The sequence below is a fragment of the Malus sylvestris genome, chromosome 11 (assembly GCF_916048215.2).
Source record: "Malus sylvestris chromosome 11, drMalSylv7.2, whole genome shotgun sequence".
Taxonomy (NCBI): domain Eukaryota; kingdom Viridiplantae; phylum Streptophyta; class Magnoliopsida; order Rosales; family Rosaceae; genus Malus; species Malus sylvestris.
In genome coordinates this window covers 35338607-35406388 of record NC_062270.1, presented here as the reverse complement: position 1 = coordinate 35406388, position 67782 = coordinate 35338607, and the positions used below count along the sequence as shown (strand labels likewise).

Here is a 67782-nt window from a genome sequence, read left to right as displayed (position 1 = left end):
AACTAAGGTCTGTTTAGTTGACCTCCAGTAAAGACATAACCCGTTTGAGAACGCGCCTTGTGCAGACCAGATAAGTATCCAGCGTCGACATAACCAACAAGGCGAGAATCAACCCGATGAGCATAGGGTGCGGCATCACTCGAGGATTCGTAAGGATAGAATAAGCCCAAATCCGTAGTACCCTTAAGGTAACGGAAGATGTCTTTCACGCCAGTCCAATGTCTGCGTGTTGGTGTATTGATGTATCTTGCCAAAAGATTAACAGCGAAGGAGATGTCGGGTCTAGTGCATTTAGCTAAGTACAATAAAGCGCCTATCGCACTTAGATAAGGAACTTCAGGTTCCAAAATCTCTTCATCATCCTCCTTCGGACGGAAGGGATCTCGCTTTGCATCTAGCGTACGAACGACCATAGGAGTACTCGAAGACTTCGCTTTATCCTCATTAAAACGGCGCAGCACCTTCTGGGTGTAGTTCGATTGATGTACTAAGATTCCATCCGAACAATGATCTATCTCGAGACCGAGACAGTATCGAGTCTTACCTAGATCTTTCATCTCAAATTCTGACTTCAGGTGCGAAGCAGTTCTCGCGAACTCTTCAGGAGTTCCGATGAGATTCATGTCATTGACATATACTGCAACAATCGCAAATCCGGAATGTGACTTCTTAATGAACACACAAGGGTATAGTTCGTTGTTCACATATCCCTGACTAGTCAAATACTCACTCAGACGGTTATACCACATTCTTCCGGATTGTTTCAAACCGTATAGTGAATGCCTCAGCCGAATTGAGAGCGTGTTCCGGGGTTTGGAAATATTTGAACCAGTCAATGTAAGTCCTTTGGGAACTTTCATATAAATTTCCGTATCAAGATCCCCATAGAGATACGCGGTTACTACGTCCATCAGCTGCATATCCATTTTTTCGAAAACTACCAAACTGATAAGGTATCGAAAAGTAATCACATCCATAACGGGTGAGTAAGTTTCGGCATAGTCAATCCCGGGGCATTGTGAGAAACCTTGTGCTACAAGACGAGCTTTGTAACGCACAATTTCGTTCTTCTCATTACACTTCCGAACGAAAACCCACTTGAAGCCAACGGGCGTCACATGTAGAGGAGTAGGAACTACAGGTCCAAACACCTTACGTTTTGCTAGTGAATCAAGTTCGACTTGGATTGCTTGTTTCCAGTTTGACCAATCAGCTCTACGTCGACATTCATCAACGGAACGCGGTTCAATGTCATCGCTCAACATGATCTCAGTAGCTACTGCAAATGCTAATGCATCGTCGACAATCATCTCATTTCTACGCCACAAAACATCTAAGCTAGCATAATAGACCGAAATCTCATGCTTCTTGGGAGGAGGATTCGTCTCTTCAAGGACGCTTCCATAATCTAGAATTTCCTCATGAGTTGGGTAAAATGAGTAAGCGATAGTCGGATTCACGGTAGGCTCTTCAGGACCTTGTGTCGTGGTTTTCCTCTTCCGGGGGTGTGAATCCTTTGAACCAAGGGGTCTGCCACGCTTTTGTGTAGGGGCAGAGGATTGGCTAGCCGCTAATATACGTGGATCACCAGAATTGGCGTCCCGGGCTTCTAGGAGGGTAGACTGTCGTACATTTAGTACATCTATCTTTGCAGGCGTATTCGCAGCTGGAATATGTGATCTTGTCACGCGCGCTAGATCGGTGAAAACATCTGGCATGCTCTGAGCTATGCTCTGGAGATCTAATATGCGCTGCACTTCAGCTTCAGACTTAGCGGTGCAGGGATCTAAATGAGACAAAGTGGGAGTCGTCCAAGATAATTTACGTCGTTCATTAGGAACGTTGACGTTCTTATCTCCCCCTAACGACGGGAAGACTGTCTCATAGAAGTGATAATCCGCGAAACGAGCGGTAAACAGATCGCATGTCAAAGGTTCTAAGTAACGAATAATCGAAGGAGAATCATATCCGACATAGATTCCCATCCTTCGTTGGGGCCCCATTTTTGTACGTAAGGGCGGCGAGATAGGCACATAAACCGCACAACCAAAAACGCACAGATGCGATATGTCGGGTTCGTATCCGGTGACCAACTGAAGGGCACTAAATAGTTGTGTCGCAACAGGCCTCAGGCGGACCAACTTTGCTGCATGCAATATTGCATGTCCCCAAGCAGCGATCGGGAGCTTGGTACGTATGACCAACGATCGAGCAATCATTTGTAAACGCTTAATGAAAGCCTCTGCCAGGCCGTTCTGGGTGTCAACATGGGGTACAGGATGTTCAACTTCAACCCCAACCGACATGCAATAGTCATCAAAAGTTTTAGATGTGAATTCTCCAGCATTATCCAATCGAATAAATTTGATCGGATAATCAGGGTGGTGAGCCCTGAGCTTGATAACTTGAGCCAATAGTTTGAAGAATGCAGCGTTCCTTGTGGACAACAAGCACACGTGTGACCAACGTGTAGAAGCATCAACCAAAATCATAAAATATCTAAATGGTCCGCAGGGAGGTTGAATCGGTCCACAAATGTCCCCCTGAATCCGTTGTAGAAAAATGGGAGGATTCGAACGAATCTTGTCATAAGAAGGCTTAGTAATAAGCTTTCCCATAGAACATGTTTGACATGCAATTTCATGGATCGAACCTAAGCTTCGGGTTAGTGGATGCCCGTGTGAAGTTTTGAGGATACGGCGCATCGCTATTCGCCCAGGATGTCCCAAACGATCATGCCAAAGTGTAATTTCGTGCGCGGTCCCTGTGGTAGGGCCGGCCACATAGTGGCATTCTATGGGGCGTATGGTCGTAGTATACAGACCATTCGGGTTACGCTCCATCTTCTCTAGAATACGCTTCTGGCCATATTCGTAGGAAGTTACGCACAGAAATTCAACTCCGTTTTCTACGTGGGTTTCAGCGTGGTAATTGTTATCTCTAATGTCCTTGAAACTTAGTAACGTTCTTCCGGAACGTGGAGAATAGAGTGCCTCAGCAATGGTCAAGATTGTACCATTGGACAACATTATACGTGCCTTACTGTATCCTTCGATCAGGTTGGATGGGCCTGAGAGGGTTGTCAGAGGTGCATTCTTAGGTACGAAGTTAGTGAAATAGATGCGTTCACGCAAAACAGTATGCGTGGTTGCACTATCTGCCAGACAACTAACTTTCCCACTAGTCATACCTAAAATGAAAAATTAATTTGAATCGGTCACATGCATCAAAGTTTATAAAAACAAGTATCAATTCAAAATAATTTCATTTATTAAAAAAAACTTAATATCCAAAATAAATCGCCAACTAATAATCCAAAACATAAAGGAAAATTGTTCAAAATCAACCAAAAAACAAGGTGGGGTTCGGCCACTAGGTGGAATTCGGCCCCAATTGTCTTATTTTAACTGAAAAATAAGTCTATGCCTAAGATTCTAATCTTCCATAGGGGTGGTATCCTCCTGAAAGTCAGAAACCTCCATCTTTGTAGTCTCCGGTTCGTCCACTTGCATGAAGTTTGATTCAAACTTCGTACGACGAGAATGATATTCATCTACAACCTTCTTGGGAGCACGGCAAATACGGGACCAATGGTCCTTTGAACCACAACGATAGCACATATCGTCATTCATTGTGGCAGGTGCTTTGCCCTTATTCTTGAACTTCGGGGCCTTGAGAGCGAGGTTTGGGCGCTTCTGGGCTTTGTTTCCTCCCTTAGATGGGCCTTGGCTCTGTTAACCTTGGTGGGATGGCTTCTGGCTGCCCTTACCACGCCTTTTTGGCGTTTTGGGTGCTGATGAGTGCTATAATGTGCTTCAGGCATAGCAGTAGCCCTAGTAGGTCGAGCTTGATGATTCTTCATCAACAGTTGGTTCTGCTTTTCAGCAAGAAGTAAAACAGAGATCAAATCTGAGAACTTAGTGAACTTCTGAGCTCTATATTGTTGCTGCAAGACAATATTAGAAGCAGAGAAGGTCAAGTAGGTATTCTCCAGGAGATCCTTTTCAGTCAAAGTTTCATTGCAAAACTTGAGAAGCGATCGGATTCGACAAACTTCAGAATTATATTCATTCACAGACTTAGGGCTGGTTTGGTATTGCTGTGCTTTGAAAAAAAACTGCTGTGAGAATAAGCGGCTGTGCTGTGAGAATAAGCGGCTGTGAAAAAAATCAGCAGAGTGTTTGGTAAACTTTTTTGTAAAAGTGCTTTTGAAAAAACAAACAGTCCGATAGTGGGTCTTTTCATTAAATGAGCACTGTAGCTCCGTGTGCTTTGAAAAAAAGCCAGTTTTCCAAAGCTACAAATAGCAGCTTCAACTTTTTCCTTTGATTTCAGCTTATTCTCACAGCAGCTTCCAAAATAAGCCCTTTTTTTTCAGTTTACCAAACACCTAAAACCCTCACAGCTTTTTTTCATGGGTGCTTTTTTTTTAAGCACCTCACTCCCAAACTACCCCTTAAAGTCTTGGAAGCGCAAGTGCTGCCAATCGTGTCTTGCTTCAGGCAAGAATATGTCCTTTTGGTGATCGAAACGATCAGCCAAAGCGACCCATAATGCACGTGGATCCTCCTCAGCAAGGTACTCAGTTTGCAGAGTGTCATGAATATGTCTTCGGATGAAGATCATAGCAGTGGCTTTTTCAGCTTCGCCAACAGGTTTATCTGTTGCTTCTTCAATAGCAGGACGCAAGTTCTTTGCAGTGAGGTGGAGCTTCACATCTTGAACCCACTTGAGGTAGTTCCTTCTAGAGACCTCCAAAGTGGTGAAGTCGAGTTTGTTCAAATTCGACATGTTCCTATCACAAAATAGATGGACAAAATGTGGTTAGTGTAATGGAGAAAAATCAATCCATTCACATATGAGTAGAAGATACAGGTTCTAATAGACATGTATTGGTTTAATTTCGCATGAAAAACTTCGGGTTTCATGGGTGATATGTTTAAGTGAAAACTTCAGGTTTTCAAACAAGGCATGTTTATAAGAAACTTCGGGTTTCAAAGTAATTATGAACTTCAGGTTCATATATTCATGCAGGCAAACACAAATATATATGCAAACAAATATGCAACATATATATGCAAAAATATTGTATAATTATAATTGAATTAATTTATTTGGTCTTCGAGGCATAAAAACATAGGTAAAGCCCACAGGTGGCTCATGGAGCTCACAGGGAGACATGGGCAAGGGGAAGGGGCTGCTGTGTGCAGCATAAAAAAAATAAAAATTCTTGTCGGGCTGGGTCGCTGCAAGCGAGCCCAGAAAACAAAAAAAATTTGTTTTTTTTTCTTTCGGCACGGGCTGGGCCGTGACATCGCAGAGCAGCAGCAACCCCAAAAGGGCGCTGATGCAGGCCGAGGGACATGAGCCCACTGGGGCTCGGGTTTTTGGGATCAAACACCCCAGCGAGTGCTGGGTGTGTGTTGCCGGAGAAGAACACCGGACCTGGCGCTTCTGGCGTCGGTCGGGGTTTTGTGGAAAACTCGATTTGAGTCATGGTGACCATGGGGGTGAACGGAGATTTAAAAAATCTCAATATTCATTGTCAAAACCCTAGAAATTCAATTGTAATTTTAAAAAAAAAATCGAATTTTCAGACAAAAAATTCGTCGGGGACGACTGCAGGTCGTCGAGGGTAACTGGGCATGGCTGCAGGCCATGTTGGTTGACGATTTCAAGGGTGGCAACGCTTGCTGGGCGTCGGGTTTGGGTGTTGGGCCTGGAGCCGTGGCTCCAAGATTGGTTCTCGACTCGGGAAAAGCACGGGTTCGAAGAACCCTAATTCCCCAATCGCAAAAAAAAATTTCAATGCAATTATATTATATGCATGTATAATTCTAATGAATCACATATTTACGTTGATGCATATGCAAATAATAGTTTGAATGCATGTACATATGTAAGATTCAGTTCATGACAAATATCAAATTCACATAATTGTAGCAATTTTGGTGATGAAGCATACACAATTTATGTAGAATCTAAAATACGTTAAACGTAAAGTTGGGTCATGCATCATGGTGAATGTTCATGCTATCATGGCTTGTAAAATATCGAGTTAAAAACCGTTGTTTGGAAAGAACCTGATTGCGTGATGATATGGATGAACTGGTTTGATGCAGAAAAAAAATCTCCAACGTCATATTCCTAAGCGCAGTGGTAGGAGCGTGCTGATAACGTGTTGTAGTCTATTTTTTATCTGACAGAGAGACTAGGGCCGGCGGCAGAGAGAGAGGAGAGAGATGTGTGTTTGTAGAATTGTAGGGGAATGTATGTGTTGTTATTCCTCCTACATTGTGCCTTTATTTATAGTAGTAAATGGAGAGAAGATATTCCTTCTCCTCCAAGTAATATAAGTTGTAATAGGAAAGGATAACTAGAATCAAATCTAATCTAGGAGTTACACAATCACACTTATTCTAGAAATGTTTACAACAATTATTCTGTTTTTTTTAAATGTTTTGGTATAAGGACCATGGAGAGTCATGCAGCTATGGAGCTAGGCTTGCACCACCACCAAGAAAACCATCGGCTTTCGCCTGAAAACAAGAATACATGTTAATTCTTCTCTGCTGAGTCTAACATACAGATGATCCTCAAATCTCACAAAAAGCCAGGCCGGGAAACAACCAGTTCAAGTATTCGGTAATGAGATCAAAGTTTGTAGCTTTCTGGGTTTAATTGGTGTTCGACACTGAATAGTAATAAATTAGAAAAAAAACACCCCGACAATTATAAATTTCATGAAAAACACACTATGAAAGCTCAATGAGAAAGGGAAAAATCCTGTCATTTGTCTACTTGTCATGCTCTAATTGATTCTTAGTTGGGTTTCTTTTTTTCTAAAGATTGAACTTTAAGTGTTTTTATCGAGGGCGAAAAAGCCATTGAATAATTTGATTGTTTTGAGAACAACCCCTTAACAGTATTGTAATTTTATTGTTGGTTTTTGGTAATGGGGTTTGGGTTTTGATGTAAATGCTTGAGTCTTCAATCTTTGGGAATGAGTCTTCAATCTTCTGTTTTGGCGTCGAATTACCTTTTCGTCTCTTTTATCTGATTTAGGATGTAAATATGGTGTCTTTAGGAGATACCATATGCAAGACATCACCTGATCACTTGTGTTTGTTTCTTCCAGTCTCATGCTATCAAAAGAGTTTGGAAATGAACAGCTGTTAATGATGATTGTAGGATTGACATACCAGCAATTGTGGTATTCCAACTTCCAAAAGAGATGCAATGGAGGGAGTCTGACCAGTTTTACACAAAGTTTCTATGCGGACCCTGATGTAGATACAAAAAATGAAAATGATGACGAAATGCTGTATTCTCCCATTTTTGGAGCCCTTGGTGAGTAACCAGTTTTCTGCATTCTCATTGAAGTTATATGTTAGGCTTTCCACCATTGAATTTCTTTCTTTGTAATAGGAAAGATACCCGTTGTCCCTTATCGCAACCATGATCATGATGAGGAGATTCTGTAAACGCAGTAGCTATAATGGGGGAAGGAATAAGTTTTTAAATCTAGTTACTGCTGATTTAAATTAGCACGGTTCAAAATAGTACACGCATTCTCTAGTGTACTGGACTCGACTACACTACCAGATACGGGTTGTAATAACTTCAATTTCCCAGTTGCATTCAAGAAAAATATGGCAACCAGAATGCATTGTTGTTACTAAACATAATATGTGTCAGTGTGTAGTACACATTTGATACGTTTACTAACAAATAACTGTTTCCATTCATGCTGGATTTTCTTAGGTGTTTATTAGCTTCCTAATTCTTTTTTCTAATTGTTATTATGGACATATATGATATATACTTGATTTATCATCCAACTTTCCAGAGGGCTTGGAATCACTGTTACTGCCCATACGATTGCCAGACTGATATTTTTATCTAGTAAGGAGTCATCTTCAAGAAAATATATATGTGAAAAAGTGGAATTAAAAGAGCATTCACCACTACTATGTACTAACAAGTGATATAGTTGTAGATTATGGTACCGTGCCAGAACTTAAGTACTCTCTTCTCAGGTTTTTCTTTTTGTGGCATCAGTTGCAGATTGGAGGTAACTCTGCCTGTGTAAGTTTATTTTACATTGCCGGTCCCAAGCCCGGATAAAGGAGGAGGGGGAAGGCGTCAGGTAGTCGACAGTCGGCACTCCTAGTTTACGTCGAATCCTTATGAAAATGAATCCAGAACGAAATCGCGCTAAAGTTAGGGCGTCACCCGTAAGTGGCGCGCTGTGTGGCCCGAGCACAGTGATAAGTGAGTAAGGGTCGCTGTATCTCTATCGGCACCCGGATGCAGTGTTAAATGAGCAAGGGGGCCATAGAAACTTCTTTTCGAACGACTCCACTCAAAGTTGTTTGGGAGTATATGCTCGTATCAACTTTACACAGGACACACAAAAGAAGTACTTTGATCCTATTAGACGAGGGAGGTTGAAGAAGCTAGGACAGAAGGGTAGAGTTCAAGAGATTAGAATGCGTTTAGGAACGTGGAATATAAGAATCTTAACGGGAAAATCTATGGAAGTAGTGGAAGTTATGGTGAGGAGAAGAATAAATATTATGTGCCTACAAGAAACTAAGTGGGTTGGTCTTAAGGCAAAGGATCTAGAAAACTCAGGGTTTAAACTATGGTATTCAGGCACAAATAGAACGAGAAACAGTGTTGGCATCATCGTGGACAAGACCTTGACACAAGATGTTGTAAATGTCAAGAGGGTAGGAGATAGAATCATGGCAATCAAGATTGTAATAGGACAAGAACTCATCAATATGATTAGTGCGTACGAACCTCAAGTAGGGTTGGATACGAGTTCAAAGGAGAAATTTTGGAAAGACCTTGGAGACTTGGTGCAAGGAATTGCTCAGACGGAGAAGTTATTTATAGGAGGAGATTTAAATGGACACGTGGGCAAAGAGACAGGCAACTATGGAGGTTTTTATGGTAGCCATGGTTTTGGGGAGAGAAATGAGGATAGGGAAGCTATCTTGGATTTTGCAATGGCATATGATCTCTTCTTAGCCAACACCTTCTTTAAGAAGTGAGAAGAACACGTGATCACCTACAAGAGTGGGTCGTCAAAAACACAAATAGATTTTCTTCTAATGAGGAAATGGGATCGTATAATTTGTAAGGATTGCAAAGTTATACCGGGAGAGAGCTTGGCTAATCAACATCACTTGTTGGTGATGGATGTACATATCAAAAGAGTGAGAAAAAAGAACAAGACTTGGAAGTCCACAAGGACTAGATGGTGGAATCTAAAAGGAGAAAAACAAGTCATTTTCAAAGAGAAAGTAATCACCCAGTGTGTGTGGGATAGAGAGGAGGAAGCTAGCCAAAGTTGGGATTCCATGGCTAGTTGTTTCTGAAAAGTAGCAAAAGAGGTATTAGGAGAGTCCAAGGACTTTGCTCCACAACAAAAGAAATCTTGGTGGTGGAATGAGGAGGTACAAACAAAGGTGAAGGCTAAGAAGGAATGTTGTAGAGCTTTATACAAGGATAGGACCGATGAAAATGGTGAAAGGTATAGAAGAGCGAAGCAAGAGGCGAAGAAAGCTGTGAGAGAAGCTAAGTTAGCGGCTTATGACGATATGTATAAGCGACTAGATACCAAAGAAGAAGAGTTGGATATCTATAAACTAGCTAGAGCAAGGGAAACGAAGACATGAGACCTAAACCAAGTGAGGTGCATTAAGAATGAGGATGGAAAGGTTCTTGCTACAAAGAACACGGTCAAAGACAGATGGAGAGGTTATTTTCATAATCCTTTCAATGAAAGACATGAAAGGAGTACTTCTTTAGGGGAGTTGAGTAACTCAGAAGAGTGTAGAAACTACTCATTTTATCGTCGAATCAGGAAGGAAGAAGTGGTTATAGCTTTGAAGAAGATGAAGCATAGAAAACCAGTGGGCCTAGATGATATACCGATCGAAGTGTGGAAAGTCTTGGGAGAGACAGGTATAGCATGGCTCACTGACCTTTTCAGTAGGATTTTGAAAACGAAGAAGATGCCAAATGAGTGGCGAAAGAGCACTTTGGTGCCTATCTATAAGAATAAGGGCAACATACAAAATTGCATGAACTATAGGGGTATTAAGCTAATGAGTCATACAATGAAGCTTTGGGAGAGAGTCATTGAGCATAGATTGAGGCAAGAGACACGGGTTTCAGACAACCAATTCGAGTTCATGCCAGGACGCTCAACTATGGAGGTAATCTATCTCTTACTAAGATTGATGGAAAGATATAGATAGGGGAAAAAGGATTTACACATGGTCTTTATAGATTTGGAAAAAACGTATGATAGGGTCCCAAGAGACATTCTCTGGAGGATTTTGGAGAAGAAATGAGTACGAGTAGCATATATCCAAGCTATAAAGGATATGTATAAAGGAGCAAAGACTGCCGTAAGAACTCATGAATGACAAACCGAAAGCTTCCTCATAACTGTAGGATTACATCAAGGTTCATCCTTAAGTCCTTACCTTTTTGCGTTGGTAATGGATGAGTTAACAAGACATATTCAAGATGATATTTCTTAGTGTATGCTTTTCGCAGACGATATAGTGTTGATAGATGAAACTCAAGAATGCGTAAATATGAAGTTGAACCTTTGGAGATAAGTGTTGGAATCTAAAGGTCTTCGCCTAAGCCGATCAAAGACAGAATACATGGAGTGCAAGTTCAGTGCAAATGGAGGCCAAAATGAGTTAAGGGTGAGGATCGGAGATCAGGAAATACCAAAGAGCGACTGCTTTCGCTACCTAGGATCTATCTTGCAAAAAAACGGAGAATTAGATGGAGATCTCAACCATAGAATACAAGTTGGATGGATGAAGTGGAAGAGTGCATCCGGCGTGTTGTGTGACCGCCGTACGCCACTGAAGCTCAAGGAAAAATTTTATAGGACGGCAAGAAGGCCAGCGATGCTGTATGGCACAGAATGTTAGGCGGTGAAGCATCACCAGGTACACAAAATGGGTGTAGCGGAGATGAGGATGCTTCGTTGGATGTGTGGGCACATGAGAAAGGATAAGATTAGGAATAAGGATATCCGAGGTAAAGTAGGAGTAGCTGAAATTGTAGGAAAGCTGAGAGAAAATCGGTTACGGTGGTTTAGACATGTGCAAAAAAGGCCTACTGACGCTCTGGTTAGAAGATGCGACTACGGGATAGAGGTTCAAGGCCGAATGGGTAGAAGAAGACCTAGGAAAACTTTGGAAGAGACTCTAAGAAAAGACTTAGAGTACTTGGATCTAACGGAGGACATGACACAGGACCGAGCACAATGGCGTTCTAAGATTCATATAGCCGATCCTACTCAATGACTTGGATTTTTCAAGTCTCCAACTGAGAAGTTTTCCTCACTCGAGAAATTAAGGGAACACTACCTCAACCTACATACTTCACTCACAAAGCTTCACTCACAAAGCTTCAACATACAAGCTTCAACAAAAGAAAAATTCAAAAAACTTAGTGAAAAAGGCTTTGGTGTATTTAACACAATACGTTGAAATGAAGCAAAGCTTATTTATTGATATCTCCCATAAGTTACAAATATGTACAAATACATGAGTCAAAATAAACAAACAAGAGGGGGCCTTCATAAAGGTTGCTTAGGAGAAGTCTCAGCAGTCGGTAGAGCCCCAGAAAGAGAAAGCACCGGAGGGTGATCACTCGGAGCCTCAGTACTGGACATTACCTTAGAAGGAAGAGGCATCAGAGGCTGATCATTTGGAGCTTCATTACGCGGTACAGCCCCAGAAGATGAAGGTAATAAATGCCTTTGGAACAAACCCACAAACCTCTGATGATCAAGTAAAATCTGACCATCAGATTCCTTCACCTGGTCAAGCTTCCTCTTCATGTTTGTAGCATAGTCATGTGCGAGCATGTGCAACTGTTTATTCTCATGCTTAAGCCCTCTAATCTCCTATTTGAGACTCATCACTTCAGCCGCCAATGATTCAACTTGGCGGATTCGAGCAAATAGGCGTTGGGCCATATTCGACACAGAACCTGTATATTGAACACTGAGAGCCAGAGAATCCTTAACAGCCAACTCATCAGACCGTTTGGAAAGAAGTCTGTTATCTTTGGGAGTGAGAATGTTCCTGGCCACCACCGCAGCAGTCATATCACTTCATCACGGAATCCCCAATAGTAAGAGGACCAGTAGGGGATAAGAATGATGGGCGCCATCTGTTGTCTAGAGAAGGCGCTGCTGCCTCTTCACCAAGGTTCAAGTTAAAACAGCGGTCGGAAGGGCCAGACATTTTCAAAGGTGTTGAAGAGAGAAGAGGTCGGACAAATCAAGATCTTAGAAGTGCAAGAATGGAGCTTCTACTGGTGGAGATTCAAGTGTGCTTTGGAACTTAATGCCAGCCTCTATAAAAATCTGCACTCGACGGAGCTTCAGAAATCGAAGAGGTGCTTGCTCAGAAATCGAAGAAGCGTTTGCTTTCTCAAAAATTGGGCTGCTCAAAGACCACTAGGGCCGATCTCAGAGATCGAAGAGGCGTTTGCTTTCTCAAAAGCTGGACTGCTCAAAGACCACGAGGGCCGATCTCAAAAATCGAATAGGCGCTTGCTTTCTCAAAAGCTGGGCTACTCAGAAACCACGAGGGCCGATCTAAAAAATCGAAGAAGCATCTGCTTTCTCAGCCTTGTCAGCACCTGTCACATGCACACTCAGCTTTGCAGAAATTACAGGCAATCTGTTGAAAATTTATGGTGGAGTAGAAAGCACGTGAATCTTACTATTCAATCATCCACTTTCCACATGCAACATCAGCTCATGGGTACCACAGATAACTTTGCCAAAGATCTCTGACAAAGTTTAGACACGTGAAGCTTGCAGCTCCTACTACATCGCTATGACCAGGAAGGGTAAAAAAAATAGCAAACAAACAGCACTAACAAATTTTAAACACATAAATTTTGAAGATTTAGCTATCATATTATTACCCACAAGGGTAAAGGAACAGCACCACTGCTGGATAATTGGAAAGTCCCTGTGTGTCAACCTTTATGCTCCGTGGCAAGGTAGACTAGCAAAAATGCCCAACCTTTACTCACATTCAAGAAAACACTCCCAACAAGATTGCTTGCTCCAAATTCGAAGAGGCACCGCCCTCCGAATCTCGAGGGCCAGACTCCCAACAGGATTACTTTCTCAAAAATCGAAGAGACACCGCTATCTGAATTTCAAGAGCCAGACTCCCAGCAGGATTGCTTTCTCAAAAATTGAAGAGGCATCGTTCTCCGAATCTCGAGAGCCAAATCCCCGACAGGATCGTTTGTTCGAAAATCGAAGAAGCATTGTTTTCTCAACTTCGAGAGCCAGATCTCCTCGGATAAAGCTTGTCTGTAATCTTCACATGCAACATCAGCTTTCCAGATACCACATACCACTTTTTCAAAGTGCTTTGACAGAGTTAAAACATGTGAAGTTGGCAGCTCCCACTACCGCGCTATGACCAAGCAGGGTAAAGGAATAGCATTACTACTTGTTGTTAGGGAGACTCCTATATATGTCGACCTCCATCCCCAACGGACAGGCAGACCTGCAAAAATGCTCAACCCTTCCTCATATTTGAGAGAGCACTCCCAACAAAGCCTTTCGAAATATTCAGCTTTCTTTCCCCCCGATAATACCTCTGCAAACAAGCTACACTAGAGCAAGAATATCTCATATCATCAGGGTTAAAAGCAAGAGTATCCCATATCATGCTTTTTCCCTGTCTTTTCCTTTGGCCTTGTTCTTACCTGCAAGACAAGGAGAAAGAGAGCAATCAGTCAGCACTTGGAATCAAGCTTCTAGTCAGGAACTGACTGCCTGGAACCCCTTACCTGATTACTTACCTGGCATTGCTCTCGAGTACTCATCTTCAACATCTTATGCTTCCAGAGAAGATACCACATCTGCCTGAGGAACAGATAGGGCCAATGAGAATGATACAATGAAGTATGTGGAGACAAGCGTAACAGAACACGTACCGATACTTTCACTACTTTGTCAACAGCAAAAGTATCACATATCAGTAGGGTCGAACGTACTCTAGATTTGATGGACTTGTTTTGACCCTTAAATTCTTTAGTCGGCCTTATACTCTGAAAGTAACCAGAAAAAGTATCTCATATCATATCTTTTCCTTTTCTTCTCTTTATCCTTCATGCTGCCTGCAAGATAAGAAGAATGAGAACAATCAGCTGGAACTCGAAATCAAACTTCTGATCTGGGACTGATTGCTTGGAGCTTTGATTGCTTACCTTGTCTGTCACATCTTTCAGCAGATCCCCTAGCTCGGCGACTTGGTGGACTCCTACTACATGGTTTGTATTGCGCTTGACCACGCCTGAAACTACAAGTAAGTTTTAAGTGAAATTGATACATTACCTTGTGCATCTCCACTAGTTAAAGATACCACCCCTAGACGGAGGAAGAGTACTTCCAGAGAAGATGCCACATCTACCTATGAGACAGATAAGGCAAGTGAAGACGATACCACACTTCGGTACTTAGAAGTTTCGTGATTACTCAACAGCTTAGATCTTGCAAGTCCCTAACCGAGGAGCTTCCTCTCCAACCAGGAGGCCAATCACATAGCGACACGTGTCGACATCAGAAGCTAATCATAGCACGACACATGTCAACATCGGAAGCCAATCACAACACGACAAGTGTCAATGTCAGAACATGGCTAGAAACTCTCTTCTATAAAAGGAGATCATTCTCCTAAAATATTTCCTAATGCCATTATACTAAATCATTCACTTGTACCCACTAAAGAAGAGTTTGAACCTATGTACTTGTGTAAACTCTTCACAATTAATGAGAACTCCTCTACTTCGTGGACGTAGCCAATCTGGGTGAACCACGTACATCTTGTGTTTGCTCTCCTGTCTCTATCATTTTACATACTTATCCACACTAATGACCGGAGCAATCTAGCGAAGGTCACAAACTTAATACTTTCTGTTGTACCAAAGTCCTCACTGATTTTGTGCATCAACAATCCTTAAGTCCTTACCTTTTTGCATTGGTAATGGATGAGTTAACAGGACATATTCAAGATGTTATTCTTCAGTGTATGCTTAACGCAGACGATATAGGGTTGATAGATGAAACTCAGGAAGGGGTAAATGCAAAGCTTAACCTTTGGAGAGAAGTGTTGGAATCTAAAGGTCTTCGCCTAAGCCGATCAAAGACAGAATATATGGAATACAAGCGGGATGGATGAAGTGGAAGAGTGCATCCGGCGTGTTGTGTGACCATCGTATGCCACTGAAGCTCAAGGGAAAATTTTATAGGATGGCAATAAGGTCGGCGATGTTGTATGGCACAGAATGTTGGGCGGTGAAGCATCAACACGTACACAAAATGGGTGTAGCGGAGACAAGGATGCTTCGTTGGAGGTGTGGGCTCACGAGAAAGGATAAGATTAGGAATGAGTGGGTTGGACATGTGCAAAGAAGGCCTACTGACGCTCCAGTTCGAAGATGTGACTATGGGACAGAGGTTCAGAGCCGAAGGTGTAGATGAAGACCTAGGAAAACTTTAGAAGAGACCCTAAGAAAAGACTTAGAGTACTTGGATCTAACGAAAGACATGACACAAAACCGAGCGCAATGGCATTCTAGGATTCACATAGCCGGCCCCACTTAGTGGGAAAAGGCTTTGTTGTTGTTGTTGTAGTTGCAGATTGGAGGTCAAATGAAGGAGACCTTAATGAGATTGAGAAATACTGCACTACCTATTCGGTACTGATTTCTTTGCCAACTTTTTTTTTTATTTCTTATTGTGAGTTCGAATCGAATATAGAAGTTAAAAAGCGCACCAGATGAATTCTAGAATACTATGGGATAAAAAAGTGCAATGGTATTTTCTTATATAGAAGATGAAATGCGTACTTATTGTGAGGTTATCCCAGTTATCCACTTGGACCTACTCTTTCTGCAAACAAAAACCAGAGTTGGATATTGGGATGTTTATGTATATATATAACAAGTAAAATTACAACACCAAACTGATGATATAATACGCATTAATTTAACTCCAATCAATAAAAATTCATCCTTTCAATAAGCGAGTATTGGGGAAGACAAAGGACCTCTTCAATATTTACAGATGCTTTAACTTTAAGTAATAAAATTTCATAATGATAACTAATTTTATGATGAGAGAACCTGATGAAGCAATTGTGGTAGGCGTCTCTGAGATTTGCACAGGGAAAAGCAAAAGAAAAAGAAGAAAAAGATGGAGAGAGGGTGGTCAATCGCTTAGAGTTCAAGTGCTCATATAAACTCAGAGATAATTACATCTTAAGACGGAATTCTCAAAGAATTTGCCTGCTTATGGTGGTTACAGGGTGGGTATCTGCATAACAAAGTCAGGTGCTAAGTTCTTGAAAAAAAAAAAGAATAAAACTCTTCCAGACCAACTTTCTAAAGAAATTATTGTGAAAAGCGTGTGTTGGAACTATTATTTATAAATTATGATGAATACAATTTCAGACCCTAGAACACTAAAACCCCAAATGGTATCTTTTTCTTGGGGACAACTATTAAAAAAATGAAGCTAATTTCCAATCATTGTCTATCAAATGATTACAATTAAACTCACATTCCAATTCAACCAAAATTCAACAACTTCATCCCAAATTAGACCAACAAAAAGAGAAACAGAGGAAACCCCAAATGCAATAGGAGAGAAAGAGAAGATAATTCAAATTCCACATAAAGGGCTAAATTTTGTAACACAACAGAGGTTGCAGAACATAATTATGTAATCAATGTTGTGCTAGGATAGCACCAAACCCGTTGGAACCAACTCAACAGCAGAGGTCGCAGAACATAATTATGCAATCAACACAACAACAAACATCTTCAGAGCTATTCATCTACAATGATTTCAAAGCTTACCCAAGATGTTATGGTGAAAGTGGAGGGGAAAGGGGAGACGGATAGATTGAATTAATGGCCACAATGAAAAGGAAGTTGGCATTGAACCCGCGGCTCCCCTTCCACTTGCTGCTTCAATAGAATTCAGGCGATCGTTCGTTGGGGTTGAATGAGATGCAATGGAATAAGGTACCGGTTGAACGCGTTGTTCCATGGGATGAATTTTGATTGAATTTTCGTTTCACCTCATCCTTTGGAACAACTCGTTTCATATCTGTAGAACACAAAATTATAACTTCTTCGTCTCCTTCTTTTTCCTCCTTATTTCCATCCAAGGGCATCTTTGCTCCCTTTCCGTTCTGTCTCATCTTGTCTCGTCCTGTCTCGTCCCATTCTGTTCCGTCTCGTCCCGTCTGCATACCAAATGATACTAACATAACCAAAACCTGATATTTCAAACAGTGGCAAAATTGAAATAAAAGAAACTAAGTAGGGGTACAACAGGAAGAGCATTGTGTTTATGAACAGTATTTCAGCTTGTTTTCAGTTTTAGTATAGATTAAATTTAAGAAAAACTAATGAAAATAGCTTGAAAACTTTGAGTTTTAACGATAAGGACAAAATAAAAGGTAAAGTGAATAGTACCAAAATTGACTTTTTAGCGTAAAAATATGGTTTTTCGTTAAAGTGAACAGTATTGTGAGCTTTTCGTTAAAGTTCCCTTCAATTTATGGTAAATTACACAAAACTACATTAATTGTGGGTCGAATCACAATCTCATACCTCATGTTTTAAACATTGCAATGTCGTACCTCAACTTATGAATTCATTGTAATGTCAAATCTCTATTAATTATTCTGTCAATTTCGTTATTAAGTGATGACGTGGTAGGCACAGGATCCACTCCTCACCTAATTGAACTTAAAAATTAGTTAAATATTAATAAATTATTAATTTTTTATTTAACAATTAAAATTTATTAATAAACCCTATCTCTCTCCTCGCGTCTCTCTCCCTTTTTTCTCCCTCACCTACTACGTTGTCGGCTTCCCAAATCCGACCACGTCTTCTATCCAGATTGCCTCAAATCTCATCACTCGTCATCGAAACCCCACCATAATTCAATCTCTAGCCCCGTTTCCTCTCTCTTTGTGCTCTCAACCTCGTCAACAACAAAAGCCATTTTTTTTGTTTGTACAAAAACCTAAATCCCTCGTCCACTGTCTCTCTTTTTTCTCCCACCATGCTCTCTCTCTCCACATTCCCCCCATCCCAAAATTTCAAACAGTAATAAAACCAAATGACATTGCATACCGAAAATTCAATTGGTCTATACACTATCCATAATTTACCATATCATATATAGCGTCGATGGTGTCACTGTTAATCGGATACCCGATCCGAAAAGTCGACACCAAAAGACTTTCCACCATGTTCTTCAAAATAGCAGTCTGCATTGTGATAAATGGCAACACAATTAAGCAAGGAATTACAGGCATGGCTTGTTAGGTACTCAAGCCCAAATGAAGAACCCAACCCAAAAGACTAGCCTGATAAGTGAGATGACCCCAAGGACTTAAGTACCACTACACCATTTCTGGTGTAGCCTATGTGGGATCATAACATGCCTCATCTCGAAAGACCCCACGTCCACGACAGCCCTTACTCTGGTGGCTTTCACTCTTAACGGCAGCGCACCCTCTGGTCGTCCCGTTAAGGTAGCCCTTTCCAGGTCGCCCCCTCCACAGGGTTGGGACTCGACGCCCACGATGGCCCTTACTCTGGTGGCTTTCACTCTTAACAGTGGCGCACTCTTTGGTCGTCTCGTTAAGGTAGCCTTTTCCAGGTCGCCACCTTCACAGCGTTGGGAACCTAAGCTCTGATACCAATGTTATTCAAGTTAGAGAATTATAATGACTATAAATCAAAACTCCATTGACGCAATGCAACAGACAAAATTACGATGAATATTCCAGAAAGTGTTATACCTATTGAAAAGACAACTTGCACGGAAAGCACAAAACACAGAACACCAACAACCAAAATGGGGAAATTTGTGATATTATTCAAGGTATTAGGCACTCCTATTAAAAACTAATGTATTAAAAAGCACAATTGAATATGAACGCAAATTTAATTCTAAGTCATCGAAGCAAATAATTCATAAATTTTGGAATTAACTTATGTGGGATTGTTTGTGTGGTTAGGAAACTAGGAAGAGAAATGGATGGTGAGGATTTGTGTTGGACCACACAACACACACACACACACACACACACTCCCTGTTCCCTCACTCACCCCGTGTCTCTCTCTCTCTCCTCCCTCACGACTCTTTCACTCTCTCCCTCTCGAATTGTACGGCCACACCCAAGAACCCTCTAAACTTCGAGGATCGAAGCTAAAAAGGTATGGTTCTTCATCCTTTCGTCGTCCTAAGTTGAATGGTACTAATTTTAGGTAGTGAAACATTCGAAATCACGTGAAACCCGAACCCTCATTTTATGTCACTATTCATGCAAACGTGATATATTGCATTTTAGGGAATTCTAAGCTTATAGTGAGTTTAGTGAGGTCCCAAGGAAGCTCGGAGTGCTTCGTTTGAAGGTTTTGGACGTCGGGATCACTAGGTTCGACTTTGGCCAGTTTTTCTTGGATTTTTTCCGATGAGATTTAGTTGTTTTTAGAGCCTTAAAGTAGTATATTGTGAAACTACATGCTTGGGGCTTCATTTTGATATAAAATTCGAAGAAAACGGTTGAGAAACGAAGGAGAACTAGCGTTTTAAAAACTTGCCCAGATTTCGGCCGCCGGAAAAACCAGTCCGACGAGCCAAGGAAGATGATGCGCGTGGGGGGACGCGTGTCCCCGTGCATGCCCTAGCGCATGGGGGCACGTGCCACGTCAGAAAATTTTTCTAAAAATTTCTCGACGTCTGTGACGTCGAGTAGGTCGATGTGGTATATTCATATACCCAAATTGAGCATTGTATGAGAAGTTATTTCGAATTATTGGTTATGTGTTTTAATTAATGGTTCTACAGTTGTTTCGCATATAGATGATACCTATCCCGAGGACGAGCGCATCCAGGGACGTCACGGGAGTTACGACCCATCGACTTACTAGTGAGTGGGCAGTTTTGTTTTCGTATTATCTATATACTATTGTTTTTCCCAGAAAACGAATTTATATGAAAATATGTTTTAAAAATGCCATGCATGCTTATGATGAGATATTTGAATTGATAATTGATGCATATATATATGAATTGACGTTGTGGACACACAGGTGAGTTTTACATTATTCATACGATTTATTTTATGTGAATTGCATTGAAAGCTCATAATCTGCACCCTTGGTGTTAGTGCTTATAGTATTCACCACACCGCACGCTCACCTTGGATCCAAGTAGGTGAATGTCGCACAGACCATGTGAGGGTTTCGACATGCTAGTCGTATAGATCGCTAGAAGTGATTCCGACTAGTGGGTGACCTTAGTTTATACGCGCCGATGATTGATAAGAGAAGCACTAGAGCGTATTCTTACACGTTTCCATCGTACAGACTACCTTACGTAGTTCCGAGTGATGTGCAGAGTAGGGCCGCATAGGTCACTGTGGTGACTCCGGCTGGGGGGAAATATTGAGCTAGAATTAGCCGTACATGACCACCGTAGGGTCTCCAGTTATTTCATTATATCATCTATCATATTGATGCATCCATATTTTTAATCATTGACATTATTGCTTGGCATAATGCTGGATTTGATAAAGATTAATGATTTGAGATTTTAAGGTATATGCTATGATGTTATTTTCTGGGAAAGTATACAGGTTTTATAGTGAGGGGTTACAAATGTTTTAAATGAAATGTTTTGGAAAATCTTTGGTTTTACTGACCAACTCAACTTTGTTTTGCGCCCCTCCAGGTTCTAGTTAGCAGTTGGTGGCTCACGAGGTCCTTTTCAGTGTTCTGACAGACGTTCTGCATGTAGGACTCACCTGCGGGTGTTGTACTTTTAATTATGGTCCTACTTGACTGCACCTAGTATCTACGCTCTGAATTCGTGTGTTTTACCTTATAACTCACTCTATTATGCTAGTAAGATATTACTGCTAGTGGTTGGTTTAAATTCTTTCATATTTCTCTTATCTCTTGCTTCCGTGTCGCACTTGTGGCTACGTCACGCTCACGTGACGGCCAACATGCCTTGATTCCAGGATCGGGGTGTGTCAGTTTGGTATCAGAGCCTAGGTTGCAGTCTTGTATAATTGTTAATGCTCTAATGATCTTTTGATGTTTTCTGTCAGAATTATGCCGCCTCGTAGGGAGTCACACCGTGCTTCTGAACCTAATTTCCCTGATATCACTCAATTAGGGGAAGCAATGGCCCAGGCTTTTCAGAATGCAATTCGTCCTCTTCCCCCTCCTCAGAGGACACCCCTAGAAACTATGTACAATCTGAAATTGGATCGTTTTATGGGTAATGAGGGTCACGAGGGGGCAGAGAAGTGGCTAGACCATATTAAGAAGACGTTTCAAGTGATGCAAAGTCAAGGGAACTTTCCTGCTAACAGGTGGGTTGAGACCACTACTTGGTTTTTGGGACGAGAGCCGGCAAGTTGGTGGAGGAATCAAACTCAGTTTATGTCCCCAGAGATGGCAGCTGATTGGGAAGTATTTAAAGAGAATTTCAAGAAAAGATTTGTCCATTCGGAGTACATTGATCGCAAGAAGCAAGAGTTTACTCGATTGAAGCAAAGGAATATGTCAGCGCATGAGTACTACAAGAAGTTTACTGATTTGTCTCGTTATGACCCTGATACAGCTGGTAATCAGGTGGAAATGCTTCGACGTTTTAAGTTGGGAACTAAGATAAAATGGCGAACTTTTGCCAGTGCACTTCCCTGCACCGATTATCATGAGTTTTTCGAGATTTTGGTTAGGATGGAGGACTCCGACAATCTCCCTAGTGACAGTGAGGATGACGAGGACAGGAATGATGGTCAGAAGAAAGATGATAAAGGTAAGGGTATCTCCATTCCGAGACCTCGTAAGACGCAGAATTTTAAGAAAAGTGGAGCGAGTTCGAGTTCTTCCAGTGGAGGATTTAGTATCACTGGCCCAAGGAGATGTGGTGGAAGATTTTTTGGTGGACCCAGATTTCAGAGACAAAGAGATTTCGGTGGTGCTGGTGGTTCTGGTGCTCCATGGTGCCGCCGTTGTAATTTCCTTCATCATGGTGAGTGCAAGAGAAGTGGTGGTGCTTGTTATACTTATGGGCAAATGGGACATCGGGCTTCTCAGTGTCCCCAGGGTCAGCAAAGACCTCAGCAGACCACTATGCCACCTCCAGCGTCGATTCAGCAAAGCTTTGGACCAGGCCGTTATGGTCAGTCGAGTCGTGGTGGTGCTTATCATTACCAGGGTGATGTTGCTCCTTATGCTTCCGGACCGTATCAGTATCCCCAGGATCCTTATTCTCAGACTGGGTATTCCCAAGATCTTGGGAGTTATTCTTCCTATTCTTCCATGCCAGCTGGTGGATCTCAGTGGCATCAGGGAGGTCAGCCCCGTCAGGGAGAGGTTGCTGCTAGTGGTGCAGGATCATCTAGGCAGTCCAATCAGTCAAGCCAGGGACGTACTTCTCAGGGGCGAGGTAATCAAGGCAACAGAGGTCGTGGTGGACGACAGCAAGCTCAGGGACATGTTAATCACATATCACTGCAAGATGCTCAGAACCATCCAGATTTGATCATGGGTACGTTAAATGTTCTTGGTCATTTTGCTAGAGTTTTGATTGATTGTGGTGCTACGCATTCTGTGATTTCTCATACGTTTACTCAAATGACTCAACCTCACCCTTCGCCTCTAGGGTTTGAATTAGAGTTTGCCCCGTTACATATTATGGATTTTGATGTGATTCTAGGGACTGATTGGTTGCATTACAATCGTGCCCATATTGATTGCTACGGGAAATCTGTTACCTTTTATCGTCCTGGATTACCAGAGGTTACTTTTGTGGGAGAAAGAAGTGGGGTGAAACATGGCGTTATTTCTGCCATAAGAGCAAGGAAGTTATTATCGAAGGGTTGCCAAGGATACTTAGCACATGTGGTGTTAAATGATGTTGTTCCTAGCAGTGTAGAAGAAGTTGGTGTGGTCAAGCATTATCCTGATGTATTTCTTGATGATTTGCCGGGATTGCCGCCGGACAGAGATGTGGAATTCTCTATCGATTTGCTTCCAGGTACAGATCTTATATCTTTAACTCCATATAGAATGGCTCCAGTTTAGTTGAGAGAATTGAAAATTCAATTACAAGAATTACTTGATAAAGGTTTCATCCAACCTAGTTCGTCACCTTGGGGAGCTCCAATATTATTTGTGAGAAAGAAAGATGGAATTCTGAGATTATGCATTGATTATAGGCAATTGAACCGGGTAACGATTAAAAACTGTTATCCATTGCCTCGCATCGATGATTTGTTTGATCAGCTGAAAGGTGCGTGTGTATTCTCTAAGATTGATTTGAGATCTGGTTATTATCAGTTGAAGATTAAAGATGAAGATGTACCTAAGACGGCTTTCAGGACCCGTTAAGGACATTATGAATTTCTGGTTATACCATTTGGATTGACTAATGCACCTGCAGCTTTCATGAGGTTAATGAACGAGGTATTCCAGCAATATCTTGATAAATTTGTTATTGTTTTTATTGATGATATTCTGGTATACTCTAAGTCTAAAACAGATCATATTCGACATCTTAACTTGGTATTAAAGAAATTGAGGGAACATCAGTTGTATGCCAAGTTCAGTAAATGTCAGTTTTGGTTGACCGAATGGCATTTTTTGGGCATGTTGTATCAGCACAAAGAATTCAAGTAGATCCTCAAAAGATAGCAGCAGTGGAGAATTGGGAACAACCTCGAACCGTCACTGAGGTACAAAGTTTTCTAGGGTTGGCAGGTTATGATCGACAGTTTGTTCAATATTTTTTTATGATTGCTTTGCCGTTAACGAAGTTGACCAAGAAGGATGTTAAGTTTGAGTGGGATGAGAATTGTGAGCGGAGTTTCCAGCAATTGAAATATTGCCTCACTCATGCTCCAGTATTGGTACTTCCTGATGATAGCGGTAACTTTGAGATTTACAGCGACGCATCTTTGAACGGTTTGGGATGTGTTTTGATGCAGCATAATAGAGTGATTGCCTATGCTTCTCGACAATTGAAGATTCATGAAAGAAATTATCCTACTCACGATCTTCAATTGGCAGCCATTGTCTTCGCTTTGAAGATTTGGAGGCATTATCTATATGGTGAGAAGTGTAAGATCTTCACAGATCATAAGAGTCTTCAGTATCTATTTACTCAACATGATCTTAATCTTCATCAGCGAAGGTGGATGGAATTACTAAGTGATTATGACTGCACTATTAGTATCATCCGGGTCGTGCTAATGCGGTAGCTGATGCACTGAGTAGGAAACCTCAAGGTCGACTCAATGCTTTATATGTTTGCCGTGTTCCTCTTTTTGCCGAACTGAGAGCTACTGGAGTAAAGTTGGAGTTAGAAGATTGAAGAGAAGCTTTTCTTGCTAGTTTTCAAGTCAGGCCAGTTTTGGTGGATCGTATACTCGAAGCTCAGATGGTGGATGAAGAAATTCAAGAAATGGTTCAATTAAGAAATGAAGGGAAAAAGAAAGACCTCAAGATTCGAGAATCAGATGGCATGCTTATGCAAGAGAACAGAATGTATGTACCGAATAATGAGGAATTAAATAAGGAAATTTTGGATGAAGCACATTGTTCAGCTTATGCGATGCACCCAGGAGGAACTAAGATGTATCATACCATTCGACCATTTTATTATTGGCCGGGTATGAAAAGGGAAATTGCAGAATATGTAAGTAGATGTATTATTTGCCAGCAAGTTAAAGCAGAAAGAAAGAAGCCTTTTGGGCGAATGCAGCCACTTCACGTTCCTCAGTGGAAATGGGAAAATATAACCATGGATTTCGTGTATAAGCTTCCTCGTACACAAAATGGATTCGATGGTGTTTGAGTGATTGTAGATCGACTTACCAAGTCAGCGCACTTCATTCCAGTGAGGGAAAAGTATCCTTTGAATAAATTAGCTAAGTTGTTTATCACGAAGATTGTGAAGTATCATGGAGTTCTAGTGAATATTATTTCTGATCGAGACCCAAGATTTACTTCTAAATTTTGGGTAGCTTTTCAGGAAGCTCTTGGTACGAAATTGCTTTACAGCACTGCTTATCATCCTCAAACTGATGGGCAATCAGAGAGGACTATTCAGACGTTGGAGGATATGTTGAGATCTTCGGTGTTACAGTTTGGTGATTCTTAGCATGATCGCCTAGACTTGATGGAATTTGCCTACAATAATAGTTTTCATTCGAGCATTGGTATGTCACCATTTGAGGCACTTTATGGTAGAGCTTGTCGTACACCATTGTGTTGGTCTGAGGTTGGTGAAAGAGTATTGGAAGGCCCGGAGATTGTAAATGAGACTACTCAAAATATTCAGGTGATTAAGTCCAACCTGAAAGCAGCCTAGGATCGACAGAAAAGTTTAGCAGATAGACATGCTACTGATTGAGTTTATGATGTGGGTGATTTGGTATTCTTGAAATTGTCACCTTGGAGAGGTGTGGTACGATTTGGGAAGAGAGGAAAGTTAAGTCCTAGGTACATAGGACCTTATGAGATCATTGAAAGGATTGGTGAAGTTGCCTACAGGTTGGAGTTGCCTCCGGAGTTATCTAATGTTCATAATGTGTTTCATGTCTCGGTGCTTCAACATTATGTTTCTGATCCTTCACATGTGATTCCACCTCAACCACTGGAGATTAATCCGGATTCGATGTATGATGAGGAACCAGTGACTATACTTGATTTGAAGGATAAGGTTTTAAGGAATAAGACAATGAGCTTAGTGAAAGTATTGTGGAGGAACCATTCAGTAGAAAAAGCTACTTGGGAGACAGAAGATCGAATGAGAGAGATGTATCCAAGGCTATTTTATGAGTATTAAGTGGATTGGTTGGTTGTATGAATTTCGGGGACGAAATTCTATAAGGAGGGAAGATTGTCACAGCCCGTCCCGAGATTTTTATATCGGGGACGTGAAATGATGGAATTACCCTTGACGGGTATTAAGTTATGTGTGTGTGTGACATTATTTAGACTTAAATTTCATAAATTTTGGAATTAACTTATGTGGGATTGTTTGTGTGGTTAGGAAACTAGGAAGAGAAATGGATGGTGAGGATTTGTGTTAGACCACACAACACACACACACACACACTCCCTGTTCCCTCACTCACCCCGTATCTCTCTCTCTCTCCTCCCTCACGGCTCTCTCACTCTCTCCCTCTTGAATTGTACGGCCACACCCAAGAACCCTCTAAACTTCGCTGATTGAAGCTAAAAAGGTATGGTTCTTCATCCTTTCGTCGTCCTAAGTTGAATGGTACTAATTTTAGGTAGTGAAATCTTCGAAATCACGTGAAACCCGAACCCTCATTTTATGTCACTATTCATGCAAACGTGATATGTTGCATTCCATGGAATTCTAAGCTTATAGTGAGTTTAGTGAGGTCCCAAGGAAGCTCGGAGTGCTTCATTTAAAGGTTTTGGACGTCGGGATCACTAGGTTCGACTTTGGCCGGTTTTTCTTGGATTTTTTCCAATGAGATTTAGTTGTTTTTAGAGCCTTAAAGTAGTATATTGTGAAACTACATGCTTGGGGCTTCATTTTGATATAAAATTCGAAGAAAACGGTTGAGAAACGAAGGAGAACTAGCATTTTAAAAACTTGCCCAAATTCCGGCCGCCGGAAAAACCAGTCCAGCGAGCCAAGGAAGATGATGCGTGTGGGGGGCGCGTGTCCCCATGCATGCCCTGGCGCGTGGGGGCGTGTACCACGTCAGAAAATTTTTCTAAAAATTTCTCGACGTCCGTGACGTCGAATAGGTCGATGTGGTATATTCATATACCCAAATTGAGCACCGTATGAAAAGTTATTTCGAATTATTGGTTATGTGTTTTAATTAACGGTTCTATAGTTGTTTCGCATATAGGTGACACCTATCCCGAGGGCGAGCGCATCTAGGGATGTCACGGGGGTTACGACCCATCGACTTACCAGCGAGTGGGCAGTTTTGTTTTCGTATTACCTATATACTATTGTTTTTCCCAGAAAATGAATTTATATGAAAATATGTTTTAAAAATGCCATGCATGCTTATGATGAGATATTTGAATTGATAATTGATGCATATATATATGAATTGACGTTGTGGACGCACAGGTGAGTTTTACGTTATTCATACGATTTATTTTATGTGAATTGCATTGAAAGCTCATAACATGCACCCTTGGTGTTAGTGCTTATAGTATTCACTGCACCGCACACTCGCCTTGGATCCAAGTAGGTGAATGTCGTACAGACCATGTGAGGGTTCCGACATGCTAGTCGTATAGATCGCTAGAGGTGATTCCGACTAGTGGGTGACCTTAGTTTATGCACGCCGATGATTGATGAAAGAAGCACTAGAGCGTATTCTTACACATTTCCATCGTACAGACTACCTTACGTAGTTTCGAGTGACGTGCAGAGTAGGGCCGCATAGGTCACTATGGTGACTCCGGCTGGGGGGAAATATTGAGCTAGAATTAGCCGTACAGGACCATTGTAGGGTCTCCGGTTATTTCATTATATCATCTCTTATATTGATGCATCCATATTTTTAATCATTGACATTATTGCTTGCATAATGCTGGATTTGATAAAGATTAATGATTTGAAATTTGAAGGTATATGCTATTATGTTATTTTCTGGGAATGTATACAGGTTTTACAATGAGGGGTTACAAATGTTTTAAATGAAATGTTTTGGAAAATCTTTGGTTTTACTGACCCACTCAACTTTGTTTTGCACCCCTCCAGGTTCTAGTTAGCAGTTGGTGGCTCACGAGGTCCTTTTCGGCGTTCTAACAGACGTTCTGCATGTAGGACTCACATGCGGGTGTTGTACTTTTAATTATGGTCCTACTTGATTGCACCTAGTATCTACGCTCTGAATTCGTGTGTTTTACCTTATAACTCACTCTATTATGCTAGTAAGATATTACTGCTAGTGGTTGGTTTAAATTCTTTCATATTTCTCTTATCTCTTGCTTCCGTGTCGCACTTGTGGCTACGTCACGCTCACGTGACGGCCAACACGCCTTGATTCCACGATCGGGGTGTGTCATTATATATAGATATGGCCATTGGATCTTTTACTCCACATAATCCAACCGTTCATTTAATTGGCGAATGCCCTAGAAAATTTCGGATATCTCGTGTGTTTAGAGCAAGTCTATCGGAGTGGACATTGCCCAGCACCCAATCCAAAAAGCAGCCCAGCATCCTATCCATTTCCTCCAACCCGCAAAACAGCATGGCACCCAGCCCATGCTGGTCTCTGGGCCAGCCCAAAACAGACTGACCAAGAAGCCGGGCAGTTTGCTAGCACGTGCATGTCACGGGGTCCGTTGCGCGAATGCCCAACAGCATTTTAGATGCGGGGCCCGCACACAGGCGCACTCAGACCACAACCCGAGTAGGCAACGTGGCCCACTTTTAGCTGTTGGATTTCGAATGGCTATTTTTTATAGACTGTTGGATTTTCAAGGGTAAAAAAATTTAAATTTGACTTTTAAAATAGACCGTTCGATCACATATCAATGGTCCACATTTTTTGTCAAAAAAAAATAAAAATAATAAAAAAAAAGCCCAACGATAAAAAATATGGCCATTGGCCACATGGCAACTCCCTGGCTCTTGGATTTGAATATTTTTCAAATCCAATGGTCCAGATTAATTAACCATATTAAAATTTATTAAAAAATATAAAAAAAATACATAAAATTATTTAAAAAATACAGAAAATTAAAAAAAAAATACAATTTTTTTTTAAAAATGTTATTTTTTTTCTATAAATACCTAACCCTCATCTTCCACCTTTACACCACATTTCAATATTTTCTACGCTTTCTATACTATCTACATTTCAATATTTTCTACACGTTACGAGAAAAAAAATGTCTTCGTGGAAGCTCATTGAAGATGTTACATTATGTGAATGTTGAGTTCACACTACTCATGACCCGATAAACTCACCAAATAAGATTACATAAACTCACAAAATAAGATCACATAAAATAAGATTACATAAACTCACCAAATAAATTTAAAAACAAAACACACTACATAGAATTACATAAACTTAAAAAAAAAATACAATTTATTCTTCAACCACAAGCCTCATTTTAATTATCTTCGCCTTCATGCAATCCCCACTGGTACTCAATCAAGTCATTCTGGCGGGTTATGTGCCAGTATGGCTCTTGCACATCAGTGTACCGCTGAACTATCAATTCATTGTAACGTCCATCGCTTTTCAACGGCTCGTGTTGCACGGGATCTTTGGTCCGGTCATGAGCATAATAGATACGTGTTCTTGAGTTGTTCATCAGATCTAGCTCATATTCCTTGCAACAGTTCGTCAAACACTGGTGATTGGGTAAGGACATTTAAGTCATTCTGAGCTCCTAGAACACCAAAAAAAAAACATGTCAAATTCATGTATCAAATGAAGCCACCGCTTCCAAAATAATGTTTTTGGCTTATTTTCTGTCACCATAAGCTTCTTGCCACGCACTTGGACAGTTTTTCTAAGTCCAGTGCATGCAATCGATGCTTCCAATCATGTCAGGGAAGCCTCGCATCTCACCCTTCCTCAGAAGCCTGCGCATGTCCCTTGGCGTGGGTATCTGGAGGTACTCATTGGTGTAGATGACTTCAATTGCAGAGCAAATCCGCATCAGGGACTTTAGAACATTTGTTCTTTCCATCCTCGCGATCTCATCCACTTGATCTGCGGATGCTCCATATGCAAGCATTCGCAAGGATGCCGTAGTTTTTTACTCGGGAATAAGACCTAGAACATGAAAAACATCCTTTTTTTTCACAAAGTATGGATCATGATTGCAAATAGCACTCATGATTTTGTCGAACAAATTTCGTTACATTCTAAAACAACGTCTAAAAACATGATCAGGGAATATGCTGTTGGGAATAAAATAATCTTCCAAGAGATCTTTACCTCGTCTTTCCCTTTTTCTATCGAGGTTTGTAGCACGTCTTGGTTTGACTATCTGACCCACAACTTCCATGACACGACGGGAATGTGAGGCCCTCTGCCTTCTATGGTGATCATCCTCATCCTCCTCCATAAAGAAAACCTCATCTCCACCTCCACCTTCTTCGAGATTGGCTAATTTTGCTTGTTGTGCCAACAACCTTTTCTGTTTGAAGAAGACATTGTAATAAGAACTCAAGATTTGAAAATGATGAACAAGGATTCTGAGCTAAAAAGAAGGATTGAGCTTGGTGTGAGGATGGATGTAGGTATGTAGGGTTTATATGGACAAAAAAAGGAAGGATGAGGTTCTAGACAATGTCACGTGGCACTATGTGATTGGTTGAAAATCTTATCGAAATCTTGGCTAAATTATTGTAAACCGGAAGTGACACGTGGTGTGTCGGGATTGGTTGAAAATATTATTAGAAATCTATCCACAAAATAATACATTCGGATAATGACACGTGACATGACGTGATTGGTTGAAAATCTTATCTTGGCTAAATTATTGTAAAACGGAAGTAACACATAGCGATTGGTTGAAAATCTTAGTGGAAATCTATTCACAAAATAGTATATTCGGATAATGACACGTGGCGTAACGAGGTTGATTAAAAATCCTATCCGAAATTAAAACTTTTTTATTTTTTTAGAAAAATTTAAAAATATTTTAAATATGCTGGATGCCAAAGTATTTTGTAAAGATGGAGCATATTTTTCATTGAATGCCATTTTTTTAGGATGCAGATGCATTGGCGTTGGAGCTTGTTACTAAATGGGCGGGTGCTGGCACAAAGTTAGGGTTCGACTTGCCCTCAAGAACGACCTCCCTCGACCAAAAAGGAAAAAGAAAATAAAAACGTTACCTCCCAATTCCCAATTTCCCAATTCGATTCCTGCAGTCTCTTTCTCGATTTCACAGACAGAGATCCAATGGCGCCGGTGCCCAATACCCGTCCGGACGGGGACGATGAGGATCCGCGACCTATCAAACAACCACGGCTTGGAGAGGCAGAAGATTCCAAGGAGGAGAAACCTAAACCTGAACCTGGTATGTATGTATGATTTTGCTTTTTGTGTTTTTTTTGTGTGCCAGAAACTGGGGGTCGAAGAATAAATGTTTGGGCACGCTACCTCCCAATTCCCATCAAACCCTAAAATTCTTACAATCTCTTTATCGATTTTACACAGACGCAGATCCCAAGGCGCTGGATGATCAATCACCGCTTGTTGAGGTAGAAGATGAACCTGCTGGTATGCTTTTTGTGTTTTGACGAATTTCTTTTATTTTTTCATTTTGGTACCAGAATTTCTGATGTCAAACTTGTCCTTATTTTATATTGAGTTTATTCACCTTTTGGTTTATGTAATTGAATGAAATTCTCTGTGATATCGCAAGAGTATTTTTAATTGATATGGAAATAGTATTTAAGACGAATGTATTCTGAGGAGATTGGTGTAAAATCGAGTAAAATTCCCAACAAATTTTTGCTCATATTGTTGTAAATTTCTGTTTCTGGGAATTGATAGGTGTCTGGACTATCCTTGCGCGGTTCTTCTGGGAATGAATTTAGTTGCTTAAAAATTTTGTGTAATTTATTGAAGTAACTATTAATTTGTTGTTTGTCCAAAAGAAAAAAAAACTAGTAATTTGTCTATTTATGCAACCAGAAAGAAAGAGGCAATTGGGAACAATATCAAGTAACCAGTAACTTTGTACCTTTCCAAAGAGGCAAAGGGAATTAGAACAAAAGCACATTACAGGCAGTAGATATAGCTGTTCTCTTGGTCTTCAGTTTCTGATAGCAGATTCTTAATTTGCTTTGGTACCCATTAAGACTGAATCTTTGGATATTTGCTGCTAATTAGATTCCCTTTGGACATGACCCATACTTATTAACTTGCGCAGACATTCTAGATATGTGCTCTATATAATCTCTAAAAAAAAAAAAAAATGCCAAAGTGTTTTTTAGTTTGTTTCGTGCATGATTGATGGTGCCTACCCCACATAGGGATAACATATATATCAAGAATCTAGTAATTTTTCGGCGGGATCGATCTTGAATATAGCTAGCTTCCCTGTTAATTTATATTTTTTAATCAATGATTCAAATTTGCTCGTATGAGTATATAAATGTTTAGATTCAGGAATGCTGTTTTGGCACACAAATATAACACCTTATTAACCATTGCTTTGAAAATAGTATTTAGGACGTATATTCTTTGAGGAAATTGGTATAAAAATTGTCGTGTGTTTCTGTTTCTGGGAGTTGATAGGCATCTAGACTATCTATCCTTGTGTACTTCTGAGAATGAATTTGGTTGCTTAAAAATTTTGTGTAATTTATTTAGTAACCAGTAATATGTCAATTGATGCGACCAGAAAAAATGAGGCAATAGGGAACAATATCAAGTACCTAGTAACTTATTACTTTTTAAAGGGAATTAGAAGAAAAGCCCATTATAGGCAGTAGATATGTTGTTCTCTTGGTCTTCAGTTTCTGGTTGCATCAATCCTTTGCTTGTGATGTTTTGGGGAGATATTGTTATCCTTGTGTTGTTTTCGAAAATGGATATTTAGTAACTAGTAATTTGTTGATATTCAGTAACTTGTTCATAAATATGTGCTTTCATCAATTTGCTGCAGCTAGCTTCTCCATTAACTTTATATGTTTCATTAACGATTCAAACTTGCTTTTAAGAGTTTAATGGTATATATGTAGTCAGATTCATGACTCGTACTTAATAACTTGTGCAGACATTCCTAGAAATGTGCTCTATTAAACAGACCAAAGGGTCTTTTTAGTTTGTTTCGTGCATGATTGATGATGCCTAACCCACATGGGGATAACATATATATCAAGTATCAAGTCATTTTTCGGCGGGATTGATCTTGAATATAGCTAGCTTCTCTATTAATTTATGTATTTTCATCAGCGATTCAAATTAGCTTGTATGAGTATATATATGTTTAGATTCAGGAATGCTGTTTTGACACACAAATGTAACACCTTATTAACCATTGATTTGAAAATAGTATTTAAGATGTATATACTTTGAGGAAATTGGTATAAAAATGGTCGTACGTTTCTGTTTCTGGGAATTGATAGGCGTCTAGACTGTCCTTGTGTACTTCTGAGAATGAATTTGGATGCTTAAAAATTGTGTAATTTATTGAGTAACCAGTAATATGTCAATTGATGTGACCAGAAAGTAATTTTTTACTGTTTAAAGGGAATTAGAACAAAAGCCCATTATAGGCAGTGGATATGTTGTTCTTTTGGTCTTCAGTTTCTGGATGCATCAATCGTTTCCTTGTGAAAATTTGCAGAGAGATTGTTATCCTTGTGTTGTTTCCAAGAATGGATATTTAGTAACTAGTAATAATATGTCGATATTCAGTAACTCGTTCATAAATGTCCTTCCATCAATTTGCTGCAGCTAGCCTCTCCATTAACTTTATATGTATCATCAACGATTCAAACTTGCTTTTATGAGTGTAGTGGTATATATATATAGTCAGATTCAGGCGGTTTTGACACATGCTAACCTTACACCCTTATAAACTGTTGTAAATTCTTAATTTGCTTTGGTACCCTTTGAGCCTGAATCTTTGGATATTTGCTGCTAATTAGTTTTCCTTCGGACAAGACTGATACTTAATAACTTGTGCGGACATTGCTTGAAATGTGCTTTATATAATCTGAACAAAAAAAACAGATCAAACGGTCTTTTAGTTTGGTTCGTGCATGATTGATGATGCATAACCCACATAGCATAATATATATCAAGTAACTAATCATTTTTCATTGGGATCGATCATGAATACGGCGAGCATCTCCGTTAATTTATATTTTTTGTTATCAACGATTGAAATTTGCTCGTATGAGTACATACTCGTTAAGATTCAATAATGCACTTTGACACAAAGATAACACCTTATTAACCATTTGATTAAAAAGAACCTTTTTTTTTTTTGTTGGTGGGGTGGGGGTGCCTTGCCTAATACCCAATTTCCCTCCACCACACAAGTTCACAACAACAAACCCTAAAATTTACACATTCTCTTACTCCCTTTTACAGACACAAATCCCGTGGCGCCGAATGATCAGGAACCGGTCCCAAATGAACAATCACCTCCTGGTGAGGCAGAAGATGATCCTGCTGGTACGTATGCTTTTTGTTGTGTTTTGACAAATTTCTTTATTTTTTTTTTCTGTTTTGGTACCAGAATTTCTGATGTTGAAACTTATCCTTTTTTTATTCAATTTTTGGTTTATGTAATTGAATGAAGTTCTCTGGGGTATCGCGACAGTAATTTCAGTTGATTTGAAAATAGTATTTAAGGCGTATATACCCTGAGGAAATTGGTACAAAAATCGAGTAAAATTCTCAACAAATTTTTGCTCGTTATTGTTGTACGTTTCTGTATCTGGGAATTGATAGGTGTGTAGACTATCCATGTGTAGTTCTGGGAAAGAATTTAGTTGCTTAAAGTTTTGTGTAATTTATTGAAGTAACTAGTAATTTGTCGATTGATGCGACCAGAAAGAACGAGGCAATAGGGAAAGATATCAAGTAACTAGGGAACTTTTTACCTTTCCGAAGGGAATTAGAAGAAGAGCCCATTATAGGCAGTAGATATGTTTTTCTCTAGGTCTTCAGTTTCTGGTTGCATCAATCGTTTGCTTGTGATGTTTTGGGGAGATATTGTTATCCTTGTGTTGGTTCCAAGAATGGATATTTAGTAACTAGTAATTTGTCGATATTCAGTAACACGTTCATAAATATGTGCTTTCATCAATTTGCTGTAGCTAGCTTCTCCATTAACTTTATATGTTTCATTAACGATTCAAACTTGCTTTTAAGAGTGTAGTGGTATATATGTTGCCAGATTCAGGATTGAGGAATGCGGTTTTGAGTCTACACACATTAACATTACACCTTTATAATAAACCGTTGAAAATTCTTAATTTGCTTTGGTACCCGTTAAAACTGAATCTTTGGATATTTGCTGCTAAAATTTTTTAGGGTATTTTACTGAAGTAACTAGGAACTTTTTATTTTATTTTTTTGGTTTGGTTGCAGATTTTGTTGAAGAGCCCCTCCGCTGTTCAATTTGCATGGAGGAGGGTCACAGTTATATGAGCTGCCCATTGACGTGGTTTTGCCCACCAGAGACGGCTGTTAGCGATTTGGCTGAAATAGTCTGTTATTGCTGTTGTGAGCCGATAGACTCGGGCGTCCATTCTAATATACCTGCTAGAATGACAAGAGCACAGCTCATTCCCAGGTGGCCAAGATGCATGCCAGATGTAGACACAAAAGCCTTGGAGCTGGAGCTCCATACCAAACAACCACAGCTTGGAGAGGCCGAAGATGTGAAGGAGGAGAAACCTAAACCTGGTATGTATGTATGCTTTTGCTTTTTGTGTTTTTTTTTTGTGTGCCGGAAACTGGGGGTTGAAGAATAAATGTTTAGGCACGCTACCTCCCAATTCCCAATTCCTAGTTTCCCACGACCACAAGTTCACTACAACAAACCCTAATATTCTTACAATCTCTTTCTCGATTTTACACAAGACAGATCCCATGGCGCTGGATGATGATCAAGCACTGCAGCCAACTAAACAATCACCGCTTGTTGAGGCAGAAGATGAACCTACTGGTACGGATTTTTCTTGTTGTAAGTTTCTATTTCTGGGAATTGTTAGCTGTCTAGACTATCCATGTGTAGTTCTTCTGGGAATGAATTTAGTTGCTTAAAAAATTATGTGTGATTTATTCAAGTAACAAGCAATTTATCAATTGATGCAACCAGAAAGAAAGAGGCAATAGGCAACGATATCAAGTAACTAGTAACTTTGTACCTTTCCCAAGGGAATTAAAACAAAAGCCCATTGTAGGCAGTAGAATTGCTGTTCTCTTGGTCTTCAGTTTCTGGTTGCAGATTGTTATTTTGCTTTGGTATCCGTTAAGACTGAATCTTTGCATATTTGCTGCTAAAATTTTTTAGGGTATTTTACTGAAGTAACTAGGAACTTTTTATTTTATTTTTTTGGTTTGGTTGCAGATTTTGTTGAAGAACCCCTCCGCTGTTCAATTTGCATGGAGGAGGGTCACAGTTATATGAGCTGCCCGTTGACGTGGTTTTGCCCACCAGAGACGGCTGTTAGCGATTTGGCTGAAATAGTCTGTTATTGCTGTTGTGAGCGGACAGACTCGGGCGTCCATTCTAATATACCTGCTAGAATGACAAGAGCACAGCTCATTCCCAGGTGGCCAAGATGCATGCCGGATGTAGACACAAAAGCCTTGGAGCTGGAGCTCCGTAGCAAACAACCACAGTATTATAGTGAGATGTGAAATGGTTTTTACATCTCTAAGCCTGAGTGGCTAGGATGCATGGCAGACCTTAACGGCCTTAATTTGATTTTCCAGATTCATAAACGTTTTTAGATACGGTCACAGTGCCGCTTTTATTTGTGGTTATGAAAATAAGTTGAGTTATTTTAAATGTTTGTCTTTTGATTTTCGTGTGCCTTCTTTCTAATAATCGTTTCAACGGCTCATGTTGTTTCAATTGTTGCTTCAGGTTCCAAAAATCTATGTTTCTTGATATTGCTATCATGTCCCCTTAGATATATCCTATGAGTATACTAATGATTAAATTCTTAAAGGTGTGACAGAAGAAGCTTTGAAAGCACCAATCAAAGATCGTCCAACTTATTTTGTGCTCGGATCATCACGTAAGGTGGTGATTGAATTCATGTCCCAGAAATCTACTCTTTTTTTTTTTGCAAGGTATTTTTCGTTTGCGTTAATTAACTCTTTCATTTATATATTTAAGTTATCAAAATTTGTGTGTTGTTTTGTGTTAATAAGATCATAAATTTTCATACAGAAAACATTATGATCTTATTAACACAAAACAACACACAAATTTTGATAACTTAACATATAAATCAAAAGATTAATTAACACAAGAAAAATACCTTCTAAAAAGAGTAGATTTCTTGGGCGTGAACTCATCCACCACTTTACGTGATAATCCGAGCACAAAATAAGGTGGATGATCTTTGATTGGTGCCTTCAAAGCTTCTTTTTCTGTCACACCTTTAATAATTTGATCATTAGTATACTCTCGGGATATATCTAAGGGGACACGATAGCAATATCGAGAGACATAGATTTTTGGAACCTGAAACAACATGAGCCGTTGAAATGATTATCAAAAAGAAGGCACACGAAAATCAAAAGACAAACATTTAAAACAACTTAACTTATTTTCATAACCACAAATAAATGCGGCACTGTGACTGTATCTAAAAAAGTTATATGAATCTGGAAAATTATCTTAGGAGGTTGTATTGAATTAGGATTATATGAGACTTTAAAGGAGTTTGAAAATTCATGGGCATTCAATTAAGATTTTAATTGAATCAGTGAAATGCAGGTTGTATTCAATTAAGATGTATAAAGAGTCCTTCAAAATCTGGTGGTATTTAATCCAGATTTCTAGAGTGACTTTCTAAATCTGAGAGTACTCAAAAAGTCAGGGAATTTATTGGAATCAATAAATGGATTGATTTTGATGTATTCTAGAGTGTGAGGTATAAATATCAAGGCCCTCACAAATCAGACACCCTCCAGATTTCAACCTCATTCCTCTTTCAAAGCCAGACTGCAGAATACAAATAGCCACTTCAGAAACCGTTCTCCAGGTAATACACACAATATGCTATGTGTTTTTCTCAATGATTCATTCTGAATATGAAAATTTTGATTACATAACTTTTTTTATATCTGCGATTTTAGAAAGCCCCGCCGCTGTATAATTTGCATGGAGGAGGGTCACGGTGTCGTATAGAGTGGCCAGGATGCATGGCATACCTTAACGGCCTTATTTTGCTTACGTTCTTCTCCTAACTATTTTGACTTGGAAGTGATTTTATTATCGTACGTTTGCTAAATGTTATGTGTATGTTGCGTCGTATAATATATGCTGCAGTTTTTTTTTTTTTTTTTTTTGGCACATAGCATATATTGCATTGGAGAAAATTGTGGCAATGATCATTCAACTTTAACCCAATTGGGACAATGTTCTCACAACACTATTAATTTTTGCAACACTTTGCCAATGCCCCACCACCACACAAGTTCACAACAACAAACCCTAAAATTTATGCACTCTCTTACTACTCCCTTTTACAGACACAGATCCCGTGGCGTCGAATGATCGGGAACCGGTCCCAGCTAACAATCACCGCTTGGTGAGGCAGAAGATGAACCTGCTGGTGCGTATGCTTTTTGTTGTGTTTTGACGAATTTCTTTCTTTATTTATTATTTCGTTTTGGTAACAGAATTTCTGATATTGAAACTTATCCTTTTTTAATTCAATTTTTGGTTTATGTAATTGAATGAAGTTCTTTGGGATATCGCGAGAGTAATTTCAATTGATTTGAGAATAGTATTTAAGGCGCATATACCCCCTGAGGAAATTGGTACAAAAATCAAGTAAAATTCTCAACAATTTTTTGCTCATTATTGTTGTAGTTTCTGTATCTGGGAATTGATAGGTGTGTAGACTATCCATGTGTAGTTCTGGGAAAGAATTTAGTTGCCTAAAATTTTGTGTAATCTATTGAAGTAACTAGAACTCCGCCTATGTCTTACATGGCCGGTCCCAAGCCCGGATAAAGGAGGAGGGGGAGGGCGTCAGGTAGTCGACAGCCGGCACTCCATGATCACGTCGAATCCTTATGAAAATGAATCCAGAATAAAATCGCGCTAAAGCTAGGGCGTCACCCGTAAGTGGCGCGCTGTGTGGCCTGAGCACAGTGATAAGTGAGCAAGGGTCGCTGTATCTCCATCGGCACCCGGATGCAGTGTTAAATGAGCAAGGGGGCCATAGAAACTTCTTTTCGAACGACTCCACTCAAAGTTGTTTGGGAGCATATGCTCCTATCAACTTTACCCGGGACACACAAAAGAAGTACTTTGATCCTATTAGACGGGGGAGGGTGAAGAAGCTAGGACAGAAGGGTAGAGTTCAAGAGAGCAAAATGCGTTTAGGAACGTGGAATATAGGAACCTTAACGGGAAAATCTATGGAAGTAGTGGAAGTTATGGTGAGGAGAATGATAAATATTATGTGCCTACAAGAAACTAAGTGGGTTGGTAGTAAGGCAAAGGATCTAGAAAACTCAGGGTTTAAACTTTGGTATTCGGGCACAAATAGAACGAGAAACGGTGTTGGCATCATCGTGGACAAGACCTTGGTACAAGATGTTGTAGATGTCAAGAGGGTAGGAGATAGAATCATGACAATCAAGATTGTAATAGGACAAGAACTTATCAATGTGATTAGTGCGTACGCACCTCAAGTAGGGTTGGATACGAGTTCGAAGGAGAAATTTTGGGAAGATCTTGGAGACTTGGTGCAAGGAATTGCTCAGACGGAGAAGTTATTTATAGGAGGAGATTTAAATGGACACGTGGGCAGGGAGACAGGCAACTATGGAGGTTTTCATGGTGGCCATGGTTTTGGGGAGAGAAACGAGGATGGGGAAGCTATCTTGGATTTTGCAATGGCATATGATCTCTTCTTAGCCAACACCTTCTTTAAGAAGAGAGAAGAACATGTGATCGCCTACAAGAGTGGATCGTCAAAAACACAAATAGATTTTCTTCTAATGAGGAAAGGGGATCGTATAACTTGTAAGGATTGCAAAGTTATACCAGGAGAGAGCGTGGCTAATCAACATCGCTTGTTGGTGATGGATGTACATATCAAAAGAGTAAGACAAAAGAACAAGACTTGGAAGTGCCCAAGGACTAGATGGTGGAATCTAAAAGAAGAAAAACAAGCCATTTTCAAAGAGAAGGTAATCACCCAATGTGTGTGGGATAGAGAGGGGGAAGCTAGCCAAATGTGGGATTCCATGGCTAGTTGTATCCGAAAAGTAGCAAAAGAGGTATTAGAAGAGTCCAAGGGCTTTGCCCCACACCAAAAGGAATCTTGGTGGTGGAATGAGGAGGTACAAACAAAGGTGAAGGCTAAGAAGGAATGTTGTAAAGCCTTATACAAGGAGAGGACTGATGAAAATGGTGAAAGGTATAGAAAAGCGAAGCAAGAGGCGAAGAAAGCTGTCAGAGAAGCTAAGTTAGCGGCTTACGACGATATGTATAAACGACTAGATACCAAAGAAGGAGAGTTGGATATCTATAAACTATCTAGAGCAAGGGAAAAGAAGACAAGGGACCTAAACCAAGTGAGGTGCATCAAGGATGAGGATGGAAAGGTTCTTGCTACAGAGAACGCGGTTAAAGACAGATGGAGAGGTTATTTTCATAATCTTTTCAATGAAGAACATGAAATGAGTGCTTCTTTAGGGGAGTTGAGTAACTCAGAAGAGTGTAGAAACTACTCTTTTTATCGTCGAATCCGGAAGGAAGAAGTGGTTGTAGCTTTGAAGAAGATGAAGCATAAAAAAGCAATAGGCCCAGACGATATACCAATCGAAGTGTGGAAACTTTTGGGAGAGACAGGTATAACATGACTCACTGACCTTTTCAATAGGATTTTGAAAACGAAGAAGATGCCAAATGAGTGGCGAATGAGCACTTTGGTGCCTATCTACAAGAATAAGGGCGACGTACAAAATTGCATGAACTATAGGGGTATTAAGCTAATGAGTCATACAATGAAGCTCTGGGAGAGAGTCATTGAGCATAGATTGAGGCAAGAGACACGGGTTTCGGACAACCAATTCGGGTTCATGCCAGGGCGCTCAACCATGGAGGCAATCTATCTCTTACGAAGATTGATGGAAAGATATAGAGATGGGAAAAAGGATTTACACATGGTCTTTATAGATTTGGAAAAAGCGTATGATAGGGTCCCAAGAGACATTCTTTGGAGGATTTTAGAGAAGAAAGGAGTACGAGTAGCATATATCCAAGCTATAAAGGATATGTATGAAGGAGCAAAGACTGCCGTAAGAACTCATGAAGGACAAACCGAAAGCTTTCCCATAACTGTAGGATTACATCAAGGCTCATCCTTAAGTCCTTACCTTTTTGCGTTGGTAATGGATGAGTTAACACGACATATTCAAGATGATATTCCTTGGTGTATGCTTTTCGCAGACGATATAGTGTTGATAGATGAAACTCAAGAAGGGGTAAATGCAAAGCTTAACCTTTGGAGAGAAGTGTTGGAATCTAAAGGTCTTCGCCTAAGCCGATCAAGGACAGAATATATGGAGTGCAAGTTCAGTGCAAATGGAGGCCAAAACGAGTTAGGGGTGAGGATCGGAGATCAAGAAATACCAAAGAGCGACCGTTTTCGTTACCTAGGATCTATCTTGCAAAAGAACGGAGAATTAGATGGAGATCTCAACCATAGAATACAAGCTGGATGGATGAAGTGGAAGAGTGCATCCGGCGTGTTGTGTGACCGCCGTATGCCACTGAAGCTCAAGGGAAAATTTTATAGGACGGCAATAAGGCCGGCGATGCTGTATGGCACAGAATGTTGGGCGGTGAAACATCAACACGTACACAAAATGGGTGTAGCGGAGATGAGGATGCTTCGTTGGATGTGTGGGCACACGAGAAAGGATAAGATTAGGAATGAGGATATCCGGGGTAAAGTAGGAGTAGCCGAAATTGAAGGAAAGATGAGAGAAAATCGGTTACGGTGGTTTGGACATGTGCAAAGAAGGCCTACTGACGTTCCGATTAGAAGATGCGACTATGGGACAGAGGTTCAGGGCCGAAGGGGTAGAGGAAGACCTAGGAAAACTTTGGAAGAGACTCTAAGAAAAGACTTAGAGTACTTAGATCTAATGAAGGACATGACACAGGATCGAGCACAATGGCGTTCTAAGATTCATATAGCCGATCCCACTCAGTGACTTGGATTTTCCAAGTCTCCAACCGAGAAGTTTTCCTCACTCGGGAAATTAAGGGAACACTACCCCAACCTACATGCTCCACTCAGAAAGCTTCAACATACAAGCTTTAACAAAAGAAAATTCAAAGAACTTAGCGAAGAAGGCTTCGGTGTATTTAACACAATACGTTGAAATGAAGGAAAGCTTATTTATTGATATCCCCGATAAGCTACAAATATGTACATATACATGAGTCAAAATAAGCACACAAGAGGGAGCCTTCACAAAGGTTGCTTAGGAGAAGTCTCAGCAGTCGGTAGAGCCCCAGAAAGAGAAGGCACCGGAGGGGGATCATTTGGAGCCTCAGTACTGGACAGAACCCTAGAAGGAGAAGGCATCAGAGGTTGATCATTTGGAGCTTCATTACGCGGTACAGCCCCAGAAGACGAAGGCAATAAATGCCTTTGGAACAAACCCACAAATCTCTGATGATCAAGTAAAACCTGACCATCAGTTTCCTTCATCTGGTCAAGCTTCCTCTTCATGTTTGTAGCATAGTCATGTGCGAGCCGGTGTAACTGTTTATTCTCATGCTTGAGCCCTCTAATCTCCTGTTTGAGACTCATCACTTCAGCCGCCAATGATTCAACTTGGCGGGTTCGAGCAAATAGGCGTTGGGCCATATTAGACACAAAACCTGCACACTGAACACTGAGAGCCAGCGAATCCTTAACAGCTAACTCATCAGACCGTTTGGAAAGTAGTCTGTTATCTTTGGGAGTGAGAAGGTTCCTGGCCACCACCGCAGCGGTCATATCATTCTTCATCACGGAATCCCCAACGGTAAGAGGACCAGTAGGGGAGACGAAGGATGGGCGCCATATGTTGTCTGGAGAAGGCGGGGCTGCCTCTTCAACAAGGTTCAAGTCAAAACGACGGTCGGAGGGGCCAGACATTTTCAAAGGTGTTGAAGAGAGAAGAGGTCGGACAAATCAAGATCTTAGAAGTGCAAGAATGAAGCTTCTACTGGTGGAGATTCAAGTGTGCTTTGGAACTTAATGCCAGCCCCTATAAAAATCTGCACTCGACGAAGCTTCAGAAATCGAAGAGGTGCCTGCTCAGAAATCGAAGAGGCGTTTGCTTTCTCAAAAGCTGGGCTGCTTAGAGATCACGAGGGTTGATCTCAGAAATCGAAAAGGCGTTTGCTTTCTCAAAAGTTGGGCTGCTCAAAGACCACGAAGGCCGATCTCAAAAATCGAAGAGGCGCTCGCTTTCTCAAAAGCTGGGCTCCCCAGAGACCACGAGGGCCGATCTCAGAAATCGAAGAGGCACCTACTTTTCCAGCCTTTTCCAGCCTTGTCAGCACCTGTCACACGCACACTCAGTTTTGCGGAAATTATGGGCATTCTGTCAAAGACTTCTGGGGAAGTAGAAAACACATGAATCTTACTGTTCAATCACCCACTTCCCACACGCAACAATAGCTCATGGGTACCACAGATAACTTTGCCAAAGTTCTCTGCCAAAGTTGAGCACGTGAAGCTTGCAGCTCCCACTACATCGCTCTGACCAAGAAGGGTAAAAGAATAGCAAAGAAACAGCACTAACAAAGTTTAGACCCATAAATTTTGAAGGTCTAGCTACCATATTATTACCCACAAGGGTAAAGGAACAGTACCACTGCTGGATAATTGGAAAGTCCCTGTGTGTCAACCTCTGTGCTTCGTGGCAAGGTAGACTAGCAAACATGCCCAACCTTTACTCACATTCGAGAAAACACTCCCAATAAGATTGCTTGCTCCAAAATCGAAGAGGCACCGTCCTCCGAATCTCGAGAGCCAGACTCCCAACATGACTATTTTCTTAAAAATCGAAGAGAGGGTAAAGGAACAGTACCATTGCTGGATAATTGGAAAGTCCCTGTGTGTCAACCTCTGTGCTTCGTGGCAAGGTAGACTAGCAAACATGCCCAACCTTTACTCACATTCGAGAAAACACTCCCAACAAGATTGCTTGCTCCAAAATCGAAGAGGCACCGCCCTCCGAATCTCGAGAGCCAGACTCCCAACATGATTACTTTCTCAAAAATCGAAGAGACACTGCTCCCCGAATCTCGAGAGCCAGACCCCCAGCATGATTGCTTTCTCAAAAATCGATGAGGCATCGTTCTCCGAATCAATCGAAGAGGCGCTCGCTTTCTCAAAAGCTGGGCTGCTCAGAGACCACGAGGGCCGATCTCAGAAATCGAAGAGGCACCTACTTTTCTAGCCTTGTCAGCACCTGTCACACGCACACTCAGCTTTGCAGAAATTATAGGCATTCTGTCGAAGACTTCTGGTGAAGTAGAAAGCACATGAATCTTACTGTTCAATCACCCACTTCCCACACGCAACAATAGCTCATGGGTACCACAAATAACTTTGCCAAAGTTCTCTGCCAAAGTTGAGCACGTGAAGCTTGCAGCTCCCACTACATCGCTCTGACCAAGAAAGGTAAAAGAATAGCAAAGAAACAGCACTAACAAAAGTTTAGACACATAAATTTTGAAGGTCTAGCTACCATATTATTACCCACAACTGTAAAGGAACAGTACCACTGCTGGATAATTGGAAAGTCCCTGTGTGTCAACCTCTGTGCTTCGTGGCAAGGTAGACTAGCAAACATGCCCAACCTTTACTCACATTCGAGAAAACACTCCCAATAAGATTGCTTGCTCCAAAATCGAAGAGGCACCGTCCTCCGAATCTCGAGAGCCAGACTCCCAACATGACTACTTTCTCAAAATCGAAGAGAGGGTAAAGGAACAGTACCATTGCTGGATAATTGGAAAGTCCCTGTGTGTCAACCTTTGTGCTTCGTGGCAAGGTAGACTAGCAAACATGCCCAACCTTTACTCACATTCGAGACAACACTCCCAACAAGATTGCTTGCTCCAAAATCGAAGAGGCACCGCCCTCCGAATCTCGAGAGCCAGACTCCCAACATGATTACTTCCTCAAAAATCGAAGAGACACTGCTCTCTGAATCTCGAGAGTCATACCCCCAGCATGATTGCTTTCTCAAAAATCGAAGAGGCATCGTTCTCCGAATCTCGAGAGCCAGATACCACAGACCACTTTTTCAAAGTGCTCTGACAGAGTTAAAACATGTGAAACTGGCAGCTCCCACTACCGTGCTATGACCAAGCAGGGTAAAGGAATAGCATTACTACTTGTTGTTAGGGAGACTCCTATATATGTCGACCTCCATCCCCAACGGACATGCAGACCTGCAAAAATGCTCAACCCTTCATCATATCTGAGAGGGCACTCCCAACGAAGCCTTTCGAAATATTCAGCTTTCTTTCCCCCCGATAATACCTCTGCAAACAAGCTATACTAGAGCAAGAATATCTCATATCATCAGGGTTAAAAGCAAGAGTATCCCATATCATGCTTTTTCCTTGTCTTTTCTTTTGGCCTTGTTTTTACCTGCAAGACAAGGAGAAAGAGAGCAATCAGTCAGCACTTGGAATCAAGCTTCCAGCCAGGAACTGACTGCCTGGAACCCCTTACCTGATTACTTACCTGGCATTGCTCTCGAGTACTCATCTTCAACATCTTATGTTTCCAGGGAAGATTCCGCATCTGCTTGAGGAACAGATAGGGCAAGTGCGAAGGATACAAGGAAGCATGTGGAGACAAGCGTAACAGCACACGTGCCGATACATTCATTACTCTGTCAAAAGCAAAAGTATCCCATATCAGCAGGGTGGAACGTACTCTAGATTTGATGGACTTGTTTTGACCCTCAAATTCTTCAGTCGGCCTTATACTCTGGAGGAAACCAGAAAACCCTCTAGCTCAGTTCAAGAATAAGCCTGTGGAAAGTTACTTCTTCAAAAGCAAAAGTATCTCATATCATCTCTTCTCATTTTTCTTCTCTTTATCCTTCATGCTGCTGCAAGATGGGGAGAAGGTGAACAATCAGTCGGAGCTCTGATTGCTTACCTTGTCTGTCACCTCTTTCAGCAGACCCCCTAGCTCGGCGACTTGGGGGACTCCTACTACATGGTTTGTATCGCGCTTGACCAAGCCTGAAACTACAAGTAAGCTTCAAGTGAAATTGATACATTACCTTGTGCATCTCCACCAGTTAAAGATACCACCCCTGGATGGAGGAAGAGTACTTCCAGAGAAGATGCCACATCTACCTATGAGACAGATAAGGCAAGTCAAGACGACACCACACTCCGATACTTAGAAGTTTCGTGATTACGAGATCATTATCCCACAATATTTCCTAATGTCATTTGTACTAAATCATTCACTTGTACTCACTAAATGAGAGCTTGAACCTATGTACTTGTGTAAACCCTTAACAATTAATGAGAACTCTTCTATTCCGTGGACGTAGCCAATCTGGGTGAACCACGTACATCTTGTGTTTGCTTTCCTATCTCTATCCATTTATATACTTATCCACACTAATGACCGGAGCAATCTAGCGAAGATCACAAAAAGCGATCGTTTTCGCTACCTAGGATCTATCTTGCAAGAGAACGGAGAATTAGATGGAGATCTCAACCATAGAATACGAGCTGGATGGAAAGAGTGCATCCGGCGTGTTGTGTGACCGTCGTAGGCCACTGAAGCTCAAGGGAAAATTTTATAGGACGGCAATAAGGCTAGCGATGTTGTATGGCACAGAATGTTGGGTGGTGAAGCATCAACACGTACACAAAATGGGTGTAGCGGAGATGAGGATGCTTCGTGGGATGTGTGGGCACACGAGAAAGGATAAGATTGGGAATGAGGATATCCGAGGTAAAGTAGGAGTAGCCGAAATTGTAGGAAATACGAGAGAAAATCGGCTCCGGTGATTTTGAACATGTGCAAAGAAGGCCGACTGACGCTCCGGTTCGAAGATGTGACTACGGGACAGAGGTTCAGGGCCGAAGGGGTAGAGGAAGACCTAGGACAACTTTGGAAGAGACTCTAAGAAAAGACTTAGAGTACTTGGATCTAACGGAGGACATGACACAAAACCGAGCGCAATGGCGTTCTAGGATTCATATAGCCGACCCCACTTAGTGGGAAAAGGCTTTGTTGTTGTTGTTGTTGTTGTATTGAAGTAACTAGTAAAGAGGTCGCACTTGGTGCGATGGCAAGTACATTAGCCCATGAGCGGTAGGTCTCGGGTTCGAGACTTGGGAGCAGTCTCTCCATAAATAGGGGTAAGGCTAGCCAACATTCACCTATCCCAGACCCTGCGTAAAGCGGGAGCCTTGTGCACTAGGTACGACCTATTGAAGTAACTAGTAATTTGTCGATTGATGCGACCAGAAAGAACGAGGCAATAGGGAAAGATATAAAGTGACTAGGAACTTTTTACCTTTCCGAAGGGAAATAGAAGAAAAGCCCATTATAGGCAGTAGATATGTTGTTCTCTTGGTCTTCAGTTTCTGGTTGCATCAATTGTTTTCTTGTGATGTTTTGGGGAGATATTATTATCCATGTGTTGCTTCCGAGAATGGACATTTGGTAACTAGTAATTTGTCGATATTCAGTAACTCGTTCATAAATATGTGCTTTCAGCAATGTGCTGCAGCTAGCTTCTCCATTAACTTCATATGTTTCATTAACGATTCAAACTTGCTTTTAAGAATGTAGTGGTATATATGTAGTCAGATTCAGGATTGAGGAACGCGGTTTTTAGTGTAATTTATTGAAGTAACTAGTAACTTTTTTTTTTTTTTTTTTGGTTTGGTTGCAGATTTTGTTGAAGAGTCCCTCCGCTGTTTTTGCATGGAGGCGGGTCACGGTGTTATGAGCTGCCCGTTGCCGTCCTTTTACCCACCAGAGACGGTTGTTAGTGATTTGGCTGAAATAGTCTTTTGTTGCTGTTGTGAGCGAATAGACTCGGGCGTCCAGCTCATTCCCAGGTGGCCAAGAGCACAGCTCATTCCCATGTGGCCAAGATGCATACCAGATTGTTTTCAGGTTTTCAGACCATGTCATGTTTCAAATTTCTTCGTCATTGTTTTTCTCTTCTTGTTGTCTTTTTTTTTTGCTGGACCTTCGTTTTTCTTTTCTTTTATTCATCAATGTTTCTAAAAAAAATTGGCATTCAGTTTTTGCAGCATTCAATTTTCTGCAATGTTTGATGTTATTGTTGTTTCTTTGTACTGAATTTGTTGTTTTTTGGTTATGTATTTATTTTTTTAATGCTGCAGACGATGATGATCAAAGCGGCATCACTGTTGTTGTCTATATATACAAAAACAAGTACTACTTTGTGTCGGACTCTAGGATATCAACTGTTGGTTTTGATGAAGATAAAAAGATTTAAGACTTTTGTGTTTTTACTAAATGATCTTTCTTTTCTTTTGCTATTAATTAATAATATGTTTCATCGTGTTACGTTAGATTCCGATGTGTACGACAAATTCACCAAATTTGGAATTGATGTTTACGCGATATTGTTTGGTGCCAAAAATGTCATCAAGAAATTCTTTCGTGAATTAGTCACTTGAAAGTCAAAATGATCCTTTTTCTGTAAAGGAACTTGCTACAACTGCTTCCGACAATCTAATATGATATGGGAATGGCAAGACGGGTCAAATTGGATCAGATTTGACCCTTAACGGCCTTATTTTGCCTACTTTCTTCTCCTAACTATTTTGACTTGGAAGTGATTTTATTCTCCCAAGTTTGCTAAACGTTATGTGTATGTTACATAATTTTCACCAGCAGTATAATATACACCGCAGTTTTTTGGCACCTAACATATGTTGCATTAGAGAAAAATGTGGTAATGATTTCTCAACTTTAACTCAATCGAGACAATGTTCTTACAACACTATTAATTTTTGCAGCATTTTGCCAATGTCTCACAAGATGACGAGGTAGAGTTGGGGAGGATTAGAATGAGGAGCCACGAATTTGTGGAAAAAAATATAAAATCAAACTGGTTCCTCATAAAACGGGTCATGGATTTCAAGCAGGTTTCATGTTTTAAGTTGGCAAAATTTTCGAAGTCGTTGGATTTTATTTATATATAGTCGGGGGTGTGGTTTAGGATTTCTTCTTCTTGTTTTTGTTTGGTTGGTAAGGGGAGCAAGATTTAACCGGTAAACAAGTGTATTTTCTCACATATTACACACACAAACACCCTGATGGCCAAGCCTTCAGGGCACAAATCTTTTATTTTTGGCCGTTGGATCTTTTACTCCACATGATCCAACCATTCATTTAATTGGTGTATGCTCTAGAAATTTCGGATAACTAACGCGTTTAAGAACGCTACCTCCCAATTTCCAAATCCTAGTAGCGATCTATGCCAATTATACAAGAATAGAACATTTTACCATAACATTGTGATATATGTTGTGGCCATTTTCTAAAGGGTTGAGAGATGGTGCAGCAAGTGAAAGCGTGGATAGAAATCGTAGAATGTTTAAGATTGTGTGATTCTCACATGTCAATACTTTTACTAAGGGTAATGCTAGAGAGACTAAATTTATAGACAAAAAATTTGCAAACTAAATGATGTGTCACCAATATGAATGAGCACGTCTATCAACGTTTAAGTAATCAACTTCCATATCATTTAGTTTACAAAATTTTATCTACAAATTTAGTCACCCTAACATTAATCCTTTTTATTAATAGTAATCTAAGAGGAAGGAATAACTTATCCTCCAAGTACTTACAATTCTAATAGTAAAGAATCACTAAAATAAGGTAATCTAAAACTCAATCTAATAACTAGGATTTACACCATCACTATAATAATGAGCACATGCATACATAGAATTGTAATTTCTTGGAGGACAAGTCTTTCCTATTAGAATTGTAATTTCTTAGATGATAAGTCACTCCTTCCTCTTAGATTACAATTAATAAATGGGGGCATAAAGAGAATCACACTATCTTAAGCATTCTACAATTTCTCTCCACGCTCTCACTTTGTATAAGTGGGCATAGATTACCGCTATTCCCCTTACCATGGAATCTTGGAGTTAAATGCTTCACCAAAAAAGCGTAATTCTAAAAATCAATTACGGGATTTTGCTAGCTCTTCTTGCCACAAGGCCTTTTCTTTGTAATTGTTATTTTCGTCTTGGAAAAAAAAAACAAAAGATATATCTTGATTTTGATTGCTTGAGATGTAAGGAAACAAAAAGAGTGTTTTTTTTTATTTTTTTTTATTTTTTTTATTTTTATAACCAAGTTTTGTCTCCACAAACTCATCCACTTCTCTGTTCAAACTTTGAAGATATTCTAACTGAGTTTTGAATGCTGGTTTGCAAGAACATGAGCAACTCTCTCTTCTTTTCTTTCTCTGAACAGGCATAAGCATCCACAAAGTAAGAAATCGTACCATCTACAGTGAAATCTCCAACTCTCTCCAAATTTTCCCTCTAAATTTTATGGCCGTAAAATAAATAATTTTTTTTCTTTAAGAATCACTAAGAGCATCTCTAATGTGTCAAAAGATAAAGTTGCTAAGTTTATCCAAGCCCAAAACGAGGTCGTTTTGGACCGTTGGGAAAAGAAATAAATGAAACGCACGTTTTGTTTTGAGACTTGATATTAGATCTCCACCATTAATCCTCTCTCTATCTAGTCTCTCCCTTGAACTCAAACGCTCGAATAAGCACCCCACTTATGAAAGAGATTTTTTTTTTTTTTCATTTAACCTTATAATTGGTGGTTGAGATTGGTATTAAACATTTGGCTTTATTTATCTGAAGACCCCCCCCCCCCAAAATCTATGAAACTCATTCAGCTCTCGGTGGATGGGCAATGCATTTTGTAGAGTTATCCTTCACGATTGATTATCTGAAATGTAGAATTTATGAAATCTTTTCAATTTTTAAAAAAGGTCATATGGAGATGTTTTCTAATTTCTACTCACATTTCAAAAAAAACTGGAACATCCGAGGGTCTTGAAGTTGACATCTTAAGGGACGGAGACACCTATACCCTTTTGGTGTAAGTCAATAAATTAAGTTAGTGTCGAATGCTGCTGTTCGTGGCTAGAATTTCCGTTGGGGATGTTTCCTAGCCGACGAGCGCACAGCTCCCCAAGAGGTTGGCGCCGGTCGATGCTTTCTGTCGGGCTTCTGCTTCACTGGCGGGCTTGTCGAGCAAGGCTGAAAGAGAATGACAGAGTTAACTTTGAAAGACGCATTTGTGGGGCCTTAGGTATAGGCATTGAGGCTCACAATCAAGATTAACTTTTAAATGCTCAGGCGTGCCACTGCCATCTTCAGCATGGCAGATGTAAAACGGATGTTGAGTTTTAGTTGTATATATACCCGAGAGGCTGTTTTAGTTATGAAAGGTGCTTTTGTAGGGCCTTAGGTGTAGGCCTTGAGGCTTCCAATCAGGAACTAACCCACTTGAATATATAATGTTTGTTTCATTGATTACATAAGTATTATGACTATTATACTTCTAATTACCCGAGCCCGAAAAGCAGAAAGAATCCAAATAGGTGCCTTTGTAGGGCCTTAGGTGTAGGCCTTGAGGCTTCCCATCAGAATTCCTTCTATGCTCAAACGTTCTACGATAATCATAATATAATAGAAATAATACTAAGGGATAGGTCGATTACTTGCGCCCCAAGTAACTTCGGACTTCTTGTTTATCAAAGACTGTCGTGGATGTGTTAAGTCCACATAAAGTTCTTTTTTATGCCTTGAGACCAAGGACTTTTAAATGATCAATCTTACATGTCCAAGGGCTTAGAACTTAGATCTGATTTAATCTGTGAAGACATATTTAAATCAGATTCAAGAACTGAGGAGCCTTTTTAATCATCAACTTGCCAGAAATAAGTTGGATACAACTGGAAGTATACAACATATTGCTAGACTACTGAATGAAAAGACAAAAACAAAGAGGGTCGGGCAAGGTTTCACCTTGTCGGGCAAGGCTGATCGTCTTGCAACTTCCTATCTTTGTGGTTTATCAAGGGGTTTGTGAGCTTAGAAAGAGGGGTAGGGAGATGGGTTTACAAAAGGAAATCGATACTACAACAAGTTTTAGACAAGGTAGTAGAGCTATTACAAAGGCTTTGGGTGAGGGTTGATCCCGAAAGGGATGAAGGCTTGGGCTGACTACAGCTTCGTTGAAGGCAAATCTGGTTTAAGCAGAGTTTGTGCTTGTGTTTGTTTGATTGAGTGTCCATAATCCTTGTGTTTGGGCTCCTTTAAATAGAGATCTGGAGGAAACCCCCCTGCTGAAGACATTGCATCTGCCTGAAAGAAACTTGGGCAGTTTGTATTTCACTTGCCAATTTGCATGGAGAAATAATATCAAAATGGGAACTTGCATTTCCACCACATGCTTTCATCACATATCTTCCCACTTGTAATAAACTAACATTTAAAAGAAGCAAGTTGGCTTCTTTCACATGTTCTCTACATCCACATCCGTATGTTGCCTTCCAACCCATTTAGCCCCAGTTTGGGGTTGAGGTGATTTTAAAAAAAGCTCATATGAAAAAAAGCTGGGAGTGTTTTTGGTGTTTGGTAAACTTAAAAAAAATGGCTTATTTTGGAAGCTGCTGTGAGAATAAGCTGAAATCAAAGGAAAAAGCTGAAGCTGCAATTTGTAGCTTTGGAAAACTGGCTTTTTTTCAAAGCACACAGAACTACAGTGCTCCTTTAATGAAAAGACCCACTATCAGACTGCTTTTTTTTCCAAAAGCACTTTTACAAAAAAGTTTACCAAACACTCTGTTGATTTATTTCACAGCCGCTTATTTTCTCAGCACAGCCGCTTATTCTCACAACAGCTTTTTTTTAAAGCACAGCAATACCAAACCAGCCCTTACAAGCATGCAATTTGTTGATTAAATAAAGGCTTGACAAACCTCCACCACCCAAACAAATGGGAGAAACAATATTATAGTGTCAAACCCCTCCACTTGATAGCTAAATATCTTCAAAGTTAGTCTTCTTGCTCATTAATCCTCCAAATACCATATTTTACCCAAATTGCCCAAATAAGTAAAAATGGGTACATTTTAGGTGCAAACAGCTGCATGTATGGTTCATCGTGTTTCATGTGTTTATTATCCAAATGTATTCATATGTTTGTTATTCAAGTCTTGGTCTTGTAGCAAATCAATCTTTCAACTTGTATGCCTTTCTCCATTTGGTCAATACTCTCTAGTCAATGAAGCCTGTTGAGAATAACATGTTTGGTTTTCTATGGTAGTCAAATGGAAAAATGATTTCTTTTGGTTTTGTTGTGTATTTCTTGCGTCTCTTGTTGTAAAGAACACTTTCTTTTTCGTTAAGTTTTTTTTATTGGGACCTTTTAATTAACCTTTGAAATTTCGCTCCTCCCATCGACAATTCATGGCTTTACCACTGAACCGAGCCTTTCTTTACCAATTCAGTTAACTGCAAGTATAATTTCAAAATTAGCAAACAAAAAACACTGACGTTAAATGTACAATACGGATAACCATTAATTATTTGTTTCATTGGCACCAAAAATAGAAGAGTATTATTGGTTAGGCTTCTGAATCATGGGAGCCTTAACTGGCTTATAAAAACGCTTATTTCAAAAGATAAAATATTAAAATTTCCGTAAAAAAGAACAAAATTGGCATCTCACTATCCACAATAGGTCGAAAAATCCTTAGAATATGCTTTAGCTTCTTGTTTACCTGAAAACACACATTCATTGTTCAAAATATCATGATAAAAGGGATGTGCTATCCACACACCCCATTTTACTTCTCACACACTTCTTGATAATTTCTATCCGTTGATCTTCTTCAATTCATCTGATCCAACAGTTGAAAATTAAAAAGATGTGTGAGAAGTAAAATGAGATGTGTGGATATCACACCTCTAATAAAATGGTTCGTCCTTGAATCAATAAGAACTCCCTTTGTTTTATGCTTAGTACAGATAATTAACTCACAATATTAGATCTCAATTTATTTCAAACTTTTCTGCATTTTCTACTATTTTAAGATCCATTTAGACAATCTTTTAGACCCTTAGTTTGTTTGCTTTGACTAAAATAAAAAACAGCAGATCCGCTTGTTGTTTAGTAACTTGATAAGTCAGCTGCAAAGAAAACGTGTAGAATGCAAATATGAATCAGAGAAAAAAATAAATACAGTAACTATAGAATTGATTATATAAAAGAAGAAATACATACTTATTGTGAGGTTATCACAGCTAGCCACTTGGACCTACTCTTTCTGCTAACAAAAACCAGAGTTGGATATTGGGATGTGTATATATATAGCAAGTAAAATTACAACACCAAACTGATAACATAATACGCATTAATTTAACTTCAATCAATAAAAATTCATCCCTTCAATAGACGAGTATTGGGAAGACGAAGGACCTCTTCAATATTTGCATATGCTTTAACTTTAAGTAATAAAAATTCATAATGATAACTAATTTTATGACAAGAGGACCCGGTGAAGCAATTGTGGTAGACGCCTCTGAGATTTGCACAGGGAGAAGCGAAAGAAAAAGAAGAAGAAGATGGAGAGAGGGTGGTCAATAGCTTACCTGGCATTTGAGAGCGACATGAGGCAAGTTCGAGAGGGACGGAAGATAGGTTCAATTTCATCATAGGAAGGTTCTTTTCCCCTAGTTTTCGAGATTGCAAGCATGCTGTCAAAAGCCATCAAGCAACTTTTAGGACACTCATTTTATCCTTGATTTAAGAAAGGAAAAAGCCTCTTGAAAAATCTTCATTAGCAGTACAAAAATCAAAGTTTAGTCAAACAAAAAAGAAGCCTTAACTAAAGAAGAGGGACAAAAAGTAAACAAATAACAAACCTCATAGGCAGCAAGGAATTGTATACTCTGCAATACAGCATGCTTCAAATTTGAAGTGCTTAAACTATAGGCCATATGATGATTAGAAAGAATTCAAGTATTCATAGAATTCAAGTGCTCATAGAGTTCAAGTGCTCATATAAACTCAGAGATAATTACATCTTAAGATGTCTACAAACTATTTATTTTCTCGGTACGTATAGAAGTTTTTATGCGGAAATTCTCACAGAATTTGCCTGCTTATGGTGGTTATAGGGTGGCTATTTGCATAACAAAGTCAGGTGCTAAGACCATCTCCAACAGAACGAGGGCCAAAGGGCTAAAGCAAACCGATGAATTTTATCTAGCTAGCTTTATGGTTAAAGCACAGGACTAGATGTACCCCGGTAATTGAAGAGCCGCCTTTCTCTTTCTTTTAGTTCCGACAGCTCTAGAACAGGGTCTTGGGTTTAATTCGAGGTGGTTGGTAGTTATGACAAATCTAGATTGAGCCTCTGTTCCTTTTTGGTGTCTCAAAATTACATACATAAAGGTGTCCGTCATGGCTAAACAGAAAAAGGAGAGAGAGTGCTTCTATCATCACATCATTAGCGAGCCCTTTGGCCCTCCAAGATATTAATATTTTAATAAACAGTACATGACCATATTTGCCTCCATCTCCAAATAAGGGCCAAAGGGTCATATGGCTCGTTTTAGCTATGTCACAAAAAACTGTCTCCAACCGAGGGCCAAAGGGTCATAGGGCCAAACATAATTCATTATTTAAATTTAAAAACTACAACAACTTAAATTTGAAAACTACAACAACTTAAATTGGAAAACTACAACTTATGTTTAAAAACAACTTAAATTTAAAAACTACAAATTAAATTTAAATGTTGTTTCATGTTACTTAATTTAATTTAATGTTGTATAATGACTTAGGAAGTTATAGGAAAAAAATAGAATTTAAAAAATATATGAAACAAATTTTGTAAAATAGAAGTAATAGGAAAAAAATAAAATTTAAAAAAAATATGAAACAAATTTTGTAAAATAGAAGTTATAGGAAAAAAAATAGAATTTACAAAAAAATATGAAACGAATTTTGTAAAATAGAAGTTATAGGAAGTTATAGAAAAAAAAATAGAATTTAAAGGAAAAAGATTTTGTAAAAAAAAATGTAAAAAAAATTCAAAAATAACGGCTAGCTAACGTCAGCTAGCCGTTGGATTAAAAAATTTGTTTAAGAATTCTTGTCGGATATAACCGACAGGATTAACAACAATGATGTCGATTAAATTTCTACTTCTCTGGCGTCAATGGCGAAGGTCTGCAATTAGGGAGTCTGGACTAGGTGCAGTGTGATTAAAGTGACTGCTGTGTGTTTCAGACGCACAACATTTTTTGTAAAAAAAAAAAATTGGCTTTTTTGTTTACAATTTTGGATTTTAATTTGGTTTTGAAAGTGGTAATATTGCAGAATTTTTTGCCTATTTTGCTTCGAATTTTGCGGGATTTGGATTTGGAAATGGTAGATGAAAGGGGTGAAGCAGGGCATAGTTTATATATGGGACCTAGGTTCCGAATCTTGCAAGGGATAAGTAAATGGGAGGGGCAAAACGAGGAGGGACGAAGCAGGGAGGAGTTGGCTTAGCAGTCCGGCTGATTTTGGGGGGTCTCGCTAAGACCCTTTAGCCAAGTGCTTAGTCCTATTTAGTCGGGACGAGTCTTATTAAAGCTTGTCCCGGTTTGTATCAAACACAGGACTAGACTACCACTTAGTCCAATCTAATCTACTGAATGCTAGTGAGTGCAAACAAACGCACCCTAAAACCCCAAAGTGACAACCATAAAAAAAACTAAAAAAAAATTGTTTCCAGTCATTGTGTATCAAATGATTACAATTAAACTCACATTCTAATTCAACAAAAATTCAACAATTTCACCCCAAATTAGACCAATAGAAAGAGAAACAGAGGAAACCCCAAAGGGCTAAATTTTGTAACAACACAACAACAGACATCTTTAGAGCTATTCATCTATAAAGATTTCAAAGCTTACCCAAGATGTTGTGGTGAAAGTGGAGGGGAAAGGGGAGACGGCTAGATTGAATTAAGGGAGTTTTAATAAAACACTCCTGGTATTGTTCACTTTTAACGAAAAACCACATTTTTACCTTTAACTGGCACTATTCACTATACATTTAAAAATGGCTTTTCATTAAAAGAGAAGTTTTTTTGGACTTTTCGTTAGTTTTCCTTTGAATTAATGGTCACGGTGAAGAGGAAGCCGGCGTTGAACCTGCGACTTCCCTTCGACTTGCTGCTTCAATAAAATTCAATCGATCGTTCGTTGGGGTTGAAAGGGATGCGACGGAATAAACCAAAAATTGAGATGCGATGAAATAACAGAACCAAAACCTCTATTTCTCAGACAGTGGCAAAATTAAATTAAAAGAAACTAAGTAGGTGTACAACAGGAAGAACACTATGTTTATGAACAGTGTTTCAACTTGTTTTCAGTTTTAGTATAGATTAAATTTAGTGTAAATTATACAAAACTACCTTAATTATGGGTCAAACCACAATCTCATACATCATATTTTAAACATTGCAATGTCATACCTCAACTTATGAATTCGTTACAATGTCAAATCTCCGTTAAATATTTTGTCAATTTCGCTATTAAATGATGACATGGCAGCTGCAAAATCCACTCTTCACCAACTGTATTAATTTTTTATTTAACAATTAAAATTTATTAATAAACCCTATCTCTCTCCTCATGTCTCTCTCCCTCTTCCCTCCCTCACCTACTCCGTCGTCGGCTTCCCAAATCTGACCACGTGTTCCATCCATATTGCCTCGAATCTCATCACTTATCATAGAAACCCCACCATAATTCAATCTCTAGCCCCATTTCCTCTCTCTCTCTCTGTGCTCTCAACCCCGTCATCGACGGAAGCCCTTTTTTTGTCTGTACAAAAACCTAAATCCCTCGCCCACTGTCTTTCTCTTTTCTCCCACCACGCTCTATCTCTCTTTCTCTCTTTCTCTCTTTCTCTCTTTCTTTCTCTCTCTTTCTCTCTCTCTCTCCACATTCCCCCTATCCTAGAATTTCAAACAGTAATCAAACCAAATGACATTGCATACCAACTATTCAATTGGTCTATACACCATCCACAATTTACCATATCATAGATGGCATCGATGGTGTCACTGTTAATCGAATACCCGATCTCGAAAGTCGACACTAAAAGACTTTGCACCATGTTCTTCGAAATAGCAGCCTGTATCGTGATAAATGGCATCACAGTTGAGCGAGGAATCAGAGGCAGGGTTGCAACATAAAACTTGGGTGGAGCAGTGGTCACTAGAGTGGAATCGGCATCATTGGGTTTCCTATTCTTGACAATTCTGACAGCTACCTCCACGTCAGCAGGCAAAATTCGGCACATGGGTCGATGCCCACTATGGTCTCTGTTGGTCTTGAGGAATTTCCGATGGGGACGTTTCCTGGCCGACGAGCACACAGCTCCCCGAGAGGTTGGCGCTGGTTGATATTGTTTGTCGAGCTTCTGCTTATTGGCGGGCTGTAAGAGAAGGACAAAGTTAATTCTGAAAGGTGCCTTTGTGGGGCCTTAGGTGTATGCCTTGAGGCTTCCAATCAAAACTAACTTTAGGTGTTCAGGCATGCCACTGTCATCTTTAGCATGATAGATGTAAAACAGATGTTTAGTTTTGATTGTATATGCCTGAGAGACCGAGTTAGCTATGAAATGTGCCTTTGTAGGGTATTAGGTGTAGGCCTTGAGGCTTCACATCAAAACTAACCAAGTACTCGAACATATAGTGGTTGTTTCATTGTTGCAGAAGTTTTACAACCGTTACCCTTTAATCGTCCGAGCCCGGAAAGCAGAACGAACCTAGATGGGTGCCTTTGTAAGGCCTTAGGTATAGACCTTGAGGCTTCCCATCAGAGTTAATTCTATACTCAAACGTTCTATGACAATCATAATATAACAGAAGTAAAATTGAGAAATAGGCTGATTACTTGCACCCCAAGTAACTTCGAACTTCTTGTTATCAAGGAATGTCGCGGATGAGTTAAGTCCACATAAAGTTCTTTTTTCTACCTTGAGACCAATGATTTTTAATTAATCAATCTTGTATGCCCGAAGGGTTAGAACTTATAAGTATTTTAATCACAAACTTGCTAGAAATAACTTGGATGCAGATGGAAGTATACATCATATTACTAGATTTATGAATGAAAAGACAAAACAAAGAGGGTTAGGCAAGGTTTTCACCTTGTCGGGCAAGGCTAATTGTCTTGCAACTTCCTCCCTTTGTGATTTACAAAGGATTTGAGTGCTAGAATGAGAGATTGGGGGACGAGGGAATCGATACTAGAACAAGTTTTAGATAGGGTAGTAGAGCTTTTACAAAGGCTTTTTGGTGAAGGTTGATTCCGAAAGGGATGAAGGCTTGATGCTGACTACAGCTTCGTATGCAAATCTGGCTTGAGCAGAGTTTATGTAGTTGTTTGTTTGATTGAGTGTCCTTATCTCTGATTTCTCTTTCTCTTTTTATAGATGATTTGGCATGGCTGCCTGCAGCATTAATCTTACCCGAATACAGCTGAAGGGTAGTGACTCATCAGCTTTTTACTTGTACTGCCATTATAAAGTACTTTTGGGCTGATTAGCTGGCTAGTCTATACCACTTGGCCTCTAGGTAGGTGAGCAAGTGGCTTAAAGGATCTGCACTTAGTCGGGAAAATGTCTTCTTCCTTCTTCTAGGCTTCGGCTTCCTTCATTCTGGACCTCCTTTTGGGCTAACCCCCTTTTTAGCCAAAAGTTCAAGTTTTAACCCAAACAGTCTCGTCTTCCCCAATGAAGATGACAGTGATGATGCTGCTGTAGAAGGTCTCGACGTCCATGTTAGCCTTGGTGGACCTGATGGTAGAGTAGACGAGGGAAAGAAGAAGGGGAGAGACGCGAGGAGAAAGATAGGAAAAATTCCTTAGATGGCCTAAGGATTTTGAATTCCAATTTTTCTCCTTGCACATCTAGCACACAACCTTGAGGCTAAGCCAACACCGGGTGAACAAGTCACAAATCCTTTATTTTTGGCCGTTGGATCTTTTAATCCACATAATCTAACCGTTCATTTAATTGGCGAATGCCCTAGAAAATTTCGAATATCTCGCGTGTTTAAGAGCACTTCCAGTGTAGAATGCTCTCCCAGAACAGTTGCCTATTCAATCCCTTCCAATGAATAGTAATTCTCTTTAATGAACAGTAATTACATTTTATATATCTACATCTAAACTGAATAGTCATAATAATATGTAATAAAATATTTGTATTTTTTATTATAAAATAATAAAAAATAATTTTATTTGTAATTTCAGATAATATTTTTAATCGGTCTCGTTTCGTCATGTGTCATTATCAGAAACGATAACTTTTTATAATAGATTTCGATAATATTTTTATCCAATACCATTACGCCACATGTCGTTAGCTTTTTAAAATTGTTGATGATAGATTTCTGATAAGATTTTTAACCAATCTCATCATGCTACGTGTCACAATCTGTTTAGAATCCTTGAGGATAGATTTCGAGCAGATTTTTAACGAATGAGGGCATGCCACACGAAATTATCTACAATCTAATCTTTTTTTTCCCTCTATATAATTCATATCTATCCTAAAGAAATCACACAGCAAAATCAAAATTTCTATGTTATCCATAGTTTCTGCTTCCACACAATGTTGATGTTGTGGGAAGTCGATGAGCAAGAAATAGAAAGAAAAAAAAAACGCTGCCTCCCAATTATTTCCCATTTCGGTTCCTGCATCTCTTCTCGATTTCACAGACAGAGATCCAATGGCGCCGGTGCCCAATACCCGTCCGGACGGGGACGATGAGGATCCGCGACCTACCAAACAACCACGGCTTGGAGAGGCAGAAGATTCCAAGGAGGAGAAACCTAAACCTGAACCTGGTATGTATGTATGATTTTGCTTTTTGTTTTTTTTTCTTGTGTGCCAGAAACTGGGGGTCGAAGAATAAATGTTTAGGCACGCTACCTCCCAATTCCCAGTTTCCCACCGCCACAAGTTCACTACAACAAACCCTAAAATTCTTACATTCTCTTTCTCGATTTGACACAGACACAGATCCCAATCACCGCATTCAACTAAACAATCATCGCTTTTTGAGGCAGAAGATGAAACTGCTGGTACGTATGCTTTTTGTGTTTTGACGAATTTCTTTTATTTTTTCATTTTGGTACCAGAATTTCTGATGTCGAAACTTTTCCTTATTTTATATTGAGTTTATTCACCTTTTGGTTTATGTAATTGAATGAAATTCTATGTGATATCGCCAGAGTATTTTTAATTGATTTGAAAATAGTATTTAAGACGTATATATTATGAGGAGATTGTTATAAAATCGAGTAAAATTCTCAAAAAAAATTTGCTCATAATTGTTGTATTTCTGTTTCTGGGAATTGATAGGTGTCTAGACTATCCTTGTGCTGTTCTTCTGGGAATGAATTTAGTTGCTTAAAAATTCTGTGTAATTTATTGAAGTAACTAGTAATTTGTAGTTTGTCCAAAAAAAAAAAAAAAAACTAGTAATTTGTCGATTGATGCAACCAGAAGGAAGAGGCAATTGGGAACGATATGAAGTAACTAGTAACTTTGTACCTTTCCAAAGGGAATTAGAACAAAAGCCTATTACAAGCAGTAGATATAGCTGTTCTCTTGGTCTTCAGTTTCTGATTGCAGATTCTTAATTTGCTTTGGTACCCGTTAAGACTGGTATATGGATAGACAGATTCAGGATGGACGAATGCGGTTCTGACACACTAACTTAACACCTTATAAACTTTTGAAAATTCTTAATTTGCTTTGGTACCTGTTAAGATTGAATCTTTGGATATTTGCTGCTAATTAGATTCCCTTCGGACATGACCCATACTTATTAACTTGCGCAGACATTCCTAGATATGTGCTCTATATAATCTCTAAACAAAAAAAAAATAAGGCCAAAGTGTCTTTTAATTTGTTTCGTGCATGATTGATGGTGCCTACCCCACATAGGGATAACATATATATCAAGAATCTAGTCATTTTTCGACAAGGTCAATCTTGAATATAGCTAGCTTCCCTGTTAATTTATATTTTTTAATAAACGATTCAAATTTGCTCATATGAGTATATGTATGTTTAGATTCAGGAATGCTGTTTTGTCACACAAATATAACACCTTATTAACCATTGCATTGACAATAATATTTAGGACGTATATACTTTGAGGAAATTGGTATAAAAATTGTCCTGTGTTTCTGTTTCTGGGAGTTGATAGGCATCTAGACCATCTATCCTTGTGTACTTCTGAGAATGAATTTACTTTTTAAAGAGAATTAGAAGAAAAGCCCATTAGAGGCAGTAGATATGTTGTTCTCTTGGTCTTCAGTTTCTGGTTGCATCAATTGTTGCTTGTGATGTTTTGGGGAGATATTGTTATCCTTGTGTTGTTTCCGAAAATGGATATTTAGTAACTAGTAATTTGCTGATATTCAGTAACTCAATCATAAATATGTGCTTTCATCAACTTGCTGCAGCTAGCTTCTCCATTAACCTTATATGTTTCATTAACGATTCAAACTTGCTTTTAAGAGTGTAATGGTATATATGTAGTCAGATTCATGACCCATACTTAATAACCTGAGCAGACATTACTAGAAATGTGCTCTATTAAAACAGACCAAAAGGTCTTTTAGTTTGTTTCATGCATGATTGATGATGCCTAACCCACATGGGGATAACATGTATATCAATTATCAAGTCATTTTTCGGACGATGATGATCAAAGTGGCACCACTGTTGTTGCTTATATATACAAAAATAAGTATTACCTTGTGTCGGACTCTAGGATATCAACAGTTGGTTTTGGTGAAGATAAAAAGATGAATACTTACTGTATCAGTGAGACTTTACTTTTTTTGTTGTTGTGTTTTTGTTTTTTTACTGAATGATTCTTCTTTTCATTTGCTATTAATTAGTAATCTGTTTCATTTTGTTATGTTAGATTCCGCTATATACACCAAATTCACTAAATTTAGAATTGATGTTTACATGACAATGTCTAGTGCCAAAAATGTCATGTAGAAATTATCTCGTGAATTAGCCACTTATTGTGAAAGTCAAAATGATCCTGTTTCTGTAAAGGATCCTGCTATAGCAGCTTCCGACAATCTAATAAGATATGGGAATGTTAAGAAAGGTCAAATTGGATCAGACCTAGAAGATAAGAAATCTAAAGCCTATAAGATATGAAAATACCTAACCAATAGGTGGGAGTAGAGATACGGCCACAGTGCCGCATTTATTTGTGGTTATGAAAATAAGTTAAGATAAGTTAAGTTGTTTTAAAGGTTTGTCTTTTGATTTTCGTTTGCCTTCTTTCTGATAATCGTTTCAACAGCTCATGCTGTTTCAGGTTCCAAAAAATCTGTCTCTCGATATTGCTATCGTGCCCCCTTAGATATCTCGCGGGAGTATATTAATGATCAAGTTCTTAAAGGTGTGACAGAAGAAAAAGCTTTGAAAGCACCAATCAAAGATCATCCACCTTATTTTGTGCTCGGATCATCACGTAAGGTGGTGGATAAGTTCATGTCCCAAAAATCTATTCTTTTTAGAAGGTATTTTTCTTTTGCTTTTTTTGCGTTAATTAACCCTTTGATTTATATGTTAAGTTATCAAAATTTGTGTTGTTTTGTGTTAATAAGATCATAAAGCTTTATGTATGAATTTCATATTATTTACCTTTTATAGCTTTTTGATTGTTAATTTTGCAGCCTATGTTTTGGAGTTTCATTTTCCTTAAGTTGTGTAGCTTGCTATTGTTATTCTCTTTTGCCTTTTTGGTTGGTATGCTTGAATATCATTTTTTCCGAACCAAAATCTGTGATGGTTGAAGATTTTTTGTGTTTGTTTCTTTCAAATGAATTATAGCCGACCCCACTTAGTGGGAAAAGGCTTTGTTGTTGTTGTTGTTGTTGTTTCTTTCAAATGAATGAAGTAACTTTTAAAGATGAAAGTACTCAATGCCTTGACTTTGGTAAAGAGAGTTGTTTTTTTAGAAGATAATTTGATAGTAGGATTGAAGCTTAATTTTGCATATGCTTTTTAGTTTGTTGATGGATTTGGAAAGATTATAATAGATGGGCTGAAGTTCTGTAAAGGTATCTAAAAGATGGAAAATGTATTGAATTTATGTTCTGTCGAGTGTTCTTTAGGCTTCACTGGTGAGAGCAAAATAGTCAAAATATTTTTGAAGTAGCTGGACATGCGTACTATTGAAGTTGTTTTATAATGGTTTTATATGGTTAGATAAGGTTATATGTATTTTGTATATATTTTGAAGTTTATGTTTATGTTTTTGTTTTTGTGTGTTTTTTCTTTCTTTCAAAAGATTAATTGTAAAACGAAAATAAGGGTTTATTTCTTTGTATTTGGCAAGGTGGAGAGCTGTTCTTATAGAATGTTATTTGATTTAACGATTGATGTGTAATTTTGTATATGCACGTTAATTTGTGGTTAGATTTGGAAGGATTGTAGATGGTGTTCTGAAAGTCCAGTAAAGGGATGTAGGAGGGAAAGTGTATTGAATTTGTTTTTTGCACTGCTTATGGTTTGTATGCTAAAGCCCTTTAGACATTTAGGCTTCACCGGTGAGAGGAGAATAGTCAAACTTTTCTTGAAATTGATGTACATGCGTACTATTGAAGTTGTTTTATAATGTTTTTATACAATAAAATTATATGTAAGTTGTGGTTCTTTCTTTCTAAAGAAAGAAACAACAGTAAAAGTTAAAAAGAAAGGTTTATTATCTTTGACACTTTTGTTTACAGTCATAGAATTAGTTTTAGGGGTGGGTTTTTGCAGCGTGATAATATTTTCGACGACGTATCTGTGGAACTAGCCAAGGTTGTGGTCAGAGCTGCTGTTATTGATGTACACACGGAGGTGAAGTCCACGGTAAGTTTTTTAGTAAACCTCTTTATCTTTTAATTTTTTTTTAATGTTCTTGGATTATTTTACCAACTTATATAATTTTGTTGCAACCGTCAATTAGGGGAATAGGTAGGGGTGGTCGTACCCTTGTCTTCGATTGCAACATCACTAGAGTGTATTTGGAGTTGTATACCTCTCTTGGCGGTCTGTCTGCTCTTCTTGTTTTTGTTCCCATTGTCGCATGTGGAGGGATAGACCACGAGTTTGTAGAGTCTTTTTTGGGTTCTCTTAGTTCTCCAAATGTGTTGCTTTTTCATAGGTTGTGATCAATTCGGGGTTTTGGAATGCATTTGGTCACCATTGAAGTTGGAGTTTCTAATGCACATATCTGAATTATTCATAACAAGACCTTAAAGAAGTCAAAGGGTTGGGGCAAGCTGGGTTTGCCTGAAGTGATAATTGGCAATATGGTTGTGCACGTTTGCAGTCCTAGACTGAATCCCAAGGATATCAGGTTGATTTTTGAACTTTATCTTAGAGAGAGATTGAGAGAGTTGAAAAAAAATGGGCTAGTTAGTCTTTTTGTTCGGACATCAGGAATATTTTAGAATATTTTAAGGATATTCTTGATGTCCGAACAAAAAGACTAATCAGCCCATTTTTTCCCACTCTCTCACTCTCTCTAAAAAACAAAGTTCTAAAATCGACCCGATATCCTTGGGATTCAGTCTAGGACTTCAACCTTGCATAGCCATATTGCCAATCATCACTTCAGGCAAACCTAGCTTGCCCCAACCCTTTGCCTTCTTTAAGATCTTGTCATGAATAATTCAGATATGTGCATCAGAAACTCCAACTTCAAAGGTGACCATATGCATTCCAAAACCCCGAATAGATCCAACCTATGAAAAAGCACCACATTTGGAGAACCCAAAAAGGACTGTATAGACTCATGGCCTATCCCTCAACATGCGAGAATGGGAACAAAAACAATAAGAGCAGACAGACCGCAAAAAGAGGTATACACTTTGGTGACGTCGCAATCGAAGACAAGGGTATGACCACCCATACAGATTCCCCTAACTCACGGTCGCAACAAAATAATACAAGAACATTAAAAAAGATAAAAAGGTTTACTAAAATACTTACCGTGGAGTTCACCCTTTGTGTGTACATTAATAATGATTGCTCCAACCACAGCCTTAGCTAGTTCCATAGATATGCCATCGAAAATATCTTCACGATGCAAAAGTCCACCCCTAAAACTAATTCGATGTCTGCAAACAAAAGTGCCAAAGATAATAAACCTGTTTTTTTTACTTTGGGTAATTACACGTTACCATCACAAGTTTGGGATCGATTTCAATTCCTTATATCTTTAAAACATTTCACTTTTATACCTAAAGTACTATTTTTCAATATAATACATCTGTTACATTTTCCATCAATTGATTCGTTAAGAGCTGACACGTGTCAAAAACAATAATTTTTTAATTAAAAAAAAGGTTGCGGGGATGGTTTATGGGTTTTTTTCTTTTTAATATATATAAATTATTATAATATTTGAAATGCATAAAATTTTATTTTTTTTGCCACATGACACAAATTTGGTAGCCACGTCAGCTTTTAATGGACCAATGGATGGAAAAAGTAACAGAGGTATTATATTAAAATAAAATAGTACTTAAGGTATGAAAATGAAATATTTAAAATATGTTGTAAGGAATTGAAATCGACCTTAAACCTGAGGTGGTAAAATTTACCCTTTAACGTTTATTGTTCCATCTTTCTTTAGAAAGAAAATATACACTTTACCTCCTACATCCCTTCCCTTTACTGGACTTCAGAACACCATCTACAATCCTTCCAAATCTAACCACAAATTAATGTGCATTTACAAAATTACACATCAATCGTAAAATTAATAACATTCTATAAGAACAATTGTCCACATTGCCAAATACAAAGAAATAAACCCTCCCTTATTTCGCTTCTACAGTTGATTTTTGAAAAAACACACAGAATACATATAATCTTATCTAACCATATATAACAACTTCAACAGTACGCATGTATAGCTACTTCAGAGTTATTTTGCTCTCACTAGTGAAGCTTAAATGTCTAAACAATACACGACAGAACAAAAATTCAATACATTTTCCATCTTTTAGATATATTTAGAGAACTTCAACCCATCTATTACAATCTTTACAAATCCAACAACAAATTAAAAAAACAATTGCCGCTTTACAAAGTCAAAGTCAAGGCATTGAGTCCTTCCATTTTTAACAGTTACTTCATTCATTTGAAAGAAACAAACACAAAAAATCTTCAACCATCACGGATTTTTGTTTTAAAAAAAAATGATATTCATTCATCAACCGAAAAGAATAACAACAGCAAGCTACACAACTTAAGCAAAACGAAACTCCAAAACAGAGGCTGCAAAATTAATAATAAAAAAGCTGTAAAAGGTAAATAATATGAATTTCATACATAAAACATTATTATCTTATTAACACACAAATTTTGATAACTTAACATATAAATCAAAGGGTTAATTAACGCAAAAGAAAAGTACCTTCCAAAAAGAGTAGATTTCTGGGACATGAACTCATCCACCACCTTACGTGATGATCCGAGCACAAAATAAGGTGGATGATCTTTGATTGGTGCTTTCAAAGCTTCTTCTTCTATCACACCTTTAAGAATTTGATCATTAGTATACTCCTGGAGATATCTAAAGGGACACGATATCAATGTGGATTTTTGGAACCTAAAACATCATGAGCCGTTGAAATGATTATTAGAAAGAAGTCACACGAACATTTAAAACAACCTAACTTATTTTCATAACCACAAATAAATGCGGCACTGTGACCGTATCTCTGCTCCCACCTATTGGT

At 39.2% G+C, this 67782-nt stretch overlaps 1 protein-coding gene and 1 pseudogene across 1 annotated transcript; one reads left to right on the top strand and one right to left on the bottom strand.

Annotated features, from left to right (window-relative positions):
- Nucleotides 1-10696: 10696 nt before the first annotated feature.
- On the bottom strand, nt 10697-43292 carry LOC126590954 (uncharacterized). Its single transcript, XM_050256475.1, has 2 exons — nt 41499-43292; nt 10697-10784 (listed from the first exon to the last, which is right to left on the bottom strand). Exon 1 carries the CDS (start codon nt 42995-42997, stop codon nt 42323-42325), a length of 675 nt encoding a protein of 224 aa, XP_050112432.1. The 5' UTR covers nt 42998-43292; the 3' UTR covers nt 10697-10784; nt 41499-42322.
- LOC126590953 (uncharacterized) lies at nt 30854-48392 on the top strand (annotated as a pseudogene).
- The last annotated feature ends 19390 nt before the right edge of the window (nt 48393-67782 follow it).

What these genes read in the sequence shown, in the direction of transcription:
- LOC126590954 (XM_050256475.1), bottom strand. Translation starts at nt 42,997, where the DNA reads ATGTCTGGCCCCTCCGACCGTCGTTTTGACTTGAACCTTGTTGAAGAG.